General features: G+C 46.3%; 3 protein-coding genes across 3 annotated transcripts in view; all 3 read left to right on the top strand.

Moving 5' to 3' along the window:
• Window positions 1-14,262, top strand: part of PAFAH2 (platelet activating factor acetylhydrolase 2) — a 20,162-nt gene extending 5,900 nt beyond the window's left edge. Inside the window, exons 2-10 of the mRNA XM_077337663.1 lie at window positions 966-1,116; window positions 1,925-2,021; window positions 3,954-4,022; window positions 4,767-4,908; window positions 5,392-5,505; window positions 8,264-8,355; window positions 8,482-8,652; window positions 9,318-9,466; window positions 12,269-14,262. Coding sequence (XP_077193778.1) covers window positions 966-1,116; window positions 1,925-2,021; window positions 3,954-4,022; window positions 4,767-4,908; window positions 5,392-5,505; window positions 8,264-8,355; window positions 8,482-8,652; window positions 9,318-9,466; window positions 12,269-12,363 — 1,080 coding nt within the window. The 3' untranslated portion in view covers window positions 12,364-14,262. The remainder of the gene's footprint in view (window positions 1-965; window positions 1,117-1,924; window positions 2,022-3,953; window positions 4,023-4,766; window positions 4,909-5,391; window positions 5,506-8,263; window positions 8,356-8,481; window positions 8,653-9,317; window positions 9,467-12,268) is intronic.
• A 33,240-nt stretch (window positions 14,263-47,502) lies between these two features.
• STMN1 (stathmin 1) lies at window positions 47,503-54,854 on the top strand. Its single transcript, XM_077337662.1, has 5 exons — window positions 47,503-47,625; window positions 49,731-49,791; window positions 51,828-52,000; window positions 52,446-52,637; window positions 53,227-54,854. The coding sequence occupies exons 2-5, from the start codon at window positions 49,779-49,781 to the stop codon at window positions 53,296-53,298; spliced, it is 450 nt and encodes a 149-aa protein (XP_077193777.1). The 5' UTR covers window positions 47,503-47,625; window positions 49,731-49,778; the 3' UTR covers window positions 53,299-54,854.
• Window positions 54,855-57,299: 2,445 nt separating this feature from the next.
• PAQR7 (progestin and adipoQ receptor family member 7) lies at window positions 57,300-69,210 on the top strand. The gene is made up of 2 exons (XM_077337654.1): window positions 57,300-57,841; window positions 66,068-69,210. Exons 1-2 carry the CDS (start codon window positions 57,369-57,371, stop codon window positions 67,152-67,154), a joined length of 1,560 nt encoding a protein of 519 aa, XP_077193769.1. The 5' UTR covers window positions 57,300-57,368; the 3' UTR covers window positions 67,155-69,210.
• Window positions 69,211-70,837: the final 1,627 nt, after the last annotated feature.

The raw sequence follows: 70,837 nt of genomic DNA, 5'->3' as shown, positions 1-70,837 counted from the left end.
GAATTGGGCTAGTGACCAGTTAGGCGTGGCCACGTAAGAATTATCGCAGGTAGCAGAGGTGAGTAACCACGCCTCTGTCTGGTAGCAAAGGTTACTGATGTTGACATGAAGGCTTCAAGGAAGGAAATTGGACTAAATGGAATCTATAGTCTTCTATATATATAAGAAGGACCAGGTCAAGGTTGTGAGTCAGTGGAGTGTGGAAATTCTGCAATGTTAACCTTACGTCGTCACAGCTTATATAGAGCAAGATCCCAGATGCTCTGACAAGCCTGCTAGGAGAGTGAGACATTCCTCCATAGCTGTGTTGGTAAAAAATCTGTTTTTGAATAAAGATCCAGTAGTCTGGAACACACACTGCAGTGGAAATTTTGGGGGCTTGTGAAGGACGTTCCCCATAAATCAGAATATCTCATGGCTGAGGCACCTGGCCCTATTAACCTGAGTTGCCTGAAACAGTTTGCTTTTACTGGGGCATTTATGCAGTGAACCAGCTTTCTGCCTTGGGCATGTTAGGCTAGAAGTAAATGGATGCCAGGCAGTTAGACTTTATGAACCTATGCTTAATGATTGTGTGAGCTTTTTTTAAAAAAATTAAAAATTAAATGCACTATTGGAAATGAAAGAAGTCAGGTAATACAAGTTCATGTGTTGTGGGAGAGCCAGTGTGGTGCTGTGGTTTAAGAACCGCAGACTCCGATCTGGGGAACTAAGTTTGATCCCCCACTCCTCCTCCACATGCAGCCAGCAGGGTGACCTTGGGCCAGTCACAGTTCTCTCAGAGTACTCTCAGCCCCACCTACCTCACAGGGTGTCTGTTGTGGGGAGAGGAAGGGAAGGCAATTGTAGGCCATTTTGAGACTTCTTCAGGTAGTAAAAAGTGGGGTAGCAAAAAACAGCTCTTCTTCTAATCCATGCCACGAGTGTTGTATGTGTGCTACAGCCTGTCTTCTCCTCCTCCTCAGAGTCTCTTCTTCCGCTTGTTCTATCCCTGCATCTCGCAAGAGGGGGCAGAACGGCCCTTCTGGATCCCCCGCTATGAGTATTACTGTGGACTTGCTGACTACATGAACATGAACCGAAAATGGTGCGCTCCATTGCTCAGCATGACCTTTGGTAAGAACGTTTCTAGGGTTTCTTGGGCAAGGGACATTGTATGCGTGTTCCAACAGATGTTTTGGCTTAGAAGCCTAGAAACTGGAGCTCTGATGAAACGTCAGAATACCAGAATTCCACTCCACAAGAGCTCTTGCCTGGAGAATACCAAAGGCGGCACGCATAAATTGGAACTCAACCTGAAGAAATTATTATTATTGAGTGGATTTATAAACCATCAAGAAAAAAGAACAGAGTTTGGGTCCAGTGGCACCTTTAAGATCAACAAAGTTTTATTTAAGATACTGGCTTGTGCATGCACACTTCTTCAAATGCAATGAAACAGAAACTAAACTTTGTTGGTGTTCAGAGGGCCACTGGACTCAAAACTTTATTCTCAACAGATCTGTATGCCAATTTACTGCCTTCACAGGTCTTATCTGCCTTAATCCTATCTCAGCTATATTCACCCAGTTTCTTATGCAGGCAACTAGTCCTGCCTGCCGCCTAACCCTCCCACCGGCTCTCTATCTGTATGTAATGGTTGAGGGAATTTTGTTTTGTGTCTGAGGAAGTGTGCCTGCACACAAAAGCTTATACCTTGAATAAAACTTTGTTGGCCTTGAAGATGCAACTGGATTCGAACTTTGTTCTGCTGCTTCAGCCCAACGCAGCTACCCACCTGAATCCATCAAGAAGAAACAAGAGAAATTACAGTTCTTTTCTTTAGGAAATGTTGCAATCCCATAATAACCAGAAGGCAAAGCATTAGCCCTGGAAAGCTGGCCTTTTCCTTTCTACTATTATGTGTCATTTTTGTTTTGTGTAGGGTCATGTCGAATTCCCGTGAGCTGGGACGCCCCTCTGAAATTGAGTAACAAGAAGTATCCCTTGATCATATTCTCTCATGGGCTCGGAGCCTTCAGGTACGTGTCCCGGCCTGATTGCAGAAGATTTATATCATAAAAATCTTCTGCATACAGGGAAATGTTCTTCTACGCGGGTGGGGTGGAAAGAGAGGAACCATCTGGAGAGAAATCTAGACATGCGTGGTTCATGAGGGCTAGAAACTTCTAAAGCTGAGATGCTCAACCTTGGAGGACAGTTACCAGCAGCCACATTCCCCACTCAGAAGTTCTCATGAAAGTATAGGATGCTGGCTTACACTAAGGTAAGCCAGTGGTTCATTCAGCCATGGAGAGTTGGTGCGACTGGCAGGATCTATCCGGAGGAAGGAGTCTGAGGTTAAGCAAGAATTTCCACACTGCTGAGGAACTTGCTGGGGGAACCTTGGGCTAATCTCACAGTCTCCCCTTACCTCGTTGAGAGCATGAAGTGGTCAGTGGAGAGCCATGTACCCCATGCCGAGCTTTTGGAGGATCTTTGTATGCAGGTGGGAGAGTTACAGGCATGTTCTTGTTTTCATCTGGGAAATAGTGGAGGCATGTGACTCCTTGACGCAGAAATGATGGGGAAACAGATTTACTTAATAGGTGACTCACGCTGCAGAGCTTGGCTCTTCCTGGATCGGAGGTTTGAATGGGAGAGGGGACAGCATGATGCAGAAGGTACCTGGCCATGCAGTCCAGTTCTGCAGATCCACCCCATTGGGGAAGGTGCCTTCCTGCTGTGGGAAGCCCCTTCTGCTGGAGGGGGGCACCTCTGCTAGTAGAACAAATCAGCCATGGTTTTTTGGCCATGAGGCTCCTGACACAGGCACTCTCAATGGGGTAGCCATTTGCAGGCAGTCTCTTGGATTAAAAGTGGCCATCTGTTTCAAGGCTGGCTTTCATAGCTGCCTTGGAGGGGAGAGATCCCAAATCCTGTTAGAAATCCCCTCAGCTATCCAGGCCCCCTCCTGCCGTGCAAGCCTTATGAGCTCATTAAACAGCACGGGAGGATAAGTATCCCCTAGAGTGGCTTAGTCCGTACAGGCCGGGACGTATTTTGAAGAGGTAATGTAATAGTGGGAGTTATATCCGTGGGTTCCCTGCCAGCAAGGAGCATGCAGTTTTCAAAAGGAAACAGGGGAGCAGAAAAGAGAGAAGAAAAGGACTCACAGACAGGGAGGGATTGATGGGAATGGGCCCAAGAGATCTGAAATATAGGAATTACTGTCATGGGGTGCTGGAGGTTGTGGTTTTAGGCTGTCAGGCAGGAGTGGGGAGTGCAATGAAGGAAGGGCAAGGGGGCGGCAGGAAGGAGGTTGCTGCCCCTTCAAACTCCACTGCCTGAGTCAGCTGCTTCACTGGGGTATGTCAAAGGATAAGCCAAAGCAGGTTCAGAATAGAGGAGTTCTCAGGAGCGATTTGGAAGGGCTGAAGAAGACAAAGAGCTGTTTTTTTGTATCCCACTTTTTACTACCTGAAGGAGTCTCAGAGCAGCTTAGAATCACCTGCCCTTCCTCTCCCCACAACAAACAGCCTGTGAGGTAGGTGGGGCTGAGAATTCTGAGAGAACTGCCCAAGGTCACCCAGCAGGCTGCATGTGGACGAGGGGTGGGGAATCAAGCCTGGTTCTCCAGATTGGAGGCTGCCATTCCTAGCCACTACACCAAGCTGGCTCTTTGGGCTTGTGAAGGACTTTTGCCATGTCAAACTATCTCACGGCAGAGGGACACCTGGCTCTTTTCACCTGAAGGTATGGGGAATGATAAAACACCTCAAGCTGTTCTTGAACAACAGCACACAATATTTTGAGTCATTTGGGTCGGCCCTAATAGAAAGGTATTACACCGTTGTGATTGATGGTTTGGGGAGAACTGGCAGCCTGACCCAAGCAGAGGCCCTCCGGCAGCCTGAGGATTTGCAGAGATGATTTGATGTTCTTATGGCCTTTTCCACCCTTTCTATTTTCAGAACTGTTTACTCTTCTGTCTGTGCCGAAATGGCTTCCCGTGGGTTTCTGGTGATGGCACTCGAACACAGGTGAGTGTGAAACCTTCGGAGAACAGGGATGACTCCGGTCGGTTTGTGTGCTCCAAAAGATCTTCCTGCAGTTCTCCTTTCGTCTGTTCTGAATCCAGGGGCTTCATCGGCAGGGGCACCTTACGCAGAGCTATACCCATCTCAAGTCCCCTTAACAAGCATCTAGAACAAAGTCTGAGCCCAGTGGCACCTTTTAAGACTTGTTGTTGTTATGTGCGAAGTTGTGTCCGACCCATCGCGACCCCATGGACAATGATCCTGCAGGCCTTCCTGTCCTCTACCATTCCCCGGAGTCCATTTAAGTTTGCACCTACTGCTTCAGTGACTCCATCCATCCACCTCATTCTCTGTCATCCCCTTCTTCTTTTGCCCTCAATCGCTCCCAGCATTAGGCTCTTCTCCAGGGAGAAGACTAACAAACTTTAATTCTAGGTATAAGCTGTACATGCAATCCCTTAATACATTAATAATAGCATTATTAATTTAAAAAGAAATTAAAAGCAATTTTTAAAAACTGCTGCCTCTATTGGGAGGGGAGCTATTTGATGCTGTGTGGTTTAGTGGGCTAGATGGAGTGGGTGGATTTCTCAGGAAGGCTGTTAGTTTCCTGGCCTCAGCCATAGGCCTGGTGGACCAGCTGAGGCTCAGAGGCCCAGCAGAACTGTCTCAAATCCCGGATCTTTCTCTTGTGTTCTTGCCTGTCTCAGCTGGAAGGGAATGCTTAACTGATACTTGTTTTTCCAGAGACTCTTCTGCTTCTGCTACTTACTACTTCAAGCGGGAGTCTGAAGCGTCAGACATCCCTGAGGCTCCGGTGCAAGAAGAATGGCTCTCCTATCGAGAGGTGCCGAAAGATCAGAAGGAGTTTCATTTCCGAAATCCGCAGGTACTGCCATCTTAACTGACTTATTTTTAACAAAGCGCGGCAGAATGAAATTCAAACCAAAGCACCGTTTCTACAGTACATTTATTTTAAAGCTCCGGTCTTCCTCCAGGACTTTGCCAGTGAATGCTCATGGGAATTGTAGTCCATGGACATCTGGAAGGCCGCAGTTTAACTACCCCTGCCTATAGTATCATACTCCACTGAAGTCCCCCTTCCCCAAATCCTGCCCAGGCTTCACCCTCAAACATCCAGGACTTTTCCAACCCAGGGTTGGCAACCCTGCGTATTATAGGAGGTCAAGGGAGGCATTTCAGGTCAGGAGCAGTGGTTCACGGAAAATTATTCCCCCTGGCCCCCATGGATGCTTTTTTCACCCTTCGTGCCTTCCCTGTGTCTCCACACAGAGGGTATGAAATGAGAGTCAGCCTGGCAAATCAATGGGCGAATGGTGGATTGATTGTAGCTCTTCTTTTTCACTTCTAGCTCCATCAGCGAGCCAACGAGTGCCTCCGGGGGCTGAAACTGATCCGGAGCATCAGTGGTGGCAAGGCAGCTGTCAACCTCTTGCCCACAGACTTTGATCTGTCCTCACTGAAGGTAAAAATATGGGGCTCATGGAGTCTTTCCCTGCCCTGCAAAGCAAGGGAGCTGCTGGGGGATCCCAGGGAGGTCTGTGCTTATCCTGAACTTCCCCACAGGGATCAGGGCCAAGTTTTGCAGATGAGCTGCAGAACTGTTAAAGTTGCCTATGAAGGTTAGTGTGGTGTAGTGGGTTACACTAACATCTGGGAGATCTGGGTTCTCTCACCCTCTCATCTACTTTAATGGCTGTTGTGAGCAAGAAGTGGGAAAGGGAGAACCCAGGTGCCCACCCCCCTTGGAAGAAGGGGCAGGTTAGAAAGGCACTTGATAATTGGTGGGGTGGGGTATTTCTCTCTTTCTTTTTGATTGAATCGCATCCTCAGTATTTGTTTGTTTATCTAAAATAGTAATATACTGTTTTCCTGACAAATACTCTGTGGTTTTCAGAGAAACATCAAAATTAAATCCACCGCTCCAAGAATAGCTAAAACAATCTGCTCAGCAGCAGGTTAGTTTCCAAGGGCCCTTTTAGAATTGCCTGGTGCTTTTCCCTATGTGTCACTAAAGAGAACCTGTCTGTAACCTAGACGAGGGGTAGTCAACCTGTGGTCCTCCAGATATCCATGGACTACAATTCCTGGCAGGGGCTCATGGGAATTGTAGTCCATGAACATCTGGAGGACCATAGGTTGACTACCCCTGGCCTAGACGGTCCATTCCTACCACTGAAAAATACCAAGGGCAACCTGAGACCATCCCTGTTTTCCTTGCTGCTGGGATGGTATTCAACCCCCATTGTGGTGAGAGCGCAGCACTGCTAAGCTTTATTTTGAAGTGTTAAAACCAATTAAAAACCTTTGAAATTGAAAAGGAAATTAGCAAGTTAAACATGCATGTCATCACAAAAGAAGCAAACAAAAATCAGCAAATCCATCTAAGCAGGGACCTCTGAATTCACTGTCTAAAAGCACCACTTCTCCACAAGGCTCCAAAACTGACAAAAAGAAGAAGAGGAGTTGGGTTTTATATCCTGCTGAAGGAGTCCCAAAGCAGCCTTCAAACACCTTTCCATCTGCCTACAACAGACACCCTGTGAGATAGGTGGGGCTGAGAGAGCTCTGACAGAAATGCTCTGCAAAAACACCTCTAAGAGAACTGTGACTGGCCCAGGGTCACCCAGCTGGCTGCATGTGGAAGAATGGAGAATCAAACCCAGTTCTTCAGACTAGAGGCCACCACTGTTAACCGCTACCCAGAGGTGGCTCTCATAAGGAAGGCACCAGGTGGATTTCTCTTGAGAGGGAGTGCCAGGGTCTCAGTTCCACAGTCAGCCTTGCTGCTGATTATACCCACAGAACCTCAGGTGGTGGAGACTAGCAAGGAAGCCATTGTTTTGAAGAAGCAACATGCTGCCCTTTCAGGTGCCCCAAGATTCTTGTTTGTTTTGCTACCACAATTTAACACGGCCATCCCTTTGGAGTGGTGTGCTCTAGAGAGTTTCCCACCACCTAGATGCTGTTAAGCAGCCCTAGAGCCAGGTCTCTGACTGAGGGCAGGACCTAAAGTGCTTAATGTTTTTTTTAAACAAAAGATGGTAGCAAACAAAAGATTAAGGCACCAAGCATGGGCATTAGAAGAAAAGGGGGTTGTGCTGTAAGGACAATCAGGGCCCTGATTTCCATGTGGGAGACCTTGGAGGGTCTGCAGCTGATTGCCACTCTTAAGCAGCCTCCGTCCACCTCCTAGATGCCCTCGTGCACACCCCATCCACCCTCCCCTGTTTGGTATCTCCTTGTCGGCTCCGGCTCTCCCCTAGCAACTGTCCATCTTCCTGTCAAGACCTCCCTGTGATAGTATTCTTTTGCCACTAGGGGGAGCTTAATTCTGCTCCACTTCCCCAAAACATACAAGCAGGAGGGTCACCACCGCCAGAACAAAGCAAGTGTTGTTTCTTTTGCCTTTCCCCCTTGTCTGCTTTTTTCAACCCCCAGGTCCCTTTCACCATTTTTTTTAAACCCCGTCTTTTCTCATCGTCAACTTTTCTTTCTTCTTCTGTCCATTTTGTATATGGCATATTTATTCTTGCAACAAAGGCATTGCGTCATGTACACAAGGATGCAGGGCTTGGCTCCGTATGAGACTGCCACTGGTGACTCCTGCCCCCCCCCCCCGACAAAGGGCTGCCTACAAACCCTACGAAGAGCTTGCCCCCTTATTGCAGGATCCGTCTCTAAATGGCTAGGCAGTGGGAGTGGCAGGAGCGTCGGGAATTTTCACAAAGAGCATGAAGAGGATTGAGCGTTGAGGTTTGCTCTTCAATTGCATAACCCTACTTTGAACAAGATATCTTTGAATACAAGATCTCTCATAATTCTAGGAGCCCTCTGAATTAGGGATCTTCAATAAGTAGCTCATGAGTGTCTGAAACTTTCCAGATGCTGCATCATAACTTGAACCTCACCTAGAGAAAAGAATGAGAAAAGATCAGTTCTAGATTTCTTCCTAATGCTTTCATTTCATATATGTTTCCTGTATTCTCTGTGTGCTTAGCTGATAGCTTCATTTCTTCCTCGTCAACATTCTTTTTCTAGAACAGAGCTAGGTAGTTTGCCACATTGGGGTTGGTGGGAGTAGCTTGGAATTTTTTTTCCCAATACTCTGGAGTAGCTTTCATTAAAGAAAAACTATTAGCCAACCTTGAACATGGTGAGGTGTGGGAAAAGAAACTCTAGGCATTTGGCTTCTTCAAACCTTCACTCCCTTTGTCTTCCAGGACAATGTGGATTTGTCCAGAGCAGCTGTCATGGGTCACTCGTTTGGAGGAGCAACATCAATCCTCGCCCTTGTGAAAGAGGCACAATTCAAGTGAGTATACTCCAGAGTGGCAGCTGGAACTTCTTTCTAGTAACGAATGGCCAAGTGGAAACCTTGGATACCTTGGATACCTTGGATACCCACTTAGCGTTTGTTGGGTGTTTATGTCCCCTGCAGGTGTGCTGTGGCCCTTGACGCATGGATATTCCCTTTGGAGAACACCCTCTACCCGAAAGTGACCAAGCCAGTGCTTTTCATCAACACCGAGACCTTTCAGACTGTGGATAGCGTGGCCAAGATGAAAAAGATCTGCTCCTTGAACGACGAGACCAAAATCATCACTGTCTTGTAAGCCTTGTCCTGCCTAAGGTCTATGCTCAGAGCTCTGTCTTATCATCTTCAGTGGCTTGTTGTCCTAGCATGTATTCCAAAGACTTGATGACCTGGCTTTGGGAGAGAGGGCAGCAATTTCAGACCTCTCCCCCTCCTCCTCCAGACCCCTATTTTGCCCCTCTTTATGTTCCTCTAATGATCCCCAGAAACAAAACTTATGGGGCGGAATAGACCGCAGTGGTGGTGGTGGGGGGGGGGGAGTGAAATGTCCTTCTCTGCTCATTCAGTGAACAGTTAGAGACACCTGGCATGCATCAAGAAGAGAATCAATAGCCACCTCCCTTGCATACAGGCTTGCGACCGACTGTGGATGCAGCTCCTGTGGAAGAGGAAAGAGAGTGGAACTGGTAGAGGGACTGAAAGAACGATTAGGTCAGGCAAATTAGTGCTCCTGAATTACAGCTCCTATGTCCACCGTGGCTATGTGTCTCTAGCACTAAACAAAGGATGTATTTTCTTCTTTGTGGGGATTTTCCAGGAGAAGTTGGACTGCTGTTTGTGGCTGAATGCCTGCCGTTCCCATTGTTAGGACAGGGAGGTGAACCTGCGATCTTCCTGAATCCAGTCCTACCTGCTGCTGTTTTGTCCTTCTGACCCAAGGACTTGTGTTTTCCTCCCAGGGGCACTGTCCATCAGAGCCAAACTGACTTCACCTTCCTTGCGGGGAATCTCGTGAACAGAGTCTTCCGAACGAGAGGCACCATCGATCCTTATGAAGGGCTGGACATCACTAACCAGGCTGCCCTAGCCTTCCTCCAGAAACATCTCCGTGAGTTAAAGGTCTGGGGGGTGGGGAGCCACAGGTAGACTGGAGACAGATGCTGGGTGGCAGTGTGGCCTGGAGGTTAGACTGCAAGGCTAGGATCAGGGGAGCCAGGTTCTCATCCCTGCTTTGCCATTTCAGTATCCGGGGTGATTTGGGGCCATAGCTACCTCACAGGGTTGTTGCCATGATAAGTAGAACAATGTTGTTAACTGCTTTGAGTCCCCATGGGGGAGAGAAGTGGGGTATAAATCTCTAGGTAAATTATTAGGAGAAGGGGAGAAATAAGCTGTCCTTTGGGCTAATCACAGTTCTCTTACGGTTGTTCTCACAGTGCAGTTTTCTTAGAGCACTCTCAGCCCCACCTACCTCACAGGGTGTCTGTTGTGGAGAGAGGAAGGGAAAATTGCTTGTAAGCCACTTTGGGGCCCCTATGGGTGGTGAAAAGTGGGGTATAAAAGACCATCTCTTCTTCCTCTTCCTCCTCCTCTTCTTCTTTGTGCCACTAACATCTAGGAGATCCCAGTCTGAATCTCCTCTCACTGGGTGACCATGGTCCCAACACACTCAGACTATCCTAGCTCTCAGCATAGTATTTGTGAGGATAAAATGGAGGAAGGGTGAATGAAGTTAGAAGCTGCTTGGGATCCTCACTGGGGGTAAAAACAGGGTATAAAATTGCCGGTTATTTCAGAGAGCTTGAAGGCAATTTGATGGTTGTATTGGGACTTATGATGTATGCATTCCTTCCACTCTTGCCTCTGAAGATCAATGGGGCCCCCCTGATGTCAAATTCCAGCTATCATTTCTTGTCTCTCCTTTCTCCTCCTTTTAGAGGTTAGGTGTAGGGGGGTCTTCTGCCATGTTGCAGTCTGCTGGTTTTATTGTATTATTAATTTTGTCCATTTTAATGCGGGTTTTAACCGGACAGTCTGTAACCTGCCACAAGCCTGCTTGGGAGTGGTGGGTAAAAAATTTGATGATGATGATGATGAATGGTTTTGGTAGGATTTTTTGGAATTGTGCTGGTCTCTGTGCCTCTGCTCCTAGGCCGTCTGACTCACCACAGTAGGAAACAGGAGGCTGGACTAGAAGGACCTAACCTGGTCCCTTTGGTTGGTTGGTTGGTTCTTGCAGCCCTCAATAGCCTAGCAAGATTTCAGCTTTTGTAGCCTGAAGACAGGCAGGTTTTTTTTAAGGGTGCTCAAAGTGTTTGGCAGAAGCGTTATTGGCTACGATGCCAGAAGCTCCTTTCTTACGTCCTATCATCTTCTCAAACTTAAATGACCCAATTGTGTCATAAATTTGCAATATCAACTCCTATTACAGTATTTAGTGGGAGAGAGTGCTTGTGGGAGAGAGTGCATCCCAGGGAGTACAACATATCTCTCAGGATTTTGGAAAGAATAAAAAGAGCTGGTTTTTTTACACCCTGCTTTTCACTGCCCAGGGGAGTCCCAAAGCAGCTTACAAACGCCTTTCCCTTCCTCTCCTCACAACAGACATCCTTTCAGCTAGGTGGGGCTGAGAGAGCTCTGGGAGAACTGTTACTGGCCCAAGGTCACCCAGATGGCTGCAGGTGGAGGAGGAGTGGGGAATCAAACTCTGTTCTCCAAATTAGAGGCCACCACTCTTAACCACTATACCACCCTGTGAGGGGTTTTTTAAATATAGTGTGCTGAAAGCATGCACCCTTTTTCCTTGGGGTATCTCTATGTTGAAAGCAGAATATTATATTACAAACACACCCACAGTCAGGGAGTGCTGAGTCTGTGAATTAAACAAGAGGCCTTGCTTTGTTGAGCCCAATACCTACATTCTGTGTTGCATATTTAGAACGATGCCGGCTCTAATAGGTAGACTTATTTGTTGTAAGCATTTATACCCCACAGTCTCTCACTCAGGAACTGGCTGGTGTCTGAGGGAGCTTGCAGGCAGAGAAAGAATCACAGTTTTTAGGAAAGCTATGAAAAACATTGTCCAATATGAAAACTTGGTGGGCAGGGGAAAGGGATCAATTAAAAACAACAGCAAATAGATACTAATGAATCCTGCAGGCTTTCCTTCTTCTAATGATTGTAACTGAGTCTTGCCAACAGTAGATAGCCCAGGCATGCCTGACCCTGGCTGGTATTTGGATGGGAGATCCCCAAGAATTTGAGTGGTAGTTCCTCCAAGGAACACTAGGGGTCACTATGAAATGGAGGCAGGCAATGGCAACCTGCCTTTGAACATCCCTTGCCTGACTGCCAGGCGGCCCTTGGAGCTCCTGGCTACACTAAAGACACAAAAATAATGAACTGGGAGGGGTGCGTCCCAGTGAAGAAACAAATATAGAAAAATACAGACGCACTGGGAAACCAATATGGCAATAAAATATCCAGATTGGACTTATATAGAGTCGTCTGTCTTCAGTAATTCTTTTATTCTTATTTCACACAAGTCCCAACGCGTTTCGCCTTACAGCTTTTTCAAGGGACGTTTTTTATATCTGAAGCGCCACAAGCTAAGTTTAGCTATTGTATGACCTTATACTCTATCAAGAGATTCCTTAATAAGTTGAAGTAGGTCCTTAAATATAAAAACCGTCCCTTGAAAAAGCTGTAAGGCGAAACATGTCGGGACTTGTGGGAAATAATAAGAATAAAAGAATTACTGAAGAGAGACGACTCTATAGAAGTCCAATTTGGATATTTTATTGCCATATTGTTTTCCCGGTGTGTCTGTATTTTTCTACACTAAAGACACACCGTGCAATAATTGTGATATCTTGTTCACTAATTTTTCTGTGATGCCTTCTTCTCTTAGAGCTGAAAGAAGACTTTGACCAATGGGATGGTCTTCTGGAAGGTGTTGGGAACGCCGTCATTCCAAATGGACCCCTGCAGAAATCCAGCATGTAGACATAAAAGACAACAGCTGTCTGGATTTAACACCTTACCGAATTCCATAGCCTGCACAAACATACTTTTCAGACCCCTGGTGCTACAGACAGGAGGATGAGAAGTGTTCTAGATAATTGGGCAGACGTGTCTGCATCTCTGTGGCTTTCGCTGGAAGAGCAATAATAAGGATTGTAGTTCAAAGCACAATCCACTGGGGACTCTCTCCTGTGCAGGCAGCTGGGAGAAGCCCCTTTGCAGTCGCCCTTCTGCAGCCTGCCTTCTGGGAAAACTACGCCAGTCATGGGATTCCTGCAGCTTCCTATCAAAGGCAAAACAGTCCAGCCAGCTGATCGTCTCACCTGTGATGGTACTTGTAGGATGAAGGACCCGGCCAGCCTGCAGCTCACCATGGAAACGAGAATGGAGATTATCCCTGACTTGAAGATCCTCCCCCCCCCCCAAAAAAAAAACTCTCAGTGCTGTGCAGAAGCATCTCTGACTTTGCTTGTGCCAGTCTTCCAATCTCTTCTCAGCACATAATTACTGACTTCCCAGGTGGTTTTGCAGGCATCGACTTCTTTCTTCTTAATTCCTACCAAACATTTTCACCACCTGTCTTGGCTGGTTCGTCTTGTCCCTGAACAATCACTCAGGCTCCCAGAGGCAGCGTTTCAAATGTTAGAAGGGACCAAATGTGTGGCCGGCAAACAATCATCGCCGAAAGGACTAGCAAATTTAATTTGTAAAACCAAATAGGCGGGGAGGCTTTCACTTCTGACCTGGACCCAAACCCTCCTGGCACCAGGATCTGTGTTTGGACTGGATCACAGGGCTCGTGAAAGGAGTTCCTCTTCCCTCTGAGCTTCTTTCCCACTAAGGAATGGCTATGCTGCAGCGGCTGCTTTAGACTTAGGGAGAATGACATACTGCACAGGTGCCTGGCTCTTTCCCCTTCTGGGGCGTACAGCCGTGTAATCAGGGAAACAGCGGGAGGAGAGGTTGAGCAGCCTCACACACACACACACACACACACACACACACACATGTGGGAGGCCCAGTCGAAAAACCTGAGAACCAGGAAGGTTGAGGGACAAGTACATCATCAATAATATGAATCACTATGGCCTCTGGTGTACTTGTGTGATTTGCATGTGTGATCCATATGAATATGAAACATTCCTTTTTTGTGTGTTTCTGAATGTTTATATTACACTAAATTCTGTGAAATAAATAGTTCCTCTATTTTTAATATATATATATATATATATATATATATATATATATATATATATATATATATATATATATATATATATATATATATATATATATTTGTCTTTCAACCCTCTCGGTTCTCACCTGTTTATCAGGTTGGGTTTTTTGCTTTTTCTTTGTTGATTTTTCTAGTCCTACTATAGCCAGTGTGGTGTTGCAGTTAAGAGCAGCAGCCTGAAATCTGGATAGATGGATTTGATTCCCCACTCCTCCACACACAGTCAGCTGGGCAACCTTGGGCCAGTCACAGTTCTTTTAGGGCTGTTCTCACAGGGCAGTTCTGTTAGAGCTCTCTCAGCCCCACCTACCTCACCTACCTGTTGCAGGGAGAGGAAGGGGCTAATTCAGACATCACAGTCCTCACTGGGTGGCTGGGGTGCTCAGTGTGACATGACAGATGGCATGTGGCCCAGGCCTGATGCTTCAGCACCACCACCACCCCACCCTCAGCCTGTAGTGCCATCTCAGAGTGAGCCCCCACCCCGGTTAATAACTTAGGAAATGCTCTAGAAGTGCTGTTGGGCTGACTTGCATCATTCCAAGGTTTGTATGATTTGCGTGAAACGAGGTCTGTGTTTGGCTTTTATTGCCTCTGTGGGACTGGAGTGATTGTGGGTTTTAACATGTTCTTATGCTGCTCATCTTGTGGAATGCCCTTTTCTTTCTTCTGATCGGGGGTGGGGGTGGGGGAGGGTTGGGTCGCTGGGCTGGATTTGAGAAGGAAGGACTGTTGCCCATAAGGGGGCCAGAACGTTTCCCTTTTTCTGCTGGCTCTTCCGTATCGAGTACACCTTTATTGGCACCGGATTTGGCATGCTTGTGACAGAGAGCCCTCGGCAGCCTGAAATGGCCTCCAGGAGTGTCGGGCTTTGTTTTTCTGGAGCCACTGGGCAGCCTCAGCACCTCCGGCTGCATCTGGAACAGTTCCCACTCATGCACCAGCCACAACTTGCCCTCCCGGTGGTCTGGAGAGCTTCCCAGGCAGGGCTGTCTTGCAGCCAGGATTACTGCTGCCTCTTATTGGCTGTCTGTCTCTTCCCCTGCGACAGCTGGGCTTCCTCTGGATGCTGGCCTCACCACCTTCCCTGGCAGGCCCCATTGACTTGGGTCGGTCAGCTTCCTACTGCCCATCTGGCCTTTCTTCACACTCTGTCCCTCTGGGGGGTGGGGGCACTAGTTCCAACCTTCTGCTCCTGCTGGACTTTTTGTCTGGACTTTTGCACTAGTGTGTTGGACCCTGACCAGTCCTAACCAAATATCCCTCACATACTCCAAAAGAATCCCCCTCCTTTCTGCACACTCTTCGCTGTGATATTTTTTCCAACCAGGTGTGAGATTCCAGACTGTCAAAATTCTCAACACCAGCTTGGTGTAGTGGTTAAAAGTGGCAGCCTGTAATCGGGAGAACATGTACTGCTTTGTCGCCCTGCCACAATCAAGTTAAGGTACATGTCCCAAACATTTTATGATCCCTCTCCAGATATCTGAGTAGCCAACTGTTTGGAAAGCCAGCATGGTTAAAGTGTTGGACTAGGATCTGGGAAACACAGGTTCAAGTCCCCACTCTGCGATGGAGGCTCACTGGGCGATCTTGGGCCAGCCTCACACTTTCAGCCTAACCCACCTCACAGGACTGTTGTGAGGATAAAAGAGGTCCCCATCGAAGAGAAAAAGTTTTGTACCCCACTTTTTACTGTCCAGAGAAGTCTGAAAGTGACTTACAATCACCCACTCTTCTCCCCACGAGGGACACCTTGTGAAGTAGGTGAGGCTGAGAGAGCTCTGAGAACTGTTGACTGGACCAAGGTCACACTGCATGTGGAGGAGGAGTGGGGAATCAAACCCAGTTCTCCAGATTAGAGGCCTCTGCTCTTAACTGCTACACCAAGCTGCTGTTTACCCATCCTGCCTATTTGTCTCCATAAAAAGTACACATCTCCTCTAAGCCTGCAATTCAAGATGTTTATGGTTCTCTTTCCCAGATAAAGACCGTTTTCTCTGAGACTGGAGCCTTGTTGAGTGTAAAACAATTCATCCTGCATCTCTTGATGACAATACCATGGCCAGTCGGTTGCATCCTTGCATTTTTGGCAGGGTGTTCCGTGATTTTTGTTTTTCAGATCTGTTTTGTAATTATCTTAAATTTAAAAAGCACAGTTGCAGCCCCAAGCTTTCTCAGCCAGGGAGTGACACTGTGGTTGACTCTTCCCAGTCCTTTAACACTCATCCATCACCATCTCCTTCCAGCTGAATTGCTTCCTGCTCTTTCCTGGTTGTTTCTCTCCCCTGTTACTCATGATTAAATGTCTCTGTTGGTAGAGAGTTCCAGGTTCATCTCTCAGCATCTCCGCTGAAAAGGATCAGATAAGGAGGTGATGGACCCTGGGCAGCCACTGCCACTCAGAGTAGGCAAAACTGGCTGCATGTGGTCCATAGATGGCAGCTTCATGTGTTCTTGGTAAGGAAAGAGGTGAGGCTCCATAGTAGAGCATCTTCTTGGCAAGCAGAATGCCCCAGGGTCATTCTAGGTAGGGAAATCAGGCCCATATTACATGTCCTGCTTGCCATGTGGTCACCATGAGGACATGTGGCAGAATGCCAATGGGGATTTCAGGACTGTGTACATTGTTCCTTCCTGCATGTCCTGTTAAGCACCTACCCTGAGAGGTCAGCAAGGTTGCCAGCTCTGGGTTGGGAAATGCCTGGAGGCTGCAGGATTTGGGATGGGGCAGGACTTCAGTGTTGTATAATGCTAAAGCAGCCATTTTCTCCAGGGGAACTGATCTCTTTAGTTTGGAGAAATGGCCTGTAATTCCAGGAGATCCCCAGGTCCCCCACTGGGCACTGGCATCCCTAGAGGTAAGGCTGAGAGAGAGAGATTGGCTGAAAGCCAGCATGCTGTGTTGGTTAGAACAGCCTTTATCAACCTTTTGACCATGAAGGAGCCATGGAAAAATAAATGTCAGGCTTCGAGGAGCTCACAAGGCTGGGTCCAGTGGAGGGACACCTAACTAAATTTGCAGATGACACCAAATTGGGAGGAGTAGCGAACACACCAGAAGACAGAGTTCAACAAGGTCTGAGCATGCTGGAAAAGTGGACAAGGGAGAACAAGATGCAATTCAATAAGGGTAAGTGCAGAGTTCTACATCTGGATCACAGAAATGAGAAGCATGCATACTGGATGGGAGATACATTTCTGAATAGCAGTGTGTGTGAACGAGATCTTGGGGTATTTGTGGGGTACTGTAAGCTAAATATGAGCAGACAGTGTGATGCAGCAGTAAATAAGGCAAGTGCAGGCTTAGGTTTTATCAACAGAGGCATCACATCAAAATTGCAAGATGTCATAGTCCCACACTGAAGACCATATTGGTCAGGCCACACTTGGAGTACTGAGTGCAGTTCTGGAGGCCTCATTTCAAAAAAGATGTGGACAAGTTGAGAGGGTACAGAGGAAAGTGATGAGGATGATCCGGGGTCTGGGGGCCAAGCCCTATGGGGAAAGGCTGAGGGACCTGGGAATGTTCAGCCTGGAGAAGAGGAGGTGGAGAGGGGACATGATCACGGTCTTTAAGGATATGAAAGGTGGTCACTTGGAAGGGACAGTTTAAAGCCAATACAATGGATCCTGTGTGTAGAATGATACTGGCTAGATATCACTGAGTAGTTCAGCAGTAGAATCAGCTGCCTAAAGAAGTGGTGAGCCCCCCCCCCCTTGGTGGGCTTCAAGCATTGGCTGGACACATACTTACCATGGATGCTCAGGCTGAGCCTGCATTGAGCAGGGGGTTGGACTAGATGGCCTGTATGGCCACTTCCAATTCTATGATTCTAAAGAAAGTAAAGGTCATACAGTGAGTGTCCTACTCAAGCATAGATTTGAACCCTGGTCTCCTGGGTTCTTGTTTGGCATGCTAATCATGTCACAGCATGCAGACTTCAGAATTCTCTCTTTCTTCTGCAGGCAAATTTTAAAGCATGGAGCAAGCAGCTGGGATTCGTCCTCACAGATCACTCATAACTTCCCACACATCAGCATGTGGCAAAAATTGATGCCTGAATCTGTCACGGGTAGCTTGGAAGACAACAGGCTCTGTGTGTGGTCTTAACAGCACCATTGGAAATGGAATCAAATTTTGTTCCGCTGCTACAGACCAACACAGCAACAAGCCTGCATCCCTAGTCCCACTGTGATTTTTGATTGGGGGACGATAAAATTTCAAAGACCCTGGTTTGCATTGAGGGGCTTCAAATTGAAACTCTTGGTGTAAACTATGTAGTCAATATGCCCGTGTCTGCAGTGGGGAGAGGAAGGGAAGGTGACTGTAAGCCACTTTGAGTCTCCTTTGAGTAGCAAAAAGCTAGGTACAACACCCCACCGCACCCCGCTCTTCTTCTTTCTCCAACATGGGAAAATGCTCTACAGTTTTAAAATAACAATAAACACAGAGCTGTGCAGCCCAATCCTAAAGAAAAGGCAGAGTCAAAGGATGTTGTGAGTCTTGTGGCTGCTTCCTGCTGCTTTTTCTCCTCCTTTGATCAAAGCACTTTGCCAACCCAGGGAGCTCCCAGGTAGCTCACCATTCCTGTCTTCTCTCCTGCCAGCAAGGCAGCCACAGCCAACTTGGACCCTGTTGGAATCTGTCAGGCTTTGGGGGATGGCGGTGCACCTCCTCTTGGGATTCCTCTCCTGTTGGTTCAGTCCGCACAAATGACTGATGCTGCTTAGGGAATTGCTGGATGTTCGAGCGAAGACACCTCCCCTGACTGCAGTTCCCACAGAGGGAAGGAGCCTGGACTCCTGATGGTTACAGCAACATAGTCAGTGCCCAGTGGTGCTTGCAATGCTATGACAAGGAGCACGGAATAAGAATCTATAAGCCGCAGTCTTTCTCTGTGTTTTTTACCATTGGGAACCCCCTGAAACATTCTCCAAGCTTTGAGAATCCCCAGAAGTGACACAGTGGTGCAGAATATGTTTGGGGAGCTGAGCTGTTCACATGCCCACCTGGAACCCCTCCAATTCCCGCCCTCTTCAGGCCCATCAGAAGAGAGCCAGTTTGGTGTAGTGGTTAGGAGTGCGGACTTCTAATCTGGCAAGTCAGGTTTGATTCCCCACTCCCCCACATGCAGCCAGCTGGGTGACCTTGGGCTCGCCACGGCACTGATAAAACTGTTCTGACCGAGCAGGAATATCAGGGCTCTCTCATCCTCACCCACCCACAGGGTGTCTGTTGTGGGGAGAGGAATGGGAAGGCGACTGTAAGCCGCTTTGAGCCTCCTTCGGGTAGGGAAAAGCAGCATATAAGAACCAACTCTTCTTCTTCATCATTGGCCTTTTTTTTTGAGGGGGGGAATCAACCTGACCATATATGGTCATATCACCCAATAAATAACAAATTTAAAAAATATATTAAAAAGTAATTCACTCCCACCCATTCGGGAACCTGTTCCAAGGCCATCATGTCCTAGAGAAAGGGCCAACAGCTGACAGGGGCAGCAGGACCTGGATCCTGCGGAAAGGGCCCCAGGACCAGCAAAGGGGGCTGGGACCCCAGCAGAGCTGCCAGCTCTTGGCCCAGGAATACCTGGAGGCTCTGGGGATGGAGCCGGGCGTGAGCGGGATTTTGGGCTGGGAAGGTTGTATAATGCTATCGAATCCATGCTCCAAAACCTACCGTTTCCTCCAGGGGAACTGATCTCTTCAGCCTGGCAATTACCTGCCATTCTTGGACATCCTTCCACATGGGAACTGGCATCCTTATATGGAGTCTAGCCTCCAAAACAGCCATTTTCTCCAGAAAATTATGTTGCTTGGAGATGAGCTACTATTCCGTGGGATCCCCAGGTCCCACGTGGGAACTGGCAGCCTGAGATCCCAGCCGCACCAAATATAACGTTTTGCCTAGAGTAGGAGGGAAATGGTAGGTTCTGCTGCTTTGAAGATAAGAGACCCCTTCCCCCCACCATCTAGGAGCCACTATAGCTCTAACCCAGCCTTTGAGTGGAAATGTGATTTGATTTATTTGGCTGCAGATATGGTTGCCAGCTCTGGGTTGGAGAAAACCTGGAGACTGTGGGGGTGGAGCCTGCAGAGGGAAGGGTTTGGGGAGGGACTTTGATGGGGTACAATGCCACAGAGCCTGCCCTCCAAAGAATCCATTTTCTCCAGAGAACTTGTCTCTGTTACCTGAAGATAAATTGTAATTTTGGAAGATCCCCAGGTCCCACCTGGAGGCTGGCATCCCTAGAGCCTGCAGGTATCAATTGCCTTTCTCCCTCTGAATTCACTTTGCAATGCAAGATAATTGCCAACCTTATAACAGGGAGCACTGTTGTAACTCGCTTGGAGTGCTTCACTCTCATTGTCTCTTAGCTCTTACAGCTGTCTTGTAAGATAGATGGATATTCTTGATCACCATATGGCGTGTGGGGTGGGGAGAGTGTGGCAGAGAGAGAGAGAGAGGCTCACCCAAGATCCCCTGATGAGTCTGGCAGAGGACAGTGTGAAAGCTGGAGATATTTCTGGAACAGAGTTTGTTCATGTGATGGAAAGAGGAAAGGAGCAAGAAAAGCAACAGAAACCAACTATCAGGGGTGGTCAAATGTTCTAGTCCATGGACATCTGGAGAGGCACAGTTTGACCATTCCTGAACTAGATCATTTATGTCGTGGTTTCAGAGTACCTACTTGGACAAGCAGGAGGTAGGACTGGCAGGGGGAAGCTGAACAATTTCCCCCATGTTGGCAGAGTTAAAATATGGAAACAGGCACACCAGGCTGCTTAAAAGAACAAAATAGCTTTATTTAGAAGAGAAACAGCTTTGTATAGAAAGAGAAGAGAGAGAGGCTTAACTAACTGTCTAACTGTTCTGTTCTGCATTCATTCGGTGGGTTCTTTCTGGAGGCAATCAGGGAAGAACTATGCTCAAAGAAGCAGGAAGTCACCATAAAGAGCCAGTCAGGACATTGGAGGGAGAGTATTCAAAAACGATCAGGCACTTCCTAAATGAGCTATGCTAAATATACATCTCTGAAGCGCCCTGCAGGATAGTCTTCTATTGTCGATTCTTGCACACCGTAAATCTTGTCTATTCCCTGCAGTCTGACTGAAGGGGACTTACGGTCTGGCCTCTTTTCTTAATGCAGCCAGGTAGGATTACATTATGACCTACTTTTCATGCCCAAGCTGACTTTCACTGGGGGCTTATCGTACCTGTGTTTTCCAACGGCAATCAATCGCTGCTTCCATTCTGTGTGTTTAGCAGCCACTTCTGCAGGGGAAACCCTCAGGGCTGGTAAGGGTAGTGACAGGGGCAGGGATGACATTCTTTGTAAGGGTGGATGAGGTGTGCATCCACCCATTGTTGGATTTGTGCACTGCTGTTGTGCAACTCGCTTGTTTGCACACAGGAAAATGTTACAGCAGCACAACCGATAGCACAATACCCAGCCACAGCAGGCTTCAGCTTGAAGATTTTTCTCCATTTTGGCCCCTCCAAACTGGAACACTGTTTTGGGGAGCTTTGCCATGTCACTGCACTCCAGGTGTCCTTTCCCCGTCCTCAGAACCCTCATTCCCAAGCTACGATCTTATGGGGAAGGTCACAGTCCAAGGACATTATCATGCCATCTGGATAAGAAGGGGTGCTTTATCAACCCCCCCTGCCCACATCAAACCCATTTTCCTTCCATCAGAACTTCGTGGCCACCATGTTCCCTGCCACCCCATTGGAGGGTTTTTTAAGCAAAGGCAGTCATTGCTACAATGCTGCAATACTAGAGCACTATAGCAATTGCCAATTTTTTAAGCCCGTTAAAATTCCTCCAGTCAGGAAAAGAGGCAGAGAAAGCCCCATTGGATGGCAGAAAGGATGCAGTGAACTCCCATGAAGAAGTTCTGTTGCGGACGCATGCCTCTGCATTTGCAGCAGTGATGAACGTAGAGACTGAAGAATTCTCACCATGCAGATGCAGCCCAAGTAATGGCTGGTTGGGGGCAGAGGGGCATTCAGGAATTTCCCCCTCAGGACCAAACCAATCAAAGCAGAGTGGTAGGCCCATGTGTTAGGGATGCTCTTGTTTTGCACCAGTGTCTCTTCTTTTCTCTCATTTCGTAGCCTTTGCTTTGTCCTCTGTTGCCTCTCCTGGTCCTGCAGGGTATGACGAGATTCCAGGAGGCAGCTGTCATGAAGTCCCCTCTTGAATGTCGTCCTTCTGGTGTTTTAGCTGAGACACAAAAGAGACGGCGACCCAGGCCATGCACTGCTGTGGGCTCTGCTGTAGGTTATAACCATAGCCTCCTCTCAGCCGGCTTCCCCTCCCTTATCCTGAGTAGTGTCATAATTGATACAAATAACAACAAGAACCCTATTCTACACTGAGGATTTCTGGGGCTCCTTTCTCACGCAGATGCTTGGACTCAGACTGGTGGGAGCTGGCTTCAAGTACTCAGTGAGAGGGGAGAAAGCCACTCTGCATATGCTCAGAAGCGTTCTCTTCACCAGTCTGTGTGTGTCTATGTGCAAGTCACTGGAACGCTGCATTTCGGTTTTTGACTTGGTTTCCATCACAGAAGAAGAGCCCTGCTGGATCAGTCCAATGGTCTGTCTAGTTCAGCATCCAGCCTCACACTGTGGCCAACCACAGAGCCAACAACAGAGCACAGAAGCCGAGGCATTCCCCTGTTGTTGCTTCATGGCTCTAGGATTCAGAGTCTTACTGTCTCTGGATGTGGAGGTTCCTCTCAGTCACCATGCCCAGTAGCCATTGAGAGATTTATCCTCCATGAATTTACCTAATCCCCTTCTAAAGCTGTTTATTCGTATGGCCATCACTATCAGATCCCTGTCGACTCTCTTTCCAATGAACACATTTGGCATAATAGCAAAAGTGATTTATTGAAAAAGAGATACAAGGCTCATGGCTATTTCTGTTGAAACCATCATTACATCCTCCAGTGGTGAATGGCACATTTTAATCACATTTTACTTTGTCTATCTGTAGCCATTTTTTTTAGTTTCATCAGTCATCCATTCCCGTCATCTCTGGAAGAGAGTTACTGTGGGAATCCCTTCTATCTGTTTGGATCTAAGGGGGTTTGGGGACTTGCAGCCTTGATAAATCCCAGAATTGGATCCTAAAGGCCCTGATAGGATTGCCTGAGTCAATTTCAAAGTGTGTTCGTTTGGAGGAACCAGTGGATAGGGCCAGGATGGAATTGGTAGAATCTAAGCTGGTGTTTGGCATGTACAGGAATAGGATCGGAATCACACAGAGCTGGAAGAGATTACAAAGGGCCATCCAGTCCAGCCCCTACTAATAGCATCACATCCTTACTGCTGTGAAAGTAGCTTTTACTATAAGGACTCGTTATTTAAGATATTTATACCTTGCTTCCCCCCCCCCCCCAATAGTACCTCAAAGCTGATTACGATATTCGCCTCATGTCCTCCATTTTATCCAGCTGAGATAGACCAAGCAGCTGGCCCAAGTTCATTCTCAGAGCTAGTCTTAGTGTTACACTAGTCCTAGTCTTACACTTTAGAGTTGTCAGTCCCCAGGTGGGACCTGGGGATCCCCTGTGAATTACAAGTCATCTCCAAACTAAGGAGATCAGTTCCCTTGGAGAAAATGATAGCTTTGACAGGTGGACTCCATAGCATTATACACTGAAGTTCTGCCCCAAAGCTCACCCACTCCCAGCTCCACCCCCCGAAGTCTCCAGATATTTTCCAGCCCTGAACTGGCTCCCCTACTCTCCATAACACACAGGCTTTCTAGCTTTGCTATGCATTTCTTGTCACCAGAACCAGTAAAAAAAGTAACGTTTTGCTGGCAGATCTTGATGATGGTCAACAGAAGTGTGGGGAATGGGAATTTTGGATGAACCACAAAGCTACAAAGCTTGGTTTGTGTGATGGCTGTTGTCCGGGCTGAAGAGCGTATGTTTTCAATGCCGAGGCTGCAAAAGAGCCAGTGCAGAGAACCAGGGCACTGCCTCCAGCTCCCCAGAGCGGGCAGGAGAAGATGAAAAAGAGGCCATCCCGCCATCACAGATTCTGCCAAGAGAGGTAATGAATGATAAACCCACAGCGCAAAAGGACCTCTTTCTTAACAGCACAAGAAGGCGACTGGTGGGGACATCAGATTCCATTTCCAGCCTGAATCAGCAGTGCCGAGGACTCATCTTGACAGTTCTGCGGACCACAGAGAATTAGCTCTCCTCAGCCAATCGGGCCTCAGCACCACTGTCACGCAAGAGAGGCACGCCTTGGATTGTGCAACCAGGTTATGTAACTGCAGAATAGGATAGGGGGGGCAGCCAGGGGGGGTGGCACAGCCGCCTGCTGGAGGTGACTTTGTGGCGCATCCATCCGTCTGCTGTCTCCCACGAGGCTTTGTTCTGTCTTCCCACAGGCACACGCAGGCTGCCCTCTTGGAACTGAGTTTGGATTTTCCAAGTGGGCTCGGCTCAACTGAGGGAGCCTGCGAGGGAACGAAGGGTGGCTTTTCTGAATGGGCAGGGAGCAGCTGGCCGACACACGTGAACCCCAGCAGGCATTGTTTCTGATAAGATCCGGACTGACAAAGTGAGAGACAGCCCTCCCTGGGGAGGCAGGGACAGCTGCTAGGGGAGGACAGACCCCGCCTCCAGCATAGCCCCCCCCCTCCAAATTCACAGTGCAATCTTAAGCAGACTTGCCCCCTTCTAAGCCTGTTTACTTCAATGGGCTGCGAAAGGGTGTGGCATTGTTTGTACATCGTGGTTGGAGCAGAGCCCAGGAACTTTATCGGAGGCAGGAGTGTACTACGCGGGGCATGGAGTGCTGGAGGCCTGAGCCATCCCTTGACTCACAAAGCAGAGAGGTCTTCATTTTCCTTGGGCTGCAGCCACACGTCCCAGAGTATAAACATTTTGGTCCTTTGTATTGTGGGTAGACTATAATCTCCGTGGGGGACCCTTCATCCTAGAACTTCCTTCCTGAATACAACTATTCAGCTTGGTGTAGTGGTTAAGAGCGGTGGCTTCCAATCTGGTGAGCTGTGTTTTAGTCCCCACTCCTTCACTTACAGCCTTGGGCTAGTCACAGCCCTGGTAGTGATGTTGTCACCGAGCAGTTCTCTCAGAGAGATCTCAGCTTCCCCTACCTTACTCAGTGTTGGTTGTGGGGAAAGGAAGAGAAGGCAACTATAAGCTGTTTTGAGACTCCTCTGGGTAGTGAAAAGTGGAATATAAAAATCAGTTCTTCTTCTACTCCTACTAACAACAACAACAACTTTGATCTTATAGCCTGCCCTTTAGGCTCAGGGCAGGTAACATCAAAATTCACCAATAGAGTCGAATGAACTATATCAATGAAATCAATTAAATACATTTGGATTAAGTTTTTAGATGGAATTAAATTAGTTTAGATGGAAGCAGACATGAAGTTGCCTTGCACTGAATCAGATTGTTGGTCCTCCTGGGTCACCGTTGCCTCGTCTGGCTGGCAGTGGTCTCAGGCACAGAAAGGTCTTTCCTACCACCTACTATCAGATGCCTTTGACTGAAGATGCCGGGGGTTGAGCCTGCGGTTTTCTGTGTGCCGCCGACACTCTCCTGCTGAGGACCCACCTCTTTCCTCCTTCCAATCCCTTCTCTCCCGTGAATTGCCTGTCTTGATCCCAAATGAAGAAACAGTAAGTGCATAGTTTGCGCTGGAGGAGAATGAAGTGGCAGAACGGTTGGCAGTACTAGAGCTGGACGACTAAGCAGGGCCAACCTTGGCTAGTATTTGGATGGGAGACCTCTAAGGATTTGGGTGAGTTCCTCCATAACACAAGGGGTCATGACGCAGAGCCAGGAAATGGCAAACCACCTCCGAACGTCCCCTGCCAGTCTGCCAGACAGTCCTTGGAGCTCCTGGCTGCACTACTCATGGTGTACGATAAATAATGACAACTATTTAGAGCAGGAAGCCCCTCAGTTACATAACCTGCCAATAGAAGACAGCAGACAAGACCGCCTTTCTCTGTGGTGCTAGTTTTCTGTTTGCAGGGAGGGTTTTTGAATGTGAAGAAGCATTCAACGCAGGAATCCCCCGTCAGCAGTCTGACATGCTGTAGTTCCAGTCTCTGCCCTGTGCTTCCTCATATTCTCGCATGTGTGATTCAGGCCTCAGTAGGCCCAGACGCTGTTTGCTGCCCTTGGTTACTTTTGTAATGTGACTGGGCCTGGGTGAGGACAACGTGCTCAGTTCTGGCATGCTCCTTTCTGAGCAGCGTGCTCCTTTCTGAGCAGAACAGAACCAGTATAATCAGTCCCAGTTTAGAGAAGAAGAGCTGGTTTTTTATATACCCCGCTTTTCATTACCAGAAGGAGTCCCAAGGTGGTTTACAAACACCTTTCCCTTCCTCTCCCCAAAACAAACACCCTGTGAGGTGGGTGGGACTCAGAGAGCTCTAAGAGAACTGCTCTGTGAGAACAACCCACAGAGAACTGGCCAAGGCCACCCAGCTGGCTGCCTGTGGAGGATCAAATCCGGTTCTCCAGATCAGAGGCTGCCGCTCTTTAACTGCTGCATCACGCTGGCTCTGAGCAGGACGGTGTGCTCAGTCTCACGCACTCTGCTCACGTTGCTCTGCACGCTCCCGAACATCGCATTACAGGGGCGATGTCAAAAATCACAGCACCACCCACTGCATTCATAGGCAGAATTTGATTACGTGGGATCATTTGGGTGTAAAGTTTTTGAATTGAGAAAACACTCTTGCTCCCAGGCAAGAGGACGCATGAGATGCTCCTGGGGCTCTGATCCTACCACCTGTCATGTTAGAAACAGGGCCTCGGCCTTTTCCTGTGGTTCTCTCTTCCTCCAGTCACCACCGTCTTTCTTTAAAAAAAAAAAAACTTTGTCCTGCAGTATCATGAAAATTAATAGTAAGCCTGCATGCCAAAGCAGCCTTTCGCACACTACCCCACCCCTGCGAATGTAAAAAAAGGCAGCCAGCGTCAAATAATGACATGACGAGAGCTATTTTCGGTCTTTGCCAGTTTTGCTCACATCAGTTCTCTCCGGGGCCTCTGAGATGTCTTGCCTGCAGGAAAGGCAGACGAAGAGGGATCCCAGATGAAACAAACATATTAGTCATGCCAATGTGCTCTGCCTGGAATGATGCGCGTTCTGTGGCATCAAAGTGGAGCATCTCCTCATTCTTGCTGAGCCAATCCATGGATTGCTTGTAGGCTGATGGTTTTATGGTACAGTTTTATTTCATGAGCCACCTCGGTCTTCGGAGGGGTGGCATAGAAATGTTCACAGGAAATGAACAGAACAGAAAAATCACAGGAAACTACCTTGCACCGAGTCAGACCATAAACTGAGTCAATGTACTTGGACTCTCTGAGCTGCTTTCTGAGGCATCAGGCAGAGGAAAGTAGTGGGAGAAAAATGTTTTAAAAAGCCATCAGTTTGAGAGTGTTCCGACACTTCCAGGGAATCCTTGGAGTGACACCAGTACTCTCTAGGAATTGCTGAAAACTCTTCTTTTGATGTGAAACACTGTCCAGTAACTCCTAGAGAGTCATACCATTACTTCCCATAGTGCCTCCCCCTGAGCTCCCAGTGGCTGCCATGCAATGCCCGGCAACCCTACTAAAATAATCTGAAGATTTGAGGGAGTGATAGTCAGTGGCTTGGAAAGCTACCTGTGGCTCTCCTGAATACTGTTCCCCAATGTAGCACTTGCCCCATGCTTCAGGAAAGTGGTCAAGGCGCTTGCCTGGTGGGCCTATGGTTGGTAGGCAATTCCCTCATTGAAAGAGCCACAATCACAGGTAGTGTGAAGTTCCCCCTGAGATGCAGACTGTTGGGATGTGCTAGAGCTGCAGTATGCATGATTCAAAGGGATATGAAGAGTATCCTACAGTGGGCATAACACAAGATGGGTAGTTAGCATATTTAAATTAGGAACTTCATAGTATGTTTCAGTCTCCTCCTATGTCCTGATTGGCTAATTGGAGAATTCCTGCTCCTTTGAAACACACTTCCTCCCTGCTTGCCTCCAGAACTGACTGACTGAATGCAAAACAACAGTTAGACAGTCAATTCAGTTTCTCTCCCCTCTCTTTTTATACAAAGTTGTTTCTCTTCTAAATAGAACTAGTTTATTCTTTTATGCTTCAATGTCTGAAGCCAGCCCAGTCCTGCATGTAGTATTCCCATCACAGGCAAGGTTTTGCCATCTGCGAGCTGTAATGGAACATCTGCGCGGGGTGGGGGGTGGGATTGATAGCTATGTTTTATTTTTAAGAAAATGTAGAAATATGAGCGAGATACAAAAGAGAGGAGGAGCTATAGATAGCAACTCATATTATACAAAAATTAGACTTTTAAAGTTATAAAAAACAGACTTGAAAAAAGATTTGGGTGGGTCATCATGTTGGTCTGAAGCAGTGGAACAAAGTATTGCTCCAGTGGCACTTTTAAGCCCAAAAAGGTTTTGTTTAAGGTATAAGCTTTTGTGTCATGTCCACTTGGTGTTATGGTTAAAGATGGTCTCTAAACTGGAGAACTGGGCTTGATTTCCCCCCCTTCCTCCACATCAGCCAGCTGGGTGACTTTGGACCAATCACAGTTCTTTCAGGGCTCTCTCAGATTCACCTACCTCCAGGGTTTCTTTTGTGGAAAGATGAAAGGTACCTGATTGTAAGCTGCTTTGAGACCCCTTCAGTTAGCTCAGGATCCCCGGGCCCAATGATGTCAACCAGGGCCAGGCACTTTTCAGCCCTGGCCCCGGCCTGGTAGAATGCTCTCCCTGGAGAGATCAGAGCCTCCTGGAACTTGGGACAGTTCTGCAGGGCCTGTAAAACAGAGCTGTTCCACTGGGCCTATTGCTGAAGTCAGAAACAACACCAATATTCTGGCCTCCCCCACTGAGAAATTAGAATCAGAGTCCAGTAGCACCTGTAAGACCAACTAAGATTTATTTAGGGTGTGAGCTTTCGAGTGCAAGCGCTCTTCGTCAGACTAAGAACTCCTTACATGACTGTGGGAATATATAGCAAAAGTTAATTCTGTTACATTAGTAAACTGTGTCACACATCCAAATACAGCCAATGATAATTCTTTGCCAAAACAGCCCAGGAAATTGATTGGCTGTTTTGGCAAAGAATTATCATTGGCTGTATTTGGATGTGTGGCACCTTGCTTCAAAGAAGATGCTGTAGTGTAAAGATCCCTCCATGCCTGAGAGGAGATGGACCCTGCCTCATGGCAGGGTCTCAGTTCATCCCTCTCAGCATTCCACAATAAAGGGTACATCTGCCCATCAGTCTCCAATTCTGACATATTTATTTCCTTGAACTATGCCCATCCCCTGCACAGAATTTAACGCAAACTAATTTTAGCCTTATAAACTCAGCTTGTTGTTTCTGTTTGGTCCTGAAATCTTCATTATGCTGCATGGTTATTTACTGCCCACCCTCTACCTACATGTAATGGTTGAGGAGATTCTGTTTCACTGTATCTGAAGAAGCATGTGTGCACATGCAAGCTCATGTTTGGTGTAGTGGTTAGGAGTGCGGATTTCTAATCTGGCATGCCAGGTTCGATTCTGCGCTCCCCCACATGCAGCCAGCTGGGTGACCTTGGGTTCGCCAAGGCACTGATAAAAAAATTAATTTCTCCCCAACATCCTCCTCGTCATAATCTTATTTTAAAATTAAAACAAGATAAACATCGCACAAAGTTCTCCCAAGCTCCTCTTCATCGAAACCTTATCAATAATATTTAAAAATAACTATATTGAGTAATGATTAGGTTTTCCTTCAAATATTTTCTACCTAAACTGTTTTACCACTACTTTGCTAATTGTAATCATTTTTACTTACTCCATCTTATACCTCTATATATATCCACCTTTGCACCTTTAACATTTTAACTATAATCATTAATATTGTTATACCACAATCCAACACAAAAATTCACATTGCATATTAAAATGGAGATGCTTTAAAAAATTAATTATTTGAATTCTTTATAAAATGGTATTGAAATACCCTGGTTTCTCTTTAGATCCCTTTTACATCTGAGAAAATCTGAACGGCATGATAGCTTGCCTCTGGGTGCGATTAGTTCTCTTCCGCAAGTACAAGCTTGTCCCAGTTGGTATTTCTGCAGACTTCAGAAAGAGACTGAATCAGATGCAATGGAGGGTAGGCACAGTGCCTCTGAACTTTTAATGGTTATATAAAAGAGGAAATTTCAATAGATGCTGATTTTCCCGCTTTAGGTAAAAAGCTGTGTCAAACTTCCCCTGTGTAATGAGTAGCAGCCCAGTTTCTCCTTTGCATAAGGTGACCAGATTTTAACATTGGTAAAGCGGGTTCTTGATTAAACAGTTGGTCTATATGGAGCAACAAAAAGTTTCATAGAATGCATAGAACGCAAAAATAGTATTGTAATATATATATTTTTAAATTTCAACATAAGTACAATTTGCCAGGTACCCCCAGATGTCCCTCCAAAAGTGGGACAATCTGGTCACCTTACCTTCGCTTCTGCCATCCTTCCTCAGAAATGGAAAAGTACGAAATTCTAAGTTGGACCTCAGCAAACTGTATTGCTGTATAAGCCCTGAGAAATGGCAAATTCACAGTCACTGACTACAATATGGGTGATAGATCAGGACCAGTTTTACATGTGATGTTGGAGATCTGTGACTGGATCAGAAAGGCAAGGGCCATTGAGCTACCAAAAGAGGCGATGGGGAGGGTGGAGATGGGCTGGGCAGGGGGAGGTTTACATCTGCCCTCTGTCTTGCAGTTTCCCTGATCAAAAAAATCTGCTAAAAATTACAGTTACAATTGCTCACCTGTCTTAAACATCAGGACTCTCAATGTTTTGCAGGTGCACCTCACCTAACCTAACCCCCCATATCCCTGCAAGACAAATCCAGGGTAAGCAGACAGGCTCCTGCACTCCTCCTCTCCCCCCCCCCCCCACTGGCATCCCCCAGGCTTCTCTACTACTTTCAGTGGGCCAATGCCAACCGGTAGCTGGCAGTCTACATCCACTGGTTTCAAGTCATAAAGGTCCACTAGTTCCCCTTCACCCTCAACCACACACACACCTGTGTGCCATGCTTGCCAGCAGTAAAGCACCCCACCCCACCCATTCAGCCCACCCCAGTCACACCCCTATTCATACCTCCAGTCACACCAACACCCCATTCACCCCCACCCCATTCATCCCACCCCCTAGGCTTGGGCACTCACCAGGGAAATGTAGTTTGGCTTGTGACTGAACTACGGACCGAACCACAAACCGAATCATCCATGGGGAAGATAAAGAAGGGGCTGCCTTGCAGCTCCAAATTTTAATTTATATCAACAAGCACTGATTTGAATAACAGATTGGGGTTACTGACTCTTATGGAAGCAATACTAAGATAGAGAGAATGGACTCTAAAGAAGGAATTCATGGGTCAAAAAATCACTGAGAAAGATCCAGAAGCTGATAAACATATCAGAAGAGGCAACTTGATAAAGCTATGGTTTAAGCGCAGAGGTAGACTAAAACCCTAATTTTGCCCCTGATTTCTTCAATAAATCTTCATTGTGATTTAAGTTCAAGGAAGAAGACAGACAGTTTAATTTGTGAGAGTATGATGGATAAAAACGGGGAGATAATAGAATGGCAAATTAATAAGGGAGAAGGAAAGAATATACCTTGGCTAATTTACTATCAAACAGCATCAGAACCGAAAGAAACACGTAAGAAGGTAGTCAGTTGAAAGAAAGGCTTATGAAAAATCGGTAACAGGTGATACAAAACGTATATTAGGCTAAATCTATAGATTGTTATTGCAGTATATTGCAGTATAACAGAACAAGTTAAAGTTCATATGACAAAATCGTTTCAGATCCTTGGAAAGAATATAAATATGGATCAATGGGAGACATTGTGGGTTAACGAGCTGAAGTTTACTGAATGTTAAATGTTAAAAGAAAACTGGTGTAATATGGTCTACAATTACTAGGAATTATATTGGCAAATGTTGGAAATGTCAGGATATAAACAGTTTTATCATAGATGGTGGACTTGCCAGATGGATACCACATGTACTTCAGAAAATTGAGGGAGTTTTAAATTATCTTTTTGAATGATACATTTCTAATCCTCTTGACTGCAGGAGGGGGAAAACATCACAGTCTTGACTTTGACTGTGCTGATGTCCTGAACAGAGCATATAGTTCCTTCCTCTGAGCTGTCAGAAGAAGCTTAGATAATTTTTAGTAACTCGTCTTTCCAGTTTTATCAATGATTCCTAGCTGCGTGATCTAGGGAAGTGGTTCTCATTAACATTCATCTCACGGCTGTGTTAAAGATATCATTTGGCTTAAAAGCCCTGTCTTATCTTTATAAAGCAGCAGTAGCAACCCCCCCCCCCCCCCAGCAACTATATGAACTTCAAAGATTTTACATCAGCTGAGTGCAATTTTGGTTCCAAGTGAAATCTAGCAGCCACAGCAGCTAAACCCTACAGGCCTTGTTTCTTCGCCCCTCCATTTCCTAGCCCATATTCTCTCTCTTCCCTCTCCCAGCCTCAAATGGAGGGGTGGGGGGAATCAAGCAGCCTTATTTATCCTATAGCAAAAGTTGCAGAATGTGTACTTTGTTTATTTCATTCATAGCCTGCCTTTCCCGTGGAGACTCAAGGAGGATTGCAAAATATTTTTGTAATACCCATTGAATCTGACAGTATAGAGATGCCATTCTCAACAGGAGCCATATAGCCCCCCCAGGGGGCATGGCACATTTGAAGGGAGCCACAGACGGAAAAACCAAGATAAAAAGAAATAGTGTAATTTGTTCCTTTGTGTGTGCTTGAATTAGCGCATTTGAGGAAAAAAACTAAATGCTCATGTTTCTCTTGGTCGAATGTTCTAGAAATGTGTCTTGCACGTGCTGAGTATAGTTAGCTCACTCTTAACTTGGGCCTTTTTTAGCCTAAGATCAAGAGTGATCTGCCAGGTAAATTTCCAACACTGGGAAGAAGCCCAAGGATTTTTCATTGCCTTTCCCTCAACATATTCGGTTGAGTTTGGATTCAGCAAGGTAGTTTCCTTGACAAACTCCTGGAACAGAACTGATTTCGCAACAAGAGGTGACCTCCAACTATTTGTTTGTTTGTTTATTGGATTTGTATACCGCCACTCTCAGCAAGCTGGCTCGCAGCAATTCACAAGAAAGGGACGATGTACAAGAAGTCACATCTAAAACATAACCTAAAACCATTCCCAAATAATCTTAAAAATAATCCTCAACATCATAAAAGTTAGTATACTCTATATTAATAAAACCTCTATTCATATATTGGACCATCAGGCTGGTGCTAATGGTAATATAGAACAGATGATACAGGATCCCTAATGCTGCCTCATACGGTGCACAGGGACTGTGGGGTGGGGAGAGGGGAACAGATCTCACACCCTGGGATTACCACCTTCTCCTAACCAAACGCCTGGCGGAAGAGCTCCATTTTGCAGGCCATGTGGAATTTAAGGAGTCCTGACAGGGCCTGCAGCTCACTTCGGAGCTCTAATTTGGAGCCCGATATGAAACTTACAGAAAAGCACCAAGGTCAAGGACTGCATTAGGCCTGACTGATTTTTAAACTTCATATGGTCTTTTAAAAAGTTTTTCCAGTATGTTCAAGTTTTCTTGGTGTTCAATAATCAATGATTTTCTTTAAGCTGTCTTCTCAGATTCCTCCTGACATAATCCTCGTGCCCCACTAGACCAGACGTTGGAGAGCCAGGGGCTGGATCCAGCCAGCTTTTCCACTGGACAAAAAATGAGGAGCGAGTCCTCTACAGGGGATCATAGAACCCACATGGACAGAAGCCATGGGGGTTGGGAGGCTGGAATAGTATGGAGGCTGGAATAGCATGATGGAGCTGGAATAGCATGGAAAGGAAATTACATTGAGACAGATGAAAGAGATGACTTAACCCTTCCCATCTCCATTGTTTTATCAATGTAAATCACTTTGCTGGGGACTGATATTTACCCTAGATATCCTTCCTATAGCAGCCACCTGGCTCAATCTACTCTTCATTTCCCTCTAGAAATATAATAGAGAGATCTAGTTGTGAATCTGCGATGTGTCCTCTGCCTGCAGCCTTGTGAAAAAAGATTTTTAGCCCACATTCCCTCCAAGTACCTCAGAGTAGCATACACGGTTCTCCCCATTTTATCTGCACAACCCTCTTGTGAAGTAGGTTAGATTGAGAGAGTGTGACTGGACTGGTTACCCACTGAGCTTTATAGCAAAGCGGAGTTTTGAATTCAAGTCTCCCAGATTCTTGACCTTCCAACAATACATAGACTGTAGCAGAACCTACATGTCATTTGTCCATTCATTCATGAGTTTAAAAAGAGACTGAGGGTTAGCTTTCTCAAAAAAAAAAGAAGTATGGGGGAAGAGAATAAATACATGCCTCCTCCGCTGCCTTACCTTGCAGTTCTTCCGCACTTAAAATAGTTGTCTTTAATCCCTGCTTTGATGCCAGAAGTGAATGACAATAAAGAAAATCAGTGTAGCTGAACACCATGAGATAAAGCACTGGATGCTGGCAATTTCTCCCCCACTGCATTCAGTGATCAGTTAAACATGGATCTTCCATTCTCTGCTTTACACATGAATGGGTAGATGTGATGCTTGCCTGAATTATCATCCCATGAAGCTTCTATCTGCTATTTTGGGCTAAATCTGCAAGTTCTTATGATGATCCCCACCAGGATTTTTATGCCAACCCGGTAAGTTGGATAGGAGCTTTATGGGATATTTTTCAGTTTGGAAAATGGCAGGAAGGGGAAGGCTTAACTCTATAATGGTCTCAAAACCAGTGAGTGTTCTCCTGTTTGTTTTTCAAAGATTTAAATACTGGGGGGGGGGAATGCTTTATTACCCTAATTTTTAAAACACGACAATACATAATCACTAGTCTAGTGAAGACCAAGAAAAAGACCAAGGATCTTCATTGGGGGCCAGTTGGTCTTGGCAGCTGGTAGCTCCCCCATTTTGCCTCTCTTTGGAACCAGCTATCAGAACAAGAGACAAACCAAAAAGAAAAGGGTAAAAAAACCCTGCAAGCCCATACCTTTTTTCTTTTTTATACATCTGTCTATCCTCCTCTGCAGAGAAATATATTGGTTTCTGAAATCTCTAGGCCCTTTTTCTATTTAAACAGTGTACAAAATGGCACACACAAAAAAGGTTAAGCAAGTTCAACAGGCTCCTTTTTCAGGCTATTTTTTCTTTGTAAAGAAAACAAATTGACAAGTTATTTGGGGGGGGGGGCAGCCACCTTGTACACATGATGCAGGGGAAGGATTTTCTCCACATTCATACTGAATATTAAAACTAGTGAGGAAATCCCATAATTCCCCTCCTCCTCTAAAAACGGTATAAGGTATCAACTATCTCTGCCTTCCATACCCTTCAATAAAACAAGTGTTCTTCCCCCCTCTTTTCTCATATGTTGGAGCAGATGTACTACTATTTGACTGCTGGCAGCCATCTGTCTTAGGAAGACAATTGGTTTGCAGCTCTCTTCTGGGCGATAGCAAGCATTAGGTGCCTGCTGTAAAAGTCTGAAGAACGAAACATAGACTCACACTTTATTCAGCATCCTGAATTCTTTTTACCTTAACCTGAATCTGGAGAAAGGACAGCTGACTGCTAATATAGCTGCAGTTGGTTTGCCTGAGGGATCTGCTGAATGTTGTGTGAATTTGTCCTATCTGAAAGGGCACTAATTCCTGTTATTTGTCAGGTTGAATTGGAGCCCTAAAGTTCCAAGGGGTCTTGTAGGCCATCAATCTCTTGATCAAAGGCTACAGCATCCCTGACTGGGGATGGTAACCTCCAGGTGGGACATGAGGATCCTGCAGAATTACAGCTCATCTCCAGACTACAGATATCAGTTTCCACTGAGGTCCAAGTCCTCCCCAGACTCTATCCCCAAATGTCCAGGAGTTTCCCAACCTGGAGCTGGCAAATCTATTCCCCATCCCCCAAGGTGACAAGGAAGCATCTGGCAGCCCTGTTCTAGATAGAGAGCTGTTCAGTCTCTGCCTGGCAAAAGGGAGGCCACCGTTGTCCTGCTGGTTCCATTGTCTAGTGCCTCTTACTGTCAGGAAATATCTTCCAATGTTTGACTGAACACTCCCATCCTGTAATTTAAGACCATTAGATTTTTCCATTGGAGCAGCAGCAAACAACTTGTAGTCCTTTCCCATCTGGCAACATTTCGGGTGCTTTATTATCTACTCCATTTATACCCCGCCTTTCTCCCCAATGTTGTTTCTTCCTCCATTTTATCCTCATATAACCCCGTAAGTAGAGTTGTTAACTCCGGATTAGGACATTTCTGGATTAGGGATGCCAGCCTCCAGGTCACATAGTATTTGAAGAATACACTCATTTCTCTGTTCAGTCTTCTCCAAACCAGCATGCCATATTTCTTCAGCCTTTCTTCTCAGAAACCCTCTGCCAGCACCTGAACTTCTTCCAATGTGGGTGCATCTTCATCAGAGTAGTCACACAGAAAAAGCCTATGAATATGTAACTGGTATGTACATAGATTGTGTACGAAGGGGGGTGCTGGCAAGGCCAGTGAATGCACCGGACACTCCATGCCCTTTTGTTCACCCACAAGTTTGATTGAATAAGGTTTCTATGATCTGTACACAGTTTTTGTTGTGGTTATCCATCTTGCAGAAGGCAATTGGTATGAAGAGGTCAGTGTGCTTAGTTTTTGGCTAGCTGCATCTTTTATTGATTCAGCATGTTGATCTCACCAGGGCTGCCATCATATAAGCTAAGAAAAGGGGGAAAAAACTACTTTGCTTGATTTTTAAAATGGAAATTAGGGCAGTCCCTAATTTGGCCTGCTCCTTGCCATCTGCTGCTGGAAAGGAGACAGACCAGCTTTGGTCTGGATGGGAAAAAATTGAGTCGGATAGAGGCTGAGGCCTAACTTTCAAACCCAGTGGATAAGACCTTTGGCTCTGTTGCCATAGAGACAGACAGCAGGTGCTGATGGAAGGAGACAGCAAGATGGCCAGGGCAGGCTGTGCCCCCACTGACAGATCAGATGGCACGGGATTACCCCAAATGGACAGTGTTAGACACAGTCCTGTCCCCCCCTCAAATGATAGCCTTGAGCCAAATGACTAGAGCACACCTTATGGTGGGTCCATCTTGTATTGGCTGTCTCCCAGAATCCTCTCTGAATTGTGTCTGTTAGCATTCCATCTTCAGCGAAGACTCTTTGATCTTATTCCAAATGAGTAGCCCTTGGCAGTCTGCAGCTGAAAACAGTAACTTAGCAGCACCTTAGAGATGAACAAAATGTATCCCAGCATTAGATTTTTCTGAGTTAGAGCTTACTTCATCAGATGAGTGAAGTGTATATCCATAGCATTTGAGATGTATATTGAAGATATCATGGAAGTATGTTTTATAAACTGATGAACTGAGCTCTGATTCACAAAAGGTTTGTGCTGGAATAAATTTTGTTAGTTTCTAAGTTTTAAGAATATAAAAACGTATTGTTCCAACAGTATTTTTTTACAATATAAATGCCTCTGCATATATCCTTAATTTCATATTGGTATGATTTCTATCAGTCCTTCCATTTTGACAAAGTCCAATGTAAAGAAAAAAATATCAAACCAACAGAAGAGTTCCTGTTTTTCACTGTCTAATCATTACAATGTTGGCATCAGCAAATACATTTTTGCTGGCATTAAAAATATATATATTGTGAAGCCTAAACTACCTATCACACAAAATGTGTATTTGCTCCCAAATATTTAGCTTTTCCTGCATAATATCTAGAAGTATTTACATTTTGTGATATTGGAGCACTTTGTATTCCACCACCTTTGAGCAACAGTAGCCAGTGACATGACCTAATATAAACTGTGATGACATCACAGCATAGATAATGATATCACGGTACGGATAACATCATGGAGAAATAGTACCTCACCCCACTGGCCCCTTGGGTTATGTTTACATCTTTGAAAAATGCTGGGAATTCCAAACCTGACATTCCAAGCGCTTTTAAAATTATTACCATTATTATTAGGTTACTAGGCTCTTGGGGGTCTAGTCAGATTAGGACCACATCTAACATGGTCCCAAGGAGCTGCTATTTGTTCTACGAAGGGTGTACACTCTCAATATATGCCACTGTAATGTCAGAAAAAGACTAATATTCCTGTATTAATCGTCCACTAGGCAACAGAAGAGTGAAATACCAGAAACAAATGTCTTGGTTCCCCAGCTGTTTTTTTTTAAATACTATATGCTGCTACAGGCTCTTTATGGGCATACTCCAGAACCCTAACTGAGCATCATCTTCTTGGAGCTTGAAATGAATGAAGTTGCAATAGTAAAGATGATGTAGAAATTGGTTCTTTTCAAAGATTACATAGCCAACAATGTTTCAGATTTATATGAGGTTTTAATGAGGGTGCCATGGGCTGGCCAGATGGGGGCTGAGAGAATTCTAAGAGAACTGATCTGAGAGAACTGTGACTTGCCCACGGTCAACCAGCTGCCTGCCTGTGAAGGAGTGGGGAATCAAATCTGGGAGGGCCCGTTCTGGCCCATGAGCTATATGTTTGATATCCCTGGTTTACACCTATGGCTGGATGCAGCCTCCTCTGTGCCTGTAAGTTGCTTGCTTATTAGTTCTTGTGTCTGTTTCACACAATGTAAAAAAACACTATTTCTTGCTAGCCTATTTGGTGCTGCAGAAAGCTAAGCTGGTACCAATTTCTAACTTGAAAGATTTATTGCTGCTAATAAAAGAACACTAAGTAGGATGCTCTTTCTTTTGCTGAACTCTCCCCATATGCGGTACTTTTTGTTTGAATTTTGCTTAACTTTTCAGATTTCATTAAAATGCATCAATATATAATTGGGGCCAGTATCAAGCAGGCACAAATTAAGAAACAAATGCAGGAAAAGAATATATCCAGTGATTCATAGTTATTTCTTTCCTATCCATTCATTTCTAACAGTTTCCTATCTATTCATTTCTTTAAAATGCCACCAGTTGTTGCCAATTTGTCATCTGAAATATTTACAGAATTTTGAATTGCTGTTAGTTTCTCTACTGGTTTTAGAAACCATTCTTAATTTGCCATACAATGTCAATTGTTTCCAATAACAAATACCATCCTCAGAGATCAAACTTTCTGGAGTTATAATGATACCACTGAAGAAAGATTAGGTTTCAAGTGAAGGAACAATCCCCACACCTTGCATTTTGCTATATAAATATGACACTGGGTATGTTTTTGGCTTTATTTGGAATACTTATGAGTGGTTCTAAAATACGATATATTTTGAGAGGTGGGTAAAAATGTTTACAAGGAATGCAGCAGCTAGTATGAAACGCAGCAGCTTGTAAAACTGCAGACTATACTATAAATCAAAACAGTAACAGAGCTAATTTCTGCAGACTTCCAGAGGACAGAAAATACTCAGTGTTAAGAAGGCAAGAAAATGCCAACGATAACAAGAATGAGAAATAAATGAAAAATCCAACGAGAAAGGTCCATATCTTTGTCAATCAAGAATCAGCAAAGGTAAATAATTTGTATTTTGTTTAATATAATTCCCTTTTTATTTCACAGAGACTGTTCTAAGTTGGAAAAGTTTCTATATTGCTGAGGACTAGAAACTACAGGTGAACTTTTCATATGAGACACCTTTGGCAGTCCAGAACAAGCCCAGGACTTTTCTGTTGCAAATTGTTAACTGTTCTAATCTGATGAGTCTGTTTTCTTAAATTAAAAGGCATTATAATGTAAAATCACAGAGAGAGGCTGCAGCCATTTCAGACCGTTGTGTATTTCAGATACCGAATGTGTAATTCAACAGGGAGTTAGTCTTGACTCCCCAATGAGAATACCTAACTGATGCATACTTTGCAACAACACTGTCAGATTTAGTTTACATTAATTTATTTCTTTAATAGGATTCTAAGGCAATGAATGTTATACGACATGTAAAACAATAACAAAGCAGCATTTGCATAAAGAAAAACTGCAATAGGCTACAGTATTATAACTAGAACAGCATAAAAACACAAAGAGCACAAACTTAAAAATCAGAAAAAGCTTTGAGTTAATGAAACAGTCTATGATCAAGTCACCTTAGGATACCCATTATATTTTTAATGTGTGCTTTGATACTTAGAAAACTAAATGCTTGAGATCATTTTTGTGTGTGCTATAAACATAGGTAACGATGGCTAGAGTGATGCTTGCTCAATGGCTTGTGTCAGCTGCTGGCTACTAGCTTATGAACACATCTACTGGCCTTGTAGCAGGGCTTCCTATTGAACTTTTGAGGAATAGAGGAATTCTTGCAGAGAGGTACTTCTTAGGATGTCAGGAGATCAGCAGTTGAAAGGGCCTTGGAAGGGTCTTTTCACTGTCCACCAGCAGCAGAGATCAGTCTGTCCTTTCAACAATTGCACTGGGAATGATTACCCTATGGATAGATTGGGCCCACACTTGTCTTGGAGGCATGTTGCCTTCAGCTCCATCCCCTCCCCATTAGAAGGCAGATGGCAGTAGTTGCTTCTGGCCAGTTTTAGCTCATCAGTGAAGTGAGGGCTGCCACCCAGAAGGCAAGTGAGAGCTAGTGAGAATACTTACTCCTTGTAATGGCAGTTGCAGTGATTTTTCCTGATGGGTGAGCCAAAAAGAACAGTAGCTATTTGCTGTCCTGCCTCCCTATGTGTGTCATGGCTGTGCCTGAGAGAGGGCCCACTGGACAACCTTGCTGAGGATCTCCAAAACCTAGACCTGGACCTCCTGGCTGGAAGGCGTAGTTGATAGCCAGTAGCCACTGGCTAGTTGGACCATAAGGAAGGCTGAGCGTCAAAGAATTGAGGCTTTTGAACTCTGGTGCTGGAGAAGACTCTTGAGAGTCCCTTGGACTGCAAGGCAAACAGACCGGTCAGTCCTAGAGGAGATCAGCCCTGACTGCTCCTTAGAAGGCCAGATCCTGAAGATGAAACTCAAATACTTTGGCCACCTCATGAGAAGGAAGGACTCCCTGGAGAAGAGCCTAATGCTGGGAGTGATTGAGGGCAAAAGAAGAAGGGGTGGCTGGATGGAGTCACTGAAGCAGTTGGTGCAAACTTAAACGGACTTCGAGGAATGGTGGAAGACAGGAAAGCCTGGAGGATCATTGTCCATGGGGTCGCGATGGGTCGGACACAACTTTGCACCTAACAACAACAGCCACTGACCACCCAAACCCCATTAAACTAGCACTTTCCAGCCATTAGTGCCTGGCAAGACAGGAAACCTTGTTAGCTATCTGATGAATGAACCAAAGGAAAATTAAAGTGTAGTCCAGGATTTCTCTTCAGTTATAGTGCCCAACAGGCACACCACTGGCAATGAGAGGACACGGTTGCATATTTTCAATGCTGTGACCTCCTAAAGGAGCACTTTGCTTACCAGGTTTGGGAACTTACACATCCCTGGTTTAATCAAAACTGTGGGATAGGTGGCACTTTCACACCTGCCTTTTGCAAATCAATATCACAAATGATCATGCTTACAAAGGACGTACCACTGAAGAGGGATTCCTCATGAATTGCCTTCTATCCTGCATTTAACTATGTCATCACAGGGAGAAATGAATAATGCAAACGCTTTTGCAGAGCCTGATGGGCCTGAACTTACTTTCTGAAGATTAATTAGAGACAGGGGAATAATTAATGCTTCACCCAGCCTCTCTCGTCCATTCTATTTCAGTTTCAGAAGAGTCAAAGCAAACGCATTACTGGAACCCTTCTCCTCCTCCTCTGGGTGTTGAATATTTTATGGGTTCTCCGACATTGCATTGCTGTGCTCTAGTTGTCAAAAAAATTAATAATTAAATAAATCACATTGTCTCTGCTCTAGATCCAAGGAAAGGAAGCTGTTGTTGACACTCTTGAAATCTAATTAATGTGTTTCGTGTCAGGATCAGGAGGATCAAACCCCTTCACACATACACACACACACACACACCTCACAGCGACTTAGTTTTCAAAGAAGCCGCAGTCAGATTCATAAGGCACAGGGTGGTTATTTTGGGATTCCAAAGTCGCTTTAGATCCATGGCCCAGAAATTTCAGAAGACTCCATGAAGGGAAGGATACTGGCAAGAAGAGGTTAAACCTGAGATGACAGGAGAAGCTGCCCCATCCCCTTAATATCACATATGTTGGGAGGTTAATGGCCATGTAAAAAACCAAGGTTTATGTAAGCGATGCATGTGACAAAGGAACGGGTGTGCACCTTTATACTCACTGCATTTGGAAGAAGCTGGAGTTACATAAGCCTACTCTGAGGGACTGATAAGTCCCAGAACAGCTGCCCTACAAGCTGAGAAGCAAAGAAATGCTTTGTTTCTTCAGCCATCATGGCTCAGATGAAGAACAGAAGCCTGCATGTGGAAAGAGGAACTGTTTTAAAACAGTTTAGCTACAATCTGGCACAGGGGCAGGATGGTTATTACACAGGGATGTGGGGCACACCATTCAGGGTTGGTTGTCTTCCCACACTTCCCAGACATTTCAGCCATTCCTGGACTGTACCACTTCTGCTTGCATGTGAGGAATTATGCTTGCATGTTTCTCAGATAACAGACCCCCGGCATATTGTAGAATATTAGGGAGAGAGAGGAAGGTTTAGATCCCTGTTCCCTGATGTATGAATGCTCTTTTGTTGTTGGGATGACAAAGCAAAAGTGAAAAAGAAAATTAATGCTGGGATGAGGTTACTGACCCCAAGCATGCTTCCAAAACAGAACGAAGCAAAGGTACCCATTTCAGTCCAAATGATTCTCAGTAGCACTCGTTTCAGGGTTGTGTAAGATGCATGGATTGCCATGTCTGGGTTAGAAAATTCCTGAAGACGGGGACAGAACCTGGGGAGGGCAGGGTTTGGGGAGAGAATGACCTTGGTGGGATATAATGCCATAGAATCCCCCCTCAGAGCAGCCATTTTCTGCAGGGCAACCGATCTCTCTAGTCTGGAAATGTGACAATTCCAGGAAACCTCCTGGGCCATCCAACCAGGAGGCTGGCAAGGAAGAAAATTCAAGAGCAGGCTTCTCCTGATCATGCTGGTTTTCTACGTTTTAATGGAAGGGAACTTGCTATCACATAAATTCTCACCTGCAGTTTGAATGGTATGCCACTTTTGCCATGTCATCTATTGTTTGCAGACAGACAGTTCAACTTTATGATCACAGCATGAAAATAGCGAAGGTTTCCGATATGCTGTTTTGTGCATTTCTCCTGCATACCTTGCTCTCCCCCTTCATGGATTGATGTTGTGTGTTATCATTTCCCCCCTTTGATCTAAAATAAAAGCCTTTCTGTGCCAAGGCTTTGTTTGCTTCTCTACAAGCCGCAAAATTATCTTGCTGGACACGTCAGCTAGGCGACAATCTGTCTTTTTTCTCTCTTTCAATCAAAATAGTATTAACAACAACAGTTATCCATAATTGTTTTACAAGCATTGTTTATTTTTGAAAGTTGTGAGGACCCAATTTACTCTGTTGATTCAGTGGTCTTTAGTCCATGGGCTGGTAACCTCAGGTCAGCTGAGACAACCTACAAACTAAGCAGCCAGTTTTCAGTGCAGGACAGTGAAAGGAAATAACTCTGAAACCCCTCCCTGGGCCTGCTCTCCTCGCTATCACGGGAGTCTGTCATGTGACTTCCTCTCATGTGCTTAGAGCTCAATTGGCCCAATGCTAATGGGCTGGGTTAAAACTGGATCCCAAAGTGCAAAAGGTGGTGGTTTCAATCAATCAAAGGCTGATGGTTTCAATCACTCTTGTTTCTGTCCTCCAAGGAGCTCAAAACTGTGAACATGATTCCCCCCCCCATGCTACCCTCACAACAACCTTGCCAGGTAGGCTAGGCTGAGAGTGTTTGACCCAAGGCCACCCAAGTGCTGCATTAGGATTTGAAGCTGCGTTTTGCCAGTGCTAGATCTAGCTACTTAGATCTCTTCTGTGAACATAGTAAGCAAAAACAAGGTTTCTCTGCGGATAATTGCTGTTCTTTCCAACACTAAAGCCATCACGTCAGAAATACTACAGAGCCCATTTGGTTGTAAACAGTTGCTTGAAAAATGGCTGTTGCAGATTATTCCGTCTGCGAAATCTAAGTGTGTTTGGCTGCTGGGTGCTGTTTCCATAGAAACAGACATCGGATCGGGAAGAGAGTGAGAATAGAAACAGCCCAAGCCCTTTCGAGTAATGTGTGTTTCTATTGTTCCTTGTCACAATATTACCCTCCGTTAATATAGGAATGTAGGTGGAGAATTCGTTATTTTGAAGAGAATAAATCCAGATCCTCTTGAGAAACTCAGAGAATAGATAACTGAACCCCACAAGCTCTGAAATTAAAGACTGGGTTTCCCGATGCAAGTTTTAAACCCAGCATTGCACAAATGAAGGGGAAAAAAGGAAGTTCAGGATTAGTTAAACATTACGTTCTTCAGGGGCAGCATACACACAGTGTCATTCTGATGGTTATTTTTGCATTGCAATTTGGGTTGTGTATTTAATGCCGACAGATTTTAAACCTTTCTTTCTGCAGTGTTCCATGGCAATCAGTGACACACATCTGCCCCACGTTAGTAATTACCATTTCTGATCATTTTCCATGTTGAGACATGTAGTGGTTTCCAGGAGGCAATTTACATCTGGAAAATAACACAAGGCGACAGTCATCCTCACTTCATGGCACCTCAAGGTCATTTTGGTTCCCCACCCCAAGTTGCTATGAAGAGACACTTCTAGAGGTGGGAAATCTGTTCACAGAACTCTGTCTTCTCTAGTCCCTCGCGAGTCGAACGTGAAATGATGCTTAATTAATGCGTCTACAGCAGGAATGATTACTACTTCAGTATATTGCAAGGATAAGCAAATTATTGTATTTTTAAACAAAAAAATAACAGTTTGAGCATAATCCAGCCCAAAGTGAAGCATTTTCGGCTCATGGTGATTTGTGTGTGGAAACTGATTGGCCTGGTACTTTTATGTACACTTGGAAGAAACTCCAAGTTAGGTTCAGTGAGATTTATTCCTGGTGTGTCTACAATTGTAGCCATAAGCAGACTATTCCCATTGAAATATGAAGGCTTCGTATAATCCAAAGGGTGTTCTTTATCTGGACTGGCCACAAATAAATCCGTTGACAAGTTTTTAAAAAATACGTATTTGGGAATGGCATTTCTATGGATCTTTTGAAGCAGGGATTTTGCTCTTTGATGTGTAGATTTTTTACTTATACAAGTTAGACCAGAATATATGACAATCCATCTGAGTGGCATTCAGTTCCTAATTAGTCTTTTTATAACATCTTCCACAAAAGCATCTGCCAACAGTTTTTCTTTTAAATCAGCAAATTAATTCCAGCATCCTTCCTTAGAACTAGCTATGATTTACAGCTTCTAGCTGGGAAAGGTACTGACAGAAGGAGGCCTGTGTGCAGAAGACCTCCTGGGTGTGACTAAGTAGCTTCGTTTCCCATTGTTGCAGACACACTGCACAGACAGACACCTGCTGGAAGATAATGAGACAGAGGTTCCCTAGAGAACACTATTAATTGCACAATGGAAGTACAGTGGTGCTTTAGTGTCAAGGGGAGGGAGAAACAGTGTGCTGTTCATGATCCTTGGGAACTGTAGTTCTGTACATGGCAGTGCTCTCTATCAAATGCAAAAACTAGGATTATTAAAATTGCTTTAAATGTATCAGGTATATATGCTCTACAATTCCCAGGAGAACAGGGAAAAATATTTAACCAGAGGTAAAACCACGTTGGTCTATCAGGGCTTCTCAACCAGGGTTTCATGAAACCCTGGGGTTTCTTGATGGCCCTGGAAGGGTTCTCTGAGTGGGTGATTGTTAATATATTATATATATTAAAGTTTAACACATTATGTGTGTGTGTGTGTGTGTATGTGTATAAAATTTGTGATGTGACCATATATGGTCATGTTGACCAGCCCCAAACTCTCAAAATGGCTAATGGGCCTGGAGGGGGTGGGATGGGGAGGGGCCCTGGGTAGGCATGTACTCAGCTATGCTTCCCAACCATATTCTGCACCATCACACAACTTCTGGGGTTCCTCAAAGCTTGAAGAATGTTCCAGGGGGTTCTCACAGCAAAAATGTTGAGAAAGGCTCATCTACATAGTGTAAACAACCTTGAGTCTTATAGTACCTCTAAAGACTTGATTATAGCATCAGCCAGCTTTTTGCAAGTTGCATCTTGCACAATGGACTTCTAGTTCACAAAAGCTACAGTAAATTTGTTTCTACTACTGAGCCAGTTTTTGAAGCCACAGACATGCCCCAAATGAGAACGTTTTCTTTATTTCACTGATTTATGATAGAACGTCAAAACAATGTAGGCTTCCTATCTGAATCAAATCTCTGTTTCCAGTGTTCAAGTATTTTAAGGATTTTGTCTGCCCGTGACATTTTTTCAAAGGGCATTTTCTTCTGAGTTCCTGTGAACAAACTTAAAGTTTAGTAAAGTTGCCTCCAATAATAAGTTTTTCTTCTGCAAGTTGGTTACAATTTTTGGTCTCAGTCACTGACTAAATGATTCTGTAAGAGGGAAATATCAGGGATATAGGATGTGAGACATCTTGTACACAAATCACCTGCTCTACCACTGAACCACCACCTACTAAATGGAAGATGTCCACTTAAGTTCCATTAAGGGTTGCAGAGAGAGCTGAAACCTTCATAGCCCAAACCAAAATTGTTTCTGCCCTTTTTAAAGATGTGCAGCCAGATCCTAAACATGATTGCCTGGAAATAAATAAATCATTTCAAAGCTATATTCCATGTCAGTTGTCTTGAGATAGAAAGCTCACACTTTGAATAAATCTTTGTTGGTCTTAAAAGGTTCTATTGGAATCAAATGTAGTTGTCTTGAGAGTGGTACTAGAGTAGTACAAAACGTAGGGCTGCCAACATCCAGATATCACCTTGAGATCTCCTGGAATTACAGCTCATGTTCAGACTAGACACAGCAGTGTGCCCTGGAGAAAATGGCTGTTTTGCTGGGTTGACTCTATTGTACCATATCTCATTGAAGTCTCTCCCCAACCCCACCCTGCAATCTCCAGGAATTTCCGAACCCAGAGTTGGCAAGTCAGACTGGGCTGTAAATTCCATCGGACTTATTCTGATGAATGCAAGGGCTGCAAGCTTGATCTTCTGTTTACATTGGAAGCAGAACTCAGAGACACTTAACTCGGAGCAAACTTGCTTATGACCGGGCTGTCCATTCGCTCGTGGATAGGATCTACTGTATTGTTGGGGCTGACTTTCGGGCAGACTTTGAAGGGCGACGGGCATGGACGGTATGAAGGGGAGGCCTCATTAGAGAGGAATGAGGAAGACATACCGGGGGGGGGGGGTAGGGAGGGTTTCTGCATTCACGACAGGCAGAGACCGAGACAGCAGAGGGAAACAAAGGGACTCTCGTAATGCTCATTGCAAACGGCACTGCGACCCCAGGGATGCGCAGCGGCACCTGGAAAAGCATGCTTAAGGCAGACTTGCAGCCTGCCCCAAAGTTCCTGGCCCACCCTCCACTCGAGACCCGTGGAAACTCCATCCACCCCATTCTCTTTGTTACGACACGCACCTATTAACCCAGCCACGCTCCTGTCGGACTACATTTCCCATCATGCCTCAAGGGTGGCGACGAAAGATGGGGAGGGGGAGACTCACCCCCCCCGCTGCGTGGCACGTGCCGCCTTTTCTCGGCCAAGAGTGGGCGGGGCCAAGGCGTGGTCACGTGCCTTTGTTTGGCGCTTTTGTGCAGCAGGCAGGGCAGTTGGGCGCCGAGTCCGTGTGTGGCGGTGGCAGTGACGGGAGCAGGTGGGTCCGTGGCTTGCGAGAAAGAGAGAGAGCAGCAAGAAGAGCGTGTTGGATCCCGCCACCGACACTTCTCCCTGGGTTTGCGCTGGTTTGGAAGAGCGGGTGGGAGAGGTGGGCGCGGAGACGGGAGGGGCTCCGGGTTGGAGGGGGGGGCTTGCCTCCGCTGGAGCCGCTTTGTCCGGTGTTGGGGGCGGAGAGGGGCTCTGAGGAGACCGGGGACAAAGGGGCTGGGAGCGCGTGCAGCTCTCCTGCCGCGCAGCTATTGTTCCCTTTTCTTCGAGCGAGCGGCGTCCGCTCCGGAGACGGCACCTCCCCTGCCTTTCCTCTCAGCCCCGACTCGACCTTGTTCGCTTTTCTCCCCCCTTCCCCATGGCCATTGTTCGTGGGAAGGGGCGGGGCCGTCTCTGGCCGCGCGTGCCGAGGCGGAGGGATTAAAGGGGCGAGACGCGGTCTGCTCAGGGAGGGGATTAGGGGAGCTCTTTTTTATATAGACTAAGGGAGCGGGGTGGAGGCGGGAGAGGAGAGACGCGGGGAGGTTTTTGTTATTGCTCGGCAAGACTTTGTATTGGCGCGGAGGAGAAGCGTGGCTGACCAGACAGAAAAGAAAAAATAAAAGACAGCTGAGGGAGGGGGGCCGTGGCGGGTCCCGCCGAGCAGCAGGTGCCCGGATGTTACCGTTAGACCGGCCCCTCCTCCTCCACCTCAGGGGGGGGAGACGAAGCGCGCGCGCGCTCTCGGGCAGTTTGAATTCGGTGCGATTCTAGAACGGCGCGTGGGGTGGGCGTGGCTTCGGGGTGGGAGCAGCCCTTCTTTTGCGTCGCTGCTGGTGATTGGCTGGTCGCCTTACTGCTTGGCACCACCCCCGTATTTTGTTGTATATTACATGACTTGGGGTGCGGTTTTTGCCCCCTCCCCCATGGGCGTTTCTCAGTGGTTGGTTTGTCCGCGGTCTGCATCAGCCCCCGCTCTTTCCACCTATTGTCTGTTCTCCGCCCAAAAGGCTTGCTCGTGGAGTGAATGTGCAATTTTATTTTTAACGCCTTGCATTAAAAGTCTTGTGTGCATTTAGCGTTGAAAAAGCAAAGTCCAGGTTCAGGTTCGGCCGTAGAATCCCCAGTTTTTCGCCTCTTACGGTACCGAACCACTCTTTGTACTTACAGCCTCCGCCTAGGTAGTGGAGAACAATAGCGTTTGCTGCTGTTTTAAACCTGCTGATCTATAGGAGGTGTGTCTTTCTCTAAGGCTTCCTAGGGAGGGCATTCGTGAATCTAAAAGGTCTGTAATGGTTGTTCATAGGTTCCGATTACTGTTAATAGAAAAGGGACAAGACAAAGCATATCTTGGTGGAAATTTCCTAGTTGTGATTCAAGCTCTCAAGTGCCAGTGTCTTATTTTTAAGTACTACCTTTTGTATCTAGTAGGGAAAAAATGTAAACTAGGTCCCCAGGAAACCAACACCCCAAAGATTTTGGCAGCACTGGTTGCATTTTATTGGAATAGCGTGCAAGTCAAACCAGAGTGTTTTTCTTCGAGTACGTGTGGTTTTTCTTAGGTTCCTGCTTTGTTCTTGAAGTATGGGCATAGAGTGGTTGTTATGTTGTGCCCGGAAATCAATATGTTGCTGAGTACCTGATGCATATTTACTCACAATTCATATTTTCAACAACATGAAAAAATTTTCCCATTTCATACTGCTTTTGGCTCTAGGTACTAATTAACCATATACATCCCACTGCACAACAAAAATCAGTATTGCTTGTGTAATCAGGGTGAATAGGTATAGATGATGACATTTCTTAAAGCCCAATTACAATCAGGATCAGGTGGGAATTCACTTATAACCTAAGGTCGTTTAGTTTGTAATATGTTAATTTGAAGGTAGTCTGGTTTCTGTGTCTTCCAAAGGTAAAAGATATACAACTGAGTATATGCAGAACATTATGCAATCATGCTGTTTGAGTGGCTTCAATTGCTTAACATTTAAAATACCCTTGATTTCTTGGTGCACATTGGTGTATGTAAAGAAAATACTTGAACAAGGTCTAATAGTATTACTTGGTATATTGCTTCATTTACCTAATATTGTATTTCAATTTTTTTTTTAGTGCCTGCTTACTGGAGTTTCTGCACCACATTCTTTTGAAGTCTTAAACATGGCGTCATCTGGTAAGTATTGTTATCAGTGGTCTACTGAAAATGGTACCCCGATCATAAGAGTGCTTATAGATCCTTGTTAGATACATTCTTGCATATTTTGTTATATTTTATAATTGCTTGTAAAGATTTCTAAAATATGATAGATTAGATAGGTAGAAAGAAAGATAGAAAGATAAGATAAGAGTGCCTATCTGTCATCTGTCTGTCCACCATAGGAAAGCTCAGATGGGTCCTACACTTGAATTATAAAAAAGCTATTGGTTAAATCATTTTGATTGTCTGATGTATAATTGCAGATTAAATCTGCAATTCCCTTGTGACAAATGTGAATAATTACTTAGGCTTTGGTTCTAAAAAAAGAAAGCCTTTTAGTTTAAAGAATTAATAAAGAAATTTTGAATCTATGGAGAAAAAAGTTTTTAGAAAACTGAAGCCCATGCAATGTGTATTCTTTTGTCAAAGTTAGTTATTTTACCTAAGATGCATAATTTATAACTAATTCATGCTGTTTAATATACTTAAGGAATTTGAATGTAAAGGAATTAATTCAGTTATTATATTTGTATGCTGCCGCTCCAAGGTCTGCTGTCTCGTGACAGCTAACAATAACAAAAACATACAATAATAGAAAACCATACAAATACAGTTGTATAGGACCCCCACCCCCCACCCATCCCCCTATTCTGCTAACTCCTCCAAGTCTCTGGGGCTGATGTTACAGGTGAGAGACTCCAACCTCAGTAAGTTGAGATCTTCTGTAAGCTGACTTTAATCAAAAGCCTGGTGAAAGAGTTCAGTCTTACAGGCCCTGCAGAACTGAGAGGGCCCTTAGCTCTTCTAAGAACTCATTCCACCAGGCAGGGGCCAGGGCTGAGAAGGCCCTGGTTGAGGCCAGGCAACTTGCTGTGTGCCAGGGATCACCAGACAAAGTGCTCTACCGGGGGAGGACACATAGAAAGAGGGACAGTCCCTCAAGTACACTGGGCCCAGACCATATAGGGCTAATCCTGCGTTGAGCAGGGGGTTGGACTAGATGGCCTGTATGGCCCCTTCCAACTCTATGATTCTATGATATATGGCCTTAAAGGTTAATACCATTACCTTGAACCTGATCTGGTACTCAACTGGCAACCAATGCAGATGCCCCAGCACTGGCTGGATATGGGCTCTCCATGATGTTCTGAGGAAACTAGCAGCTGCATTTTGTACAAGCTGTAGTTTCCAGGTCAAGACCAAGAGAAGGCCCACGTAGAGAGAGCTACAGAAGTCCAGTCTGGAGGTGGCCATTGCTGTGGCCAGGTGTTCCGGAGACAGACATAGCACTAGAAGCCTTGCCAAATGCCACCTGGGCTACTCTAGTGACAACCACCATTGTAAGGGAGGCATCAAGAATGATGCACAAATTCCTGATAGAGTGTAAGGTCTTCAATTGCACTCTGTCCAGGTTGGGCAAGTGTGCTTCCTGATCTGGCCCTTTACTACCAAACCACAGGGCCTCCATCTTGGAGGGGTTGAGTTTCAGACGGTTTTGCTTGATTCATATTGCCACTGATTGCAAAGAACTGGAGAATTTGAAAGTTTGTAAGTTTTCTACAAGTAGAATTGCAAATATAATAGTATTTGACACGTGTGTTTATTTTTGCCATCTGCAGGGTAGGAGAAAAACTGCATTTTTAAATATGAAGATACAAATTATCTTTTCAATAGGATTATTGATATATTAAAATACCAAATGGGGGTAATTTCTTATATATACTAAATCATTTCATGATTGGATATTTGGGTGCATCAGTTTACTTCACCATCACATAATTGAAACTGGGTTTCTTGAGGAATGCAGGAAAATCAAGATTTGTACTTGGAATTATGTCAATTCTCTAGACCTCTTGCCATACCAAGGCCTGCATAAAGAAGCCATGGCTAATAACTATAGCCTTGGAGTTCAGCTTACTTTATTCAGCTTGAGAGGCTGTCTTAATCACAACTGATTTCGTTAGCATGATAGGGTTTGGAAAATTAACTGTTGCTGACAACTTCTGTTTTAGACATGCAAGTGAAAGAACTGGAAAAACGTGCTTCTGGCCAAGCATTTGAATTGATACTTGGTCCTCCTTCAAAAGATGCAGTTCCAGAGTTTCCCCTTTCACCTCCAAAGAAGAAAGATCTCTCGCTGGAGGAAATTCAAAGGAAACTAGAAGCTGCGGAAGAAAGGCGCAAGGTAAATGCACGTACCCTTAGACTTAATGATTGTTGGTGAGCATCTGTGTCAATGTAAACTTACAGCTGCAGCCAATTAAGAGCTGAGCACATATAAAAATTTATATCTCAAGTTGTTTTTCTTGTCAAACATTGAAGGACTGACTATATATTGCAAATAAAATAACTGCAGTTCCACCTGGATTGTTCTGGTTATAAGCATTTGCTCAGAACATAGAACAAGATCTCCAAATTATATTAAACATTATGAAAGGCTAAAAATGGTGGGTGAAGATTTTCTTACAAGGAAAGTTGTGCAGGGTAAATCTTCTGCCCTTGTTGAAACAAACTGGCTATTAGTAGGCTGAGGTTACTGTGAGTGACTCAAATTCATCCTTAACACAGCCAACCACTGTAATTACATACAGACTTCTCTCAACTGAACATGGTATGGATCTGTATTCTAGTCCCACGAAGCTGAGGTATTGAAACAACTGGCCGAGAAACGAGAGCACGAGAAAGAGGTGCTGCAGAAGGCGATTGAAGAGAATAACAACTTCAGCAAAATGGCAGAGGAAAAGCTGACCCATAAAATGGAAGCTAACAAAGAGAACAGAGAAGCGCAAATGGCTGCCAAACTGGAGCGCTTGAGAGAGAAAGTAAGTTGCAGTTCAAGCATCCCATAGAAAGTGCAGTGTGAATTTGGACCACCAGTAATACTTACATTTGGCAATTGAGCAAAGTACGCTATCATATGCATAGAATTTTTTAAGTGCTTGATAGAAAAGTACAAATCCATGCACTATGAGCTAAACACTTATCCTGAATTAGACCCTTGATCAGCCCTCCCAAATTTTGAGGGAAATCCTTCATTGCATTGTACCTCATCTTTTTAAAACTGTTGCTGAGCCCTTAAGTTGCAGTTTTCTAGAACACAGTAGGATCTGTTTTGATGCTACTATTGTAGCAGCATCTCTTTAAACTAGGTGATGCTTGAGCACACTAGCATTGGCCTAGGATGGAAACTTGGCCCATAAGCAGGTGAGTGCAAATCTGCATGGGTGGATCGCCGTCAAAGCCTTTAGGACATACACTGCACATGTAGTGAATTTACAATTGTAGGAATCCAGTCCTGTAAATATAACACAAAACCCATGCTTTGTGAACTAAGACTCTTGAAGGTGCTCTCATTTTAATTAATTTCTGTTGTAACAATCTGATTTTGCTGTCTTTTGTTTACTTGATCAGGATAAGCATATTGAAGAAGTACGGAAGAACAAAGAAGGAGGGAAAGAAGGTGGTGAGAATGAAAGCGACTGACTTCATCCTGGAAATTGACTTTCTCCCCTTTGTTGAAATATCCAAAGACTGTATTGGCCAGTGTTTTTGTTAAGTTCCTAGAAAACTGATGTAGAGCTGTATAATTAGACCCAACTGTACATTTGCTTTGGGGAACGAGAGGGGAGCTTTTCATGTTCACTCTTTCTAAACTGTTGTCTTTCCAGTGCAGCTATCTTGTTGCATTTCTTCTATTCCAGTGCATTTTGTTCCTGGATTGATGGCTAGTGCTGTATTCGACATATTTGTGAACAGAATATGTAGTGTAATGTTCATGCTTGAATCTGTTACACTTCAGAATCTATCAGTCTTACAAATATTGCTGTAACCAAGTGACTTAAATAAAGCTGCACAGTGCTATTATCACAGGTGACTGTTTCTGAGGCTAGCATGACACATACTAAATATGCAATTCAAGCATAGCCATGGCTAAAATATATTGCTGTAATACTGGAATTGAATGCCTGCAAACAAAGTTCCTGTTTAGTGGCTAGGGACACTCCACAGTAGCCTATTTTGTTGTTTAGAGTTGTGCCTATTGTCCCAATTCTACAATAAGACCTTTGTCTTACACCTCAGCAGTTGTCAGCTGCTGTTTTGCTGAAACGATTCAGAACCACCTCCCTTGATAGACATGCTTGAAATTCCAACAAATAACTCCTTATTAACATGCAGCTGATCTGACCTTGAAACTAGATGCTTGTTAACTTTCATTTGCAATGTTAAGGTTGTCCTTACTGTAAGCTGCAAGTCAGTGTTGAAAATAGGACCCTAGTATCAAGTGTGGGTAGCAAAATCAGGCATGGGTGAAGGAGCAGGCTTATATATTCCATGACTGTTAGAGACTGTTAGAACAGATTGGTTTTCTGGTTAAAGCAATATTGCAGTTCAGTTTAGCTACTGAAGTAATTGGTGCTACCCTGATAATTGCATTTTTGAGTTCCTTGGCAGAGCTGTGTAAGTACAAATAAAGACTTTCTGGAGGCCTGTAGATCAACCACTATTTTACAATTCCTTTGTAAAATAAATAGGATAAGGGTGAGGATGGTGTTCTACTGGTATTCTAACTTTTGGATGGATGTGGCAAAATGAAAGTAATTTTATATGCAGCCTAAGCCGCTTGCCCTTATATTGGTTTGGTTGCTAAATAGCTCCATCGTGTGGCCTAAGGGGTAGTTATACATCCCCAGACAAACAGAACAATATTGAACTGTCAAGTTATGAAGGGGCTAGCAACTTTGGAAGTCTTAGAATGAGTTTGTAATTTCTTAAAGGTCTGGGTTTTTCATTAATACAGGAAATTACTGGCAGCTGTGGTTGTAGTAATCATTTTACCTTGATATGAAGGTTACTTTTAACTTGAGAGCTTCCCCACCCTCTGGCTGTTGCAGTGTTCGTTAAAATAGTATGACTGGTGCTAGGTTCTTTCAGTTTGTTGGTAGTAAAAATGTGAAACTACTTCCTGTACATGGCTGTGTATGCTTGACCTTGTTCATTACATCAACATATTAAAAATACAACTGTATTCATTTCTGTAACTGAGACTGTGTCAGCCAACAATAAATACACTTAAGTGGGATGGTTCTCCTTGCTGACTTTAGCAAGTGTGGTTGGAAACATCTGGCAGTGCTGAAAATGAAGGAGATGGAATGAGTTGGCTTGCATCTTGAAGTAATGTAGTCAGCTGAGAAGTGGGTTACTCGCGTTAAAACTTCTAGTCTTTAAACTCATGATGGAGATATGCTTAGGCTTTATTGTGCTCTTTTATGAATATCAGCTGTAATTAAAAATCAACATCCTGTTTCACTTTTACCCTCATTAGATGTCTTGCTTCTCTGGTACCAAACTAGCAGGTTGGAAATGGGCCAACTGATGTACCACAATTAAATTTTTCTGGGGAATGGAGGGAAGAAGAGATTGAAAATGCTAATTTTCATGTAGCTATTTATTTCAAAATGTAATTGTTGCTCACACGTTTATGAAGACGGTTGGGTTTTTTTAGTGCATGTCAAGTACTACATCACTCACATTAATTGCTATATTGGAATTTTTTGATATTTTAACAGCAAAACAAAGAACATACTATCAGGGGCTAACATGTGTTGTGGTCAAGCCATCAATTACAGCACCTGAATTAACTATAACACAGCATAGTAAATGAAGAGGTTTGGGTGAGCTGTTACTGGAGCATCAATATTTAGTAATAACTTTTCAGCCAGGGCTAAAAAGGTCAGTTTCACTTGGAATTTTATTTCATTTATTTCCTGACTTTCTAATGCAGGCTTTCTCAACCCAGAGTTTCTTGATCAGGTGATATGACCATATATGGTCATGTTGATCCCCCTATGACCAATGATGGGCCTATAAGGGGTGGGAAGGGCAGGGGCCTCTGTGGGCATGTATACAGCTATGCTTCCCAGCCATATTGTGCACACTTATGCCACTTGTAGGGTTTCTCGAAGCCTCAACAGTAGAAAAGTTGAAAAAGACTGTTGTAATGTGAAGTGAAAAGAGGCAGAAGAAGGTAAAATAGAAAGTAGTAAAATAACTTAATAGCTGATTCTAGGCTCCCTGCTCTCCCTCAGGAAGAGGCAGGAAATAATCTGAAGAGGTTGGGTGCCATCTAGTGGCTAGAACATCCAGCGGTGGAAACACCCAGCAAGTTCTCTACCTATTCCATTCATGCATGCTGCAGCTTCTCCCAGTATTGGGAGAAGGGAGATGCTAATATGGGAAGGATTTGTGAAGTATGGTTGCTCCAAATGATTATAAATCTTTCAGGAAAAGCTCCCCTTCACATGTGCATTTGCTGCTCCTGTTAGGTGTTGGTGATATGAAAAGTTAGTTATGGCCCCCACTACCGCCACCAGTAAGAGCCTCTTGTGGCGCAGAGTGGTAAGGCAGCAGACATGCAAGTCTGAAAGCTCTGCCCATGAGGCTGGGAGTTCAATCCCATCAGCCGGCTCAAGGTTGACTCAGCCTACCATCCTTCCGAGGTCGGTAAAATGAGTACCCAGCTTGCTGGGGGGTAAATGGTAATGACTGGGGAAGGCACTGGCAAACCACCCCGTGTTGAGTCTGCCATGAAAACGCTAGAGGGCGTCACCCCAAGGGTCAGACATGACCCAGTGCTTGCACAGGGGATACCTTTACCGCCGCCAGTATACTGCTAGCGCCAACGAAATGGCAATGGATTCTAAAAACTGAACTGGCAAGCTTTGCTCCAACTGAGGCCCTGTTTACTAAATGCGTCAGTGGTGGCCAGAGAAGCATTGAGAAAGATTTCAAAAAATGTTCAGGTTGAGCTTGCTGCTCTGATGTATGAAGCTGCTGTTGGAAGTGAAGGACTTGGTGCTGTCTCTTGGCATCAGACTTCAGAAGGGGACATCATGGAATCAAGAGATAAGTAGACCAGCTATCCCTTTGGTGTGTAGATTCCTACTGTCAGGGAAACTTCCTTCCAGCTTGACCCCAGTTCTCTATGCAGTGCCCTTTTATTCACCTTGGCATGCTTTTCTACATCTCTATCCATCCTCGTTTGACTAGTTTAAAATCTTGGCTCTGCTCTATCCCGTCTAAAATACAGAACCTTACAATAAAGGACTCATCATTTCTGCAAAGATAAAGACTCCACCTGTTACTTGGTTTCTTGTCTGCATGCACAAACCAGATAGACCGCTGCTTTATGTTTTGGGCACCCCGAGCTAAGCCAGACTCCTACGTACTTCTACAAATAGATTGGCTGCGATCTCAAGGGCACCACTTGGCCCAAAGGAGCATCAGTCTCCCGTTTTCAAGAATGCCAGAAAAGGAGCTGCCCGAAGAGACATTCCCAGGTGGGCCGGCAGACAGGAATGCTCCTTTTGGTGCTGTTTTAAAAAAACTGCAAACAGGAGCAGGAGAAGCCAATGGGGGGGATGCAGCGTTTCCCGCGGACGGCTCCCGCCCCAAATAAAATGGTTGGGCCCTAGCGACGGTTTATAAAGAGCCAGGGAACGGTCCAGGCGGCATCCCGCAGCTGCCTGGCGCAGTCCCGGCCGCCCCCCTGGCCCATGGGCGGGGGGCTTCCTTGCCACGTGCCCCCCGCCCGTTATGTAACGAAAGCGCGCGTCCAATGGGGCGGGCCGAGGCGAAGCAGGGCGGGCGGGCAGGCGTCTGTCCTCCCTCCCTCCCTCCCTCCCTCCCGCGGAGGCGCGGGGAGAATTTTGCCCAGTGCCCCTTCTCTCCACACCGGTGGCCTCGCCTCCCCTCCCCTCCCCTCCCCTCCCGCCGGGCCTGGCTGCGGGAGCCCTCGGCGGCGCTTCGGTGCGGCGGCGCCTGCCGGCCGGCCAGCAGCCGTGGGGGGGCGGCCAAGCGTCGAGGCGGGTCTTTTCCGCGAGGGGCGGTTGCTGCCGCAGAGGGGCGGCCTTGCCTCTGCTCGGGCTGGCTCTCGCGGCCGCTTCCTGCCCATCGGTCCCGCTGGAGTTCACGGAGAGGCGGACTCTGGAGCATCTTCGGGTAGCACCAGCAGCCGCCGCCGCCGGAGGTCCGTAAGAGGCAGGGAGGGAGGGAGGCGGGAAAGTGGGGCGCGGAGGAGCGAGGCCCGGGGGTGGGAGAGGCACGTGCGAGCGTCCGCACGAGCCCCCTGGTCGGTGGGGGGGGGGAGCACCTAAACTGGGAGTGGGCTGTGTCCGCTGAAAGCTGCCGGTCGTGCCGCCGGTGTGTGTGTGTGTGTGTGGGGGGGGTGCATTCCGCGCCCCTGCGTGCTCCCTCGGAAGCCAGACCCACGGAGTCCCCGGAGTCTGGCCTCCTCCAGGGACACCCCAACGCAAGCCGTGCAAGATTGCCTTTTCTTGGGCCACCCAGATTCGCCTCAAACACTTGCGAGTCGGCCGGGTCTTTGCATCGGGCTGATGGCACAAGCCTTTAAAAGAGAGAAGCGGCATTGGAAAGCGGAGCGGGGGGGGGGGGAGGGGGGAGTAGATCAATTCCCGCCAACTAGTTTTGCTTTGCAAGCTGACCTGGGAAAACAGTGCGGGGAGAAAACCCAAATCTCCTGGCACCGTGAAGGCCACCGGATTTCATGTGGGCCAGCGCCGGCTCTGCTGGATGCCCAAGGTGCTAAGGAGCTGGGAGCTGGCAGAGGAAGCCTGAGACATGCAGTAGGTGCCTGGCTCTGAGGAGCCTGGAAGCCTGGGGGTTTAAGAAACAGAACAGCGGCAGTGCTTTTTGCATTTCATTGACTGTAGACTTCACGGCTCGGTTTTTCTGTTCTATGCCCATGTATGTGTCTTGCTAGTGGAGGAAACCCTTCATGCATCGGATAAAGCTGGTGCCAGAACATCTGCTTCAAGATATCTTTCAAGTGCCATCGGTTTTGTTTCCCTGCAACAAAAGCCCTTTTCCCAAATGAGAATGAGGTCATGTAGAGTCTGTGTACAGCGGACACTAGATTTTTTATTATACTCGAATCAAAATCATAGAATTGGAAACTACCTCCAGGGTCATCTAGTCCAACCTTCACAACTACCTGCCCACCCACTGTCACCCCAATTCCATGCCCAGATAATGCTCTCTCCCCCTCTCCCCTCCCAAAACCAGAATCCCTGGCCAGTCAGGCCTGGAGGAAATTCACTTTCTGACCCCAGTAATTGCAGCAAGTAATTCTCATGTTACTTATAGGGAATGCAGGTTCAGCTGAATGTACCATTGAAGCCTTACCTTTCTCCAGGGGCTGTTCCAGTTTTCCTCTGTAAAGTGAACATGGACTGTCTTCCTTACAAAGGGGAGCAGGTGCATATCTCCCTGCAGGTTGTATCCGTGTTCACTGCAACTTATGTGCACTGGGCTAAACTAAGGGGGAAGTCGAAAGCGACGCTGAACATAGCAGGACTTACTTCTGAGTAAATATGCACAAACTGGCAGTGTCGTGTTGCAATTACTGTTGTTGCTATGGTTTGCCATCGAGTCAGAGTGGAGTTATGGCCAGCTGGTAATGTTTTCAAGAGGAGATGTTCAGGCCCAGGTATTCCTTGGAAATCTCCTGTCCAAATAATCAGGGGTAGTCAAACTGCAGCCCTCCAGATGTCCATGGACTACAATTCCCATGAGCCCCTGACAGCAAATGCTGGCAGGGGCTCATGGGAATTGTAGTCCATGGACATCTGGAGGGCCGCAGTTTGACTAACCCTGAACTTGTCAGGGCTGGCCCTGCCTGGCTTCTGAGGAGACTGAGCAATGAGCAAGGCAATCTGGCACTGGTTAATTGGCAGGCATGAGACCCAGCTGGATTCAGTGGGGCTTTCTTCCGAGCAAGCCTGCATGGGATGAATCAGAGGGTTTCTATGGGAACAAACAGTGGTACAAGTGCAAACTTTCTCAGAGGTATCCTGATATCTAAAAATGCCGGGCAACAGTGGAAAGAAAACCCTGGGCTTGAATCCGGACTAAATTGGCAATCTCCATCAATTTATACACACACACACAGAGGTCTGGTATCGCCCTGGAGGAGCATTGAGAGGAGGGACAAGAAAGTTCCATCCTGCTGTCAAAACTTTAGGTTAAATCCATCTGGAACCAACAGAGGAGAGAAGAAAACTTCCTGCAGCTTTTGCGCAAGAAAATCTCTCTCAAATGTTGTCGTTACTCAGTGTGGGAGCCCTTCCCAGATGTGTTGGGGACCTTCCTTGGCTCTGGGGCAGGATATCAGAAGTCAGCCAGTGGTTTCCTCTTAAAAGATCTTTTCATAACACAGGGTGGGGGTGGAACGCAGACCATTAAGGGACATAAAAGGAGCCAGGAACTGAGCGGGCTGTTAAGTTTGAGAGAGAGGAAGAAGATTCCTCACACGGCTCTTATTTTTTGTGTGTGTGCAATATTATTTTTAGCACTTTTGTAGCCTTGTTTTCTCTTTCTTTCCCCTAACGAAGACAGCAGATCTTGATAAAGATCTTGATAAAGAGAGGCCGCTTACAGGTCCTGGAAGATTCCAGCCCCACCTTCAAGCCTTTGCTTATGTAACCGTAGGGTGTTGGCTTGAATCACAGCTGCTGGTTTGGGTAAAAGGTTACTGTTGGTCCATTAAAGAACTATAACCTGCCTTTTTGTATTATTTAAAAACTGTCAAACTCTAATCTGGAGGGTGGGTTTTCGATTTCCCACTCCTCCACATGCAGCCAGCTGGGTGGCCTTGGGCTAGTTACAGTTCTCTTAGGACTGTTCTCACAGAGCAGTTCTGTTAGAGCTTTCTCAGCCCCACCTACCTCACAGGGTGTCACAGGGAAGAGGAAGGGAAGGTGGTTGTAAGCCCATTTGGGACACCTTCAGGTAGTGAAAAGCAGGGTATTAAAAAAACAGCTCTTCTTCTTTTAGCTTGCAGTGGCACGGAAACAGACAAAATGGCTCTCCGTGTTACCAAAAGAAACGAGAGAACATTTAGTAGTTTAATAAGCAAAAAGCTTCCATGATGCTATTTGAAGGATTGCTTTGGGATAGTGCCCATGTGGGTCGACCAGGCATCTCCTTATTTAGAAAGGGATTGCCCAGGGTGTGGCTACGTGTTGCAAAGCAAGAGGGTAAATTTGCAAACTGTTAACATTTCAGGCATCACTAATTTGTGGTCAGTGATCCCAAGAAGGCGCTCGATAGGATGCTGTGTTGCTGGACCAGACTAAAGTGGTGAGGATCTTGGAAAGCAGTCCCCTAAAGTAGTGATCCCCAACCTGTGGGCTGCCGACCACATGGGGTCCTTCGACTAATTGGAGGTGGGCCCCGAAGGACGCCTTCCCCTCCCCCACGGCCCTTTATTTCATCCCCCCCGGCCCTTTACAACACACTTCATTGTTGTGGCGTGTCTGTATCTTATTTTGAAGGGATGTTTAAACATTACCATAGCGATCAGAGAGCGCTAGGGCAGTGGTTGAGAGTAGACGAGTAAACTACCCCCCCACACCAGGCCTCAGTAAAAGGCATTGAGTGGTCCCTGGTGAGTGGTCCCCGGCGTTGAGTGGTCCCTGGTGATAAAAAGGTTGGGGACCACTGCCCTAAAGCATGGGAACCAACACACCCGTGGTCCTCCAGATGTTCATGTACTACAATTCCTATGAGCCCCTGCCAGCATTTGCTGGCAGGGGCTCATGGGAATTGTAGTCCATGAACATCTTTGGGACCACAGGTGTGTTGGTTCCCATCTCTTTTGCAGCATGCCACATCAGAATATAGCACAGACCCCTCCACACGACAGTGACTGTTCTCTTAGTATCTGTTGACTGAGAAAATACAGAATGACCGAAATGTTAAAGTGACAGTGAGCTTCTGCTTTCACAGCCCCCTTACCGTAATTCCAGGCTTACCGTAATTCCAGGTTTATCCCCGCTAAGATATTTGGATTTAATTGTTTGTGGGTTTTAATGGGCTTTTAAAGGGGGTTTTATTGGGGGAATCATGAATGTTGTGACCTGTCACAGGAGTGGCAGGATGGAAATAAACGAATGAACAAACAAATAGACAAATAATCACCGCTATGCTGGACAGTGGTCTGCTAGCAGGCTGCATGCATCCATTTGTCTGCCCCAGTGTAGCTGGACCAGTGGCTCATCTTCATCCAGGCAGGTTTGTTCAGGGCCAAACTAGGTGTGCTGTGGGAGAGCTTTAATTTAGGGTTTCCTACAGTTGTTCTTTAAAACACTAATGATCGACTCAGTGCAGTTGCCTTGAAGATTAGGGAAGGCTTTTGAGGACACTGGGGGTTAGTGCTCTTCCTAGCCATGCAGCTTCCCCAAAGGAAATATGTACCCACTCTAGCTGAAACAATCCCTGCAAGGAGGAGAAGCTGGGTTTTTGTACCCTGCTTTTTACTACCCGAAGGAGTCTCAAAGCGACTCCTCTTCCTCTACCCACAACTGAGATAGGTAGGGCTCAGAGAGCTCTGCAAGAACTGTGACTGGCCCAAGGTCACCCAGCTTGACTACATGTGGAGGAGTGTAAAAATCAAACCCAGTTCTCCCAACAGAGATTGCCAAATTGGCAGGAGAGCAGTTATGGCTCTTGAATTGGTCTTTTTTTGACAGGCTGGAGCTGACTGTAGTGTTTTTGGGAGGATGGGGATTTATACTGGGAAATCTCCATGGATGGCTGGAGCTTCTCCTCTCCTTTAGTGGCACCCCTGATCTTGAGAGTAGCTCTGTAGGGTTACAGATGAGAAAAGAAGAATCCACAAAGGTGTCTGAAGGACCCTGGGTGGACATGTATGCAGCTATGCTTCCTAACCGTATTCCGTATTCTGACTGCACCACTTTTGTGGTTCCTTGAATCCTGAAGAATGTTTCCAGGGCTGCTCAATGAATAAAAAAAGCTGAGAAAGGCAGAGTCAGATGCTTGGTCTCCCAAGGTACCCATTCTGATTGGCAGAGGACTTTCAAGGTCTCTGGTCAAGGGTCTTTAATTTTGCCAATGACCTGATGCTGGGATCAGAAATGGTTTCTTATCTCACTATGTATGCTAACATCATTCAGTCCTTACATCTGTATTCTCAACAATCCCCCAGAAGGGCTATATATCCTCTTTATTTTATTTTATTTTTTATTGGAGTAGTAGATTGGAATAGTAGAATGTAATGCAATTTGGAATGGTAGAGTGGAATGTATTTCTCTGATTTAGGGACAGTGGAGATATACTACACAGTTAATAGCACTACCTCAAAGAAGAGGATGCTGTACTGTTGCCTCTACACATGAGAGGAGATGAATGGGGTGTAACTACAGGGCCTTGGTAGATTACTCTCAGCATTCCACAATTGAGAAGGGTACATCTGCCCATCAATCTCAAATTTTTATATATTTATTTCCTTCACTCTGCTTTTCTCCACACACATACACACACACAGGAATTAAACCCAAACAGATGTTGATCATATAAATTAAGCTTGTTATTCGGGTTTGGTGCTTGCGTCTGTTAAACACCCTTATTATGCTGTATGTTAATTTGCTGCTCACCCTCTACCTATATGTATAGACCTATATGTAGCTTCCATTTCACGATATTTGAAGAGGAGTGCAAGCACACAAAATATACTTTTTATACTATATACAGTATTTGCTGGCGTATAAGACTATTTTTCCCTGAAAAACATGCCTCCAAGTGGGGGGGGGGTCGTCCTATACGCCGGGTGCACTTCAGTTGGGATAGACATAGCTGCCCATAGTGGCCCATATTACTGTAATGTAATGTAACAAACTCTATATTTTGAGTGGAAATGTTGGGGGGGTCGTCTTATACGCCCAGTCGTCTTATACGCCAGCAAATATGGTACTTATACTTTGAATACAACTTTGCTGGTTCTTTTGTTGGCTTTAACTCTGTTCTGCTGCTTCAGACCAACATGGCTACCTACCTGAATCTATTTAGTAAACTGTAGCTTCTGTGCCTGGGGCCATTCCAGATGCTTAGCAGCTGCATTTATTTGTTTAGTTTGGAAGAGTTTGCCTGCCACCTCTCCAGACCTATTCCCATCTTACTGGGATCTGGAAGCACACAATTGAAAACAAACAAATCCCAGAGATCATCTGATGTATTTGCCATTTGGGACGGCATCAAAGGTCACTTGCATTCCCAAGTGCAGTCACCACGACATGTAGCACATGAGGACAGGTGCATATATGTACGGCTGTGCAGAGCAGGAAGGCAAGATAAGAATAATAAGAACAGACTTGCTGGATCAGGCCCTCTCCTCCATTTGTCCTGATGTCAGGATCACTAGCAGGGGCCCTCCAGCAATACCCCCCCCCCATGGCTCCCTGTAGCCTGAGCCCTTTCGATTTCTTATGCGTCTTAATTTCAGCTGACATCGATTGACGTAATCTAAACAGCCTACCTCACAGGGCTATGGGTGTGAAGGTGACAAAGACCTCAATATACGACCTGAGATCTGTGCTTGCCTCGGACTGTCTGCCTGGCAGAACTGGTGGGAGCTGCAGCTGTTTCGGCAGAAGAAACCTGCCAAGGGAACACTTCCTCTTTTCCCACATCAGAATTCCCACAGCTTCCGCTTCCCCATTTCTGACACCTGCAAGTTTCCGTGAGCATATCTAATGACAGATGTGCCCAGTCTACAATTTTTGTGGAAGGGGTCTGATGCAGATGTGCAAAATGAGCGTTAATTAGTCATTCATTCAGCGGATGTACCAGCCCTCACGGTGAAGTCTCAAGACGGTGTACACAACACCGGAACAAGAAAACACACGGAGCATTCGTAACCATTTCAAACCAAGAAATAAGATAATTTCAGACAACGAGTATATTGCAAATTTACAGGAACAGCATAACATATGAAAGGGGCGTATTGGGGGTTGATGTTACATTTCCTGGCGAGGAGGTCAGCGACAGGGTCCGTGTGGCTGGTCTAATCCAAAAGCCTGACAGAAGACTGAGTTCTGATAGGGCCTTGATTCCATTGGGGAGCTCGTTCCACCTGGTTGAAGCTGCAGATGAAAAGGCTCTGGTTCTAGTTGAGGCCAGGCAGATTCCTTTGGGGCCAGGGATTGCTAGGCTGCTAGCATGCCTGGAGCGAGTAGCTCTTGGGGTGGGGGGGTTATATGCAACGAGTCGGTCCTTTAGGGATGCAGGAGCCAAGCCGCGTAAAGCCTTATCCCTGGGGTACGTTGCCCATTTATATCATCGCCATGCTTACGACGACTGCCTTCTGCATTTTCCGACCGAGGAAGGCTTCTCCATTGGAAGAAGGCTTTCTGCATTGAACGGAAGCCTTTCTCCCAGACTTAGTGGAAGAAATCCATGGTCTCTGACTGAGCGGAACAGAGCCGAAGGATCCAGCCCACTGCAGCTGTGCAGCAACTGATGACAGCGTTCAACAATTAGATTACATTCTTTGTTTTGTTACGATGATTGCTAGTCCTTTGGCTGTTTTTGTTCTTGCATCTGTTCATATGTTGCAAACAGTTTTTGTGGTCCTGAACAGTTGCCTGCCCCTGCTGTGTGCCAGAGCTTTGTCTTCTCTGACTGCATCCACACGCCTGCACACAAGCCCTCATCGGGATGCCAGCCTCCAGGTGGGACCTGGGGAAACCTCCACCCCCAAATTGCAGCATATCTCCAGGCTACAGGGACCAGTTCCCCTGGAGAAGATGGATGCTTTGGAGCAGGGATTCCCAACCAGGGGTCCACGGGCCCTTTGGGGTCCACAGCCTTTCCCCTCCTGCCTTAATGACCTTGACCACAAGCTAGGCCATGTCCACCTGGAGGGCTCAGTGAGTAGGCCCGCATGGGTGTAACAATCCAGGGGAGGCAGTCCGTTGTGGAGTGGTGTGGGAGGGGTGGCATCTGGGCTGCCTTCTTAGCTCCTGCACTCCTTTGGGCCTACACGAGGGGGAGCCACTGTAGTGACAGTAAAGGCAGGGGGAGAGCAGAAGGAGGGCGAAGGGTGACGTCACTTCTGAGGACATGGCTGGGAGGTGTTACTGGCTGACATGACTTCCAGGGGTCCTTGAAACCTGACAATTTATTTCAGGGGCTCCTTCGTGGTCCAAAGGTTGAAAAAGACTGCTTTGGAGGGTGAACTCTGTAGCATCATACTCCCATGTCCTCCCCAGGATCGATCCCTAAATCTCCAGCCTGGATCTGGCATCCCTACGCCTTCATCCCCCGCCAGCGGATAGGGGTGTCCTGGCAACCGTACCACTGCTTCAGCCCCAACACTCAGGCGTGCGTTATTTTTAACCTTCCCAATGCCGACTAACTTCCTCTTTTCTTTCCCAAGGGGTTTTTGTTCTGCGGGGCTCGGCCTTCCTGCCATGGCCACGGTCGTGGCTGAGAAGCTCAGCCACCTGTTCATCAATGTCCAGCACCTCTGGAAGGTCCCGCGTCTCCTGGAGCACGCCCTCCCTTCCTCCTCCTGCACCGTGGGGGTGTCGGACGTGCCCCGGCTCTTCTGGAAGCCGTACATCCACGCCGGCTACCGCCCCCTTAACCAGACCTGGAGGTACTACTTCCTGTCTCTCTTCCAACAACACAATGAGGCAGTCAACGTCTGGACGCACCTGGTGGCCGCTGTGATCCTGCTGGCGAGGTTCTGGCGGCTCTCCCAGGCGGTGGATTTCCTCGGTGATCCGCACACGCTGCCCCTCTTGGTCATCGCCGTCTCCTCCGTCGTCTACTCGACGTTCAGCACCCTGGCCCATCTCCTGCAAGCCAAGTCGGAGTTCTGGCACTACGCCTTCTTCTTCTTGGATTATGTGGGCGTTGCCACTTACCAATACAGCAGTGCCTTAGTACATTACTACTATGCCATCGAGCCGGAGTGGCATGCCCGGGTGGTGAGCTTCTATGTGCCGGGGGCGATCCTGCTGGCCTGGCTCTCCTGTGCCGGATCCTGCTACGCCAAATACAGGTGCCCCCAGCTCTCCTCTCTGCAGGGCCGGCTGTGCCAGGAAATGCCCTCAGCCGTGGCATATGCGTTGGACATCAGCCCAGTGGCTTACCGCATTTATGCCTCCTCTGGGATCGCAGACCCGGCTGTTCTGTACCACAAGTGCCACGTCCTCTTTTTCCTGATTGGGGCCTTTTTCTTCGCCTACCCGTACCCGGAGAAATGGTTTCCCGACAAGTGCCATTTTGTCGGCCAAGGGCACCAGATCTTCCACGTCTTCCTGCTGCTCTGCACCCTCACCCAGGTGGAGGCGGTGCTCCTGGATTACGAGACGCGGCGACCCATCTATGCGCGGCTGCACAGTGGCCTGGCCCCTGTTTTCTCTGCCCTGTGCCTTTTCGTGGTGGCGTCCTGCAGCTTCACAGCCCTCTACATGACCACCAAAGTGAAACGCAAACTGGATGACAAAGGCGAATAATTAGCAGCAGCAGCCCACCCTGCAGGGAGTTGGATCTGCCCACCGCTTTGGCTTCCTCTTCCTGGGCACATCCACAAGGTTGCGATCTGGGAACCGGATGTTCTCCCTGGGATGGCTTTGGCTTTCGGGGGGTTTTCCCCTTCCCTGAAAAAGACCTGCCGGCCCCCTGTTAGAGCGTGTCAATATCTTAGTTTCGTGACTCTTCCTGGAGCCGGAGTCGAAGGACAGTTCCCAGGAGGCTGTGCTGGGGCAGAGGGCCATGGGCGGAGCCCCTCCCCTCCACAAGGGAACGTTGCTTCCAAGAGGCCGGTCCATTCCCTGGGAGGGCTCATCACCTCCTCTGTCTTTTGCCCATCTTCCCTCTGCTCTCCCAAGTGATCAGGGAGCTGTAGTGGACGTCAGGGGTTGGGCTCGGAGTGCAGTTTAGACATCCACGGCCTCGGGAGCAGCCCTGCCCTGGGTCCATGTAGGGACTGGAGGGGTAGTTTGACACACCTGGCCTGTGTGGGCAGAGATCCAGAGCAGTTGTGGTGCCTTGACAGCAGTCTTCAAGGCTGGGTGTCTCAGAGGGTCAGGTTCCTGTTTCCCCTCTGGGGACCATTCCTGCCCCTCCTGTAGCGTGCTGCAATAGGTAACTGGCAATTCAGGAGCTTGCTATGCGGACATGCCTTAAAGCGAGTTTCTCCATGGCCGTTTGAATGGGGCGAGGCTGCCTCTGGCTGATAATACTTTTCGCATGACGGTGGCTCGTCTCGTGCCAGCAATTTGGGCATTTATTATGCAACCAGGGATTTTTTAAAATTGTGCGTGTGGGGGCGGGGGGATATATTCAACGGCTGGCTTTCTAATAAACAGAGCACTGCCATGTTGAATTTGGGGCAAGCACCCACCTAGTTCAGCGCTTTCTCCCTTTCTCTGGGGAAGGATTCTTGATGGTTTCCAGCCAGGTGGGCCAGGAGTCATGCCAACTCTTCCCGAGTGTGGGTTGGATCCCATGGATCTGCAAGCGAAGGTGCTTTTCTCTGGCAGATGTTTTCCCTTGGGGCAAGACACTGGATCCACAAGCCCCATCCCTGTTCCACACTCCTGAAAGAAAGAAAAAACTCTGAGTGGCCATCACCGTATCTTGTGCCAATGAATTCCCTTTTTTGAGTATGCTACATGTAATGAACACCTTCCTTTTTGAGGGTCTTTTGAAGACTCATTAAACGTGCTAGTTGTGTGCTGCCGTTCTTTCAGGGGTCAGCATGCCTTTCACACAAACAAGTCAGTAGAAATGCTCCAGAATGCCACCTTTGGTTTGCATTGGTAAAGCGACATGTTTGAATCCTGGCGAACCTTTGAAATGTGGGTGTTGGTGGAATACAGCCAGTCCATTCACTTAACCAGGTGGCCAAACTGTGGCTCTTCATATGTCTGTGGACTACAATTCCCATGAGCACCTGCAGGCAGGGGCTTATGGGAATTATAGTCCACAGTTATCTGGAGAGCCACAGTTTGACCAGCCCTGGCCTAGCCCAAGTCAGGAGCCTCCCCCTCTTTTCCAGACTACATCTGCTTAATGTAACTCATCACTTCCAGTTGGCAGTGTGTGAACCAGCACTTAATGATCATTCTGGAGCTTGGGGGCAGGAAGTCAGTCTGGACACCCTCATCCATGTGGTTGGAAATTGGGTGGCCCTTAGGAGTTCTGCTATGGGGAAAGCCAACTCCTTGCACATAGAAATCTAACGCATCAAGGGGAAAAATCAAATTTAGAATCCTGATGTTCCAACTTTCCACTTGGAGTGAGTTTTTTATTTCATGTCTTAATATGCGTTTATCCATCTGCACTGTGAAGTGGTACAGGCCTGCCTCGGAAGAGCTGTAGCAGGGTGTGTAGCATGCTTTAAACAAAGGGCATACTTTATATAGTGCAATTTGGAGCAATTTGTAAAGAGAAATTTTAGAGGAAAGACAAATAAGTTTGGTGGATTCTCCCCCGCCCCCCAATGACCCATCTGATATTTGGGATCTGATGCTGTTTGTTTCTATAAACTCTTTTTCACAAGCCAAATATTTTATCGTCTTGTGTCTCGTTTCTTTACCTACAAAGACCCTCAGCTGTAGAGTAATAAGGGCATTCGACAGGTGTTGCCAATGAGGACAAGATTACCCAAAATTGGCACCTGAGGACACAAATACTTGGATTGCTTTTAAACTGGCCGTGGAATGTCTGAAGCTTTGGTTTAAGTCCAGGGTGTTTGGATGGTGGCAGACCTGTGTGTGAGTCTGATTTGGTCCTGAAGCATCCTTGCCTTTTCCTGGAAAGTACCAATAATGGCACTAGCGTGTACCTCCTTTTCACACCGAAGGAGTCTTAGAGTACTTACAATCGCCTTCCCTTCCTCTCCCCACAACGGGTACCTTGTGAGGTAGGGAGGGCTGAAAGAACTCAGCTGTGGGCTGGTGGAGGGGGAGTGGGGAAATATTAATCCCAGATCTCCAGATTAGAGGCTGCTGCTCTAAACCCCGGCACCATGCTGGCTCTCTTAACTGATTGCTAATTATCCATTTATTTGATTTCTAAGCCGCAGCAGGCTGAGGGCAGCTTGTGTGAGGTTTATACGCCAATGAAATCATAAACACGTATTTTGCTGATCTCTTCGGCACCTATCAGATAGGACCTGTCCTGGCCCTCCTAGTTCTTAGACATGCTTTTTGGTGCAAGCCTGTCCGTCCCTTTTGTTTTTAACAGGGTGGCTTCACTAAGGTTCTGGCCAAAGGCTGCCGAAGTCTGCTCAGTCCGGTTTCTTTGGGCAACAGCCGAGTGCAGCCGCGGCACAAATCTTCATTGCGTGCAAGCGACAGGAAGGAGCGATCAGTGGCAGACAGAGTGACGCACCCTCTGCGCACATCTGTTCTGAGAAGTACCAGCTGGAGAGCAAATGAAGAGGCGCAGCCCACAGGGGAAGGGGGGATGCGGGGACAACCCCCCATGTGTGTGCGCCTGGCTGACGGGGGGGGGGGGGGGAGAGGCATTCTAGGTCACTGCCCTGCAAGGATGAGATCTCAAACATTTCCCCCATTGCTGTGATTCGTCTGCAGCACTCCCCGTACAGCCGCCTCTGCCATGTGAGAGCAACTGACTTCGCAATTGTACAGTACTATTTAATTACGCTATCTTATCTGCAGTGGAGGGCGGCCCTTTCTGCAGGCCTTGCTGGCTCCTGGGAAACCCTGAGTGGTGAGGGTGGGGCGGAGTTCTGCTATGGTCAGTTTCTGCCCCTCTCTTGTGCATGGATGGGTGCTCGTGTTTCCTCCACCCCACCCCCACTGCCCTCCAAGAACTCCCCTCCCAACTCTTAGCCTCTGGCAAAAAAGAAGAAAACAGGCATCCCTTGAAGCATCCGCTGCTTGCAATACCTCCCAATTTTTATGTATTTATTCCATTTATATACCACCCCTCTCTATGGTAAATATCTCCCATTTTGCAAACTGTGGGTCAAAGGACCCGTGCAGAATGTCAGTTAAAGTATCTCAGCAGGACTGCAGAGAACAAGAGTGCTTTTCACTACCCAAAAGAGTCTCAGAGCGGATTACAATTGCCTTTCCTTAGAGCCCATAGCCAGAAAACGTAATGGGGGATGGGAAATGACTACATGGGCAATCTGTCATCATTTATTTTCTCTGCTTTACTTCAA

The sequence above is a fragment of the Paroedura picta genome, chromosome 5 (assembly GCF_049243985.1).
Source record: "Paroedura picta isolate Pp20150507F chromosome 5, Ppicta_v3.0, whole genome shotgun sequence".
Classification (NCBI taxonomy): Eukaryota; Metazoa; Chordata; class Lepidosauria; order Squamata; family Gekkonidae; genus Paroedura; species Paroedura picta.
Note: the sequence above shows the minus strand (reverse complement) of the source record. Positions and strands in the feature narration are given on the sequence as shown.

Coding starts and splice junctions, on each gene's coding strand:
- STMN1 (XM_077337662.1), top strand. Junction 52,001..52,445: donor CTGCGGAAGAAAGGCGCAAG/GTAAATGCACGT, acceptor TCTGTATTCTAG/TCCCACGAAGCTGAGGTATT. Junction 52,638..53,226: donor TGGAGCGCTTGAGAGAGAAA/GTAAGTTGCAGT, acceptor TTACTTGATCAG/GATAAGCATATTGAAGAAGT.
- PAQR7 (XM_077337654.1), top strand. CDS start 57,369: ATGGGCGGGGGGCTTCCTTGCCACGTGCCCCCCGCCCGTTATGTAACG. Junction 57,842..66,067: donor AGCAGCCGCCGCCGCCGGAG/GTCCGTAAGAGG, acceptor TTCTTTCCCAAG/GGGTTTTTGTTCTGCGGGGC.